This window comes from Heterodontus francisci, chromosome 29 (genome assembly GCF_036365525.1).
Source record: "Heterodontus francisci isolate sHetFra1 chromosome 29, sHetFra1.hap1, whole genome shotgun sequence".
NCBI lineage: Eukaryota > Metazoa > Chordata > Chondrichthyes > Heterodontiformes > Heterodontidae > Heterodontus > Heterodontus francisci.
In genome coordinates, this window is record NC_090399.1 from 47,187,040 (window position 1) to 47,259,128 (window position 72,089).

General features: G+C 42.4%; 1 protein-coding gene across 1 annotated transcript; it reads right to left on the reverse strand.

Moving 5' to 3' along the window:
- Positions 1-20,797: 20,797 nt before the first annotated feature.
- LOC137345817 (probable G-protein coupled receptor 139) lies at positions 20,798-49,346 on the reverse strand. The gene is made up of 4 exons (XM_068009065.1): positions 49,193-49,346; positions 26,395-26,553; positions 21,570-21,708; positions 20,798-21,527 (listed from the first exon to the last, which is right to left on the reverse strand). The coding sequence occupies exons 1-4, from the start codon at positions 49,344-49,346 to the stop codon at positions 20,798-20,800; spliced, it is 1,182 nt and encodes a 393-aa protein (XP_067865166.1).
- Between the last annotated feature and the right edge of the window lie 22,743 nt (positions 49,347-72,089).

Sequence of the window (72,089 nt, forward strand, 5' to 3'; positions counted from 1 at the left end):
GGTAGGGAAATATAGGGACAGGTGGGGATGTGGTAGGAATATGGGATTAGTGTAGCATTAGTATAAATGGGTGGTTGATGGTTGGCACCGACTCAGTGGGCCGAAGGTCCTGTTTCAGTGCTGTATCTCTAAACTAAAGTGTAAAGGCTATTCTGCATGACCCCTATAATATTTCTACCAATCACCTTAAATCTGTGCCCGCTGGTAATTGACCTCCGGGAAACATGTCCTTTCTGTATACTCTATCTAGGCCCCTCATAATTTTTTACACCTCTATTAAGTCACCACTCAGACTGCTCTGTTCTAAGGAAAGCAACTCTAGCCTGTCCAATCTTTCCTCATAGCTGCAACTTGCAAGCCCTGGCAACATTCTTGCATATCTCCTCTGTACTCTCTCCAGAGCAATTGTAGCCTTTATGTAATGTGGTGACCAGAACTGTACGCAACACTCCACCTGTGGCCTGTGTTTTATACAGTTCCAGCATTATATCCCTGCTTTTGAATTTTATACCTCGGCAAAAAAAGGAAAGCATTCCATAGACCTTCTTCACCACTCAGAGACCTGTGGACTTGCATTCCAAGCTTTCTCACTTCTTCCACCCCTCTCAATAAGCTCCCATTTATTGTGTATTCCCTCGCTTTATTTGTACTTCCCAAATTCATTACCTCGCACTTACCTGGATTGAATTCCATTTGCCACTTTTCTGCCCACTCAATCAAACCATTGATATCTTTCTGGAATCTACGGCTATCATCTTCTCTATCAACTACAGGGTCATTTTTAGTGTCATCAGCAAATTTCCCAATTATGCCTCCCACATTATTAGTATATACCACAAACAGCAAGTTGCAGCACTGAGCTCTGTGGAGCACCACTGGAAACAGTGACAAAAGCATCCATCGACTACTATCCTTTGTGTCCTGTCCCTGAGCCAATTCTGTATCCAACCAGCCACAATCCCCTCTATCCCACGATCTTTCATTTCACCGACCAGTCTGCCATATGGGAGCTTGACAACTGACTTCGTAAAATCCATGTAGACCACATCCACTGCACTTCCCTCATCAATACTTCTTGTTACTTCCTCAATAAACTCAATTAAGTTAGTAAGGAATGAGCTTCCCTTAACAAAGCCATGCTATCTCTGATTAATCCGTGCCTTTCTAAGTGGAAGTTTATCCTGTCCCTCAGAATAGATTCTAACAATTTACCCACCACCGAGGTAAGACTGACCAGCCTATAATTATTCGGCATATCCCTTGTAACCTTTTTTAACAATGGTAGGACTTTCACAGACTTCCAATCATTTGGTACCTCTCCTCTATCTAGTGAGGATTTGAAGATGACCCTGAGCGCATCCACCCTGGCTTCCTTTAGCATCCTGGGATGCAATCCATCTGGCCCTGGAAATTTATCCACTTTCAAGGATGTCAGACCCTCTAGTACTTCCTCTCTCATTATGCTTCTCGCATATAATATTTCACACTTCTCCTCTTTAACTACAATGCCTACATCAACCATCTCGTTTCTGAAGATATAGACAAAAACACATTAAGAACCCTGCCCGCATATTCTGCATCCACGCATTTGTTCCCTTGTACATCTCTGATGGACCCTACCCTTTCCTTAGTCATCCTCTTGCTCTTAATGTATTGATCAAACACTCTTTGGGTTTTCCTTTATTTTATCTGCCATTAATTTTCCATACCCTCTCTTTGCTTTTCTAATTTCCTTTTTTACTGCTTTTGTTTCTTCTTCCAATAAGCTCCACAGTGTTTACACACCATGAGGTATCATAGAAATAAACCTATCAACATTTTTACTTCAGAATTGGGGAGTAAGAGCTGCCTGTTCGGAATGTCTCACGAAATATCAGTCAGGAGCTTTACTTGATGTTCTCTTTATTGTAATTAATGTGTAGAGTATTGCTCTAATGCATGCCAGAGTTAACAGCAGCCGTGCATTCGGATGAAATGTCCAGGATCTGAAGACAAGTCATTGCACTGACTGGGGAGAAATGCGTCTTCAACAGCAGTGCAAGATAGATGATAACAAATCCGCAGCAAAATCTATTCTCCCTTGGACATTCGTTTCCATTTATTTCAATGGCAATGAAAATTGTGCAGTATTGGAAAAGAGCTCAATTCAGTGTCGCATGCTTTGCAGTACTGGCGATTACAATTCCTAGTGTCATATTCCTCTTGTGGTTTGACACTTTCAGGGCTAATTGTGGAGACTTTAATGCATTATAGGAGAGTTTGGACTTTTTAATCTGTCCATGTAACACATAAATCATAGGGCGTTGATCTTACACATTGCTCTATGGTAGCGAGGCCTAGACAACATATGTCAGCCAAGAGCGACATCTCAATTCATTCCATCTTCGCAGCCTCCGGAAAATCATTGGCATCAGATGGCAGGACCGTGTCTCCAACACAGAAGTCCTCGAGGCGGCCAACATCCCCAGTATATACACCCTAGTGAGCCAGCAGCGCATGAGATGGCTTGGCCATGTGAGCCACATGGAAGATGGCAGGATCCCCAAGGACACATTGTACAGCGAGCTCGTCACTGGTGTCAGACCCACCGGCCGTCCATGTCTCGGCTTTAAATACGTCTGTAAACGTGACATGAAGTCCTGTGACATTGATCACAAGTCGTGGGAGTCAGTTGCCAGCATCGCCAGAGCTGGTGGACAGCCATAAAGGCGGGACTAAAGAGTGGCGATTCGAAGAGACTTAGCAGTTGGCAGGAAAAAAGACAGACGCGCAAGGGGAGAGCCAACTGTGTAACAGCCCCGACAACCAATTTTATCTGCAGCACCTGTGGAAGAGTCTGTCACCCTAGAATTGGCCTTTATAGCCACTCCAGGCGCTGCTCCACAAACCACTGACCACCTCCAGGCGCTTACCCATTGTCTCTCGAGACAAGGAGGCCAAAGACGGAAGAAGATCTTATACATGTCTGTCATTGAATGACGGAAGCCCCGAATAGTACTGCAGTAAGGTACAAACACCTATTGGAAGCTGAATGCTGCCCTGAAGCATCATTACTTGGACAGTCGGCTCAGTACATAAAGCCCTGTATTACAAATATGGATATAGAGGGACAAGGCCCTGATCAACTACCACTCGGTCTGTTTAATGGAGCTGGGGATGCAGGAAAAGTGTTATGCGTGTAATGGTGTTTCAGTTTCAGTAAAACCTTTTCAAAGTGTGTTTAGCATCAGTAAGTGAAAGGCTGAAGTGTATGATGGATTGGCATTCCAGAACACGTTTTTTTCATTTCTGGAGATGTGAACATTTAGACTAAATCTGCAAATATTGACTATCTCCAGCTATATTTAACATTTCGCTTTGCACCCACAATTGCATATGGTAGAGACCTCTGGAGTGTTGTTACATCTGCAAATCAAAACAGTGTGTGACTGCAGGGGTGAGTGAAAGTATTGGTTTCCAAAAACGTTGATGCTATTTTTCCTCTGGGACGCTGAGCTTCAATGGGTAAAAGGTGCTGCCAAATTAAGCTTGAAAAGTTATTGCACTGCACCCCGTACATCGTATATACTGCGACAACAGTGTGTTGATGGTGGACAACTAGATAAGGAGTCCATTGACAACGGCATCGATCAAGCAAACAGCTCTGTCCTGGTTGGTGGAGATCTGTTTTATTAATATTGCAGGCGCAATCACCCAGGTAATAACAATACCAGCAATGACAACAATGTGCAGCTATAAAGCGCCTTTAGTTTCATAAAGTCAGGCACTTCACAGAGGTGGTATGATCCAATATTTCACAGCAAGCCACAAAAGAAGATATTCGAACAACTAAAGAAACGTTTGGTAAACGAATTCGAATTTTAGTAACTTGTTAAAGGAGGAACGAGAGGAGGAGAGGCAGAGATCAGGGCATAGGAATCAAGAGGTCACATTAGAGAGCGAAAAATGGTGCACACAAATTGGAGAGACAGATAGCACTAGAGTAAGAAATAGTAAGTATTAGGTGGGTCAGAATAGTGCAATAAAGCATGGGATTTAATGTGCATGTATGTGAACGCACTGAGTATGGTAAATACGTTTGGTGAACTATAGGCGCAGGTAGCTACATGGAAATACGATGTCTTGACGATAACGGTGGCTGAGCTCAAAAACGGGCAGGATTGGATACTAAATATTCCCGGATGCAAGGTGTTCATGAAAGGGAGGGAAGGCAAGACAGGACGAAGAATGACAGTGTCGATTATGGATAATATCACAGTGCTGGAGAAAGAGGATGTCCTAGAGGGGTCAAGTGCAGAATCTATTTGGTTAGAGTGATGAACATACGAACATAGAAACATACGAATTAGGAGCAAGAGTAGTGTAAACCGTGGAGCGGAGACAACTCCCCCTTGGCCCCTTTATTCCCTGCACCCACTTGATCCTGGCCGTCACGTGGGACTAAGACCTCTTAATTCAGGCTCAGGCTGGGTGTTTGGGATATCGGGTTACAGGAGAGCCACCCTCCACTTAATCTACCGGCTACAGTTAATGGCTTAGTACAAAGAGGAGAAAACTCAGTCCTTTCTTTAACTATCAATTTACTTTATTCACGTTGTTGTACAATGTAAGAATAAGGCTTATACACTTGGTTAGACAAAAGTATGCAACTCAAACTGGGTTATACAGTTAATAACAAAGCTAGCTAGAATCGATAAGCACACCCACTAGGTTCCTCTGACCTTTCCTTGACCCAGTCACAGAAAACAAAGGATATTACTCGAAAAAGGGGAGAGCTGACACTGGCCAGGCATTCTGTTCTCTCTCTCTTTTACGTCGTCGCCACGTTGCTCACGCAGGGTCTTCCACTTCCGCGATGGTTGATCTCCGGAGTTTATCGCTGGCTCTATGCCCGAGATTCTCTATTCTTATTCTGCTTCTTATCTCTCCAAAACTGAGCTGTCTCTGTCCGGTTGGTGTAAGCCTGCTCACCTCGTTCGTATCTTCTCCGAATTGGCCCAGGCCCAAAGACCCCGATATCACACCGTGTCCAAATAAGGCTCTGTTCCTGTGTCCTCTCCTTTCTCTTGTCACATAAATTAATTAGTTCAAACTGATTTTTACCAGCACAGGCCAGTGTCTGAACTCCAGGTTACTATAGTTCAACAAGCTATTCCAGCAGTTTGTAACTGATTCTGTATTTCTTGCAGCCCCTGGCCAACAGTAGGCCATTCGGCCCTTCGTGCCTGCACCACCCATTCAATAAGTTCATGGCTCAACTGATTACTCCACATTTCCACCTACCATCGATAACCTTAATCCCTCTTGCTTATCAAGAATCGATCTACCACTGCCTTAAAAATATTCAAAGACTCTGCTTCTACCACCTCATCACTGTTTTAAATGAGCTATGCCTTATTTTTAAACAGTGACACCTAGTATTACATTGTCCCACAAGGGGAAACATCCTTTCCACATTCACCCCGTCAAGACCCCTCAGGTTCTTATATGTTTCAATCAAGTCGCCTCTTACTCTTCTAAATGCCAGCAGATGCAAGCCTAGCCTTTCAAATCTTTCCACATAGGAGAGCTCGCCCATTCCAAGTATTAGTCTAGAAAACCTTCTCTGTACTGCCTCCAACGCATTTACATCATTTCTTAAATAAGGAGACTAGTACTGTAGATGTGGTCTCACCAATGCCCTGTATAGCTGAAGTACAACCTCCCTACTGCTGTATTCATTTCCCCTCGCGATAAACAATAACATACTATTAGCTTTTTTCAAATGATGTGCTTTACCTGCATACAAACCTTTTGCGATTCATGCACGGGGAGACCCAAATTGCTCTGCACCACAGAGCTCTGCAGTCTCTCACCATTTAGATAATATGCTTCTTTTTTATTCTTCCTTCCCACATTATGCACCATTTACCAAGTCTTTCCCCACTCACTTCACCTGTTTGTATCACATTTTAAGCCTCCTTATGTCCTCTTCAAAACGTAATTTTCTACCTACCTTTGTGTCATCAGCAAATTTAGTAACCATACCTTTGGTCCCTTCAACTAAGTTGAGGCCCCAGCACAGACCCCTGTAGCATACCACTCGTTACATCTTGCCAAACAGAAAATGACTCATTTATGCCGACTGCCTTTTTCCTGTTAGCTAACCAATCTTCTATCCGACCCAATATGTTACCCCCTACACCATGACCGTTTTATTTTCTGAAATAACCTTTGATGTGGGCTCTTATCAAATGCGTTCTGGAAATCTAAGTACAATACGTCCACCGGTTCCCCTTTATCCACAGCACATGTAACTCCCTCAAAGAACTCCAATAAATTGGTTAGAAATGATTTCCCTTTCACAAAACCATGTTGACTTAGCCTGATTACCTTGAATTTTTTCCAAATACCCTGCTATAACATCTTTAATCATAGCTTCTAACATTTTCCCTAAGGCAGACGTTAAGCTAATTGGCCTGTAGTTTCCTGCTTTCTGTATCCCTCCTTTTTTGAATTAAGTAGTTACATTGGATATTTTCCAATCTGATAGAACCTTCCCCGAATCTAGAGAATTTGGGGAAATTGAAACTAGCGCATCAACTATCTACTAGCCACGTTTTTAACACCCTAGGATGAAATTCATCAGGAACCAGGGACTTGCCAGCCCGCAGTTCCAACAATTTGTTCAGTACCACTTCCCTGGTGATTGTAATTTTCTTGAGTTCCTTGCTCCCTCCCTTCCATTTCCTGACTGAGCGCTAATACTGGGATGTTATTTGTCTCTTCAATAGCGGAAGACCGATGCAAAATATCCGTTCAATTCATCTGCCATCTCGTTATTATCCATTATTAATTCCCAGGACTCAGTTTTTATAGGAAGAACACAAACTTTGTTAACACTTTTTTAAAAAGTTATCCATCAAAACTCTTACTATCTGTCTTTATATTTGCAGCTATCTTTCTCTCGTACTCTAATTTTACATTCAACACAAATTTTTACCCGTTCTTTGCTGTTTTTCTATATTGTGTCCAATCTTCTGACCCGCCTCCCATCTTTGCGCAACTGTAGGCTTTTTCTTTAAGTTTGATACTATCTTTAACTGTTTCAGCTGAGCCGGATGGCGGCTACCACCCTTGGAAGATTTATTTCTCGATGACATTTATCATAGAGTCATAGAGTAGTATAGCATAGAAACAGGCCCTTCGGCCCAGCGCGTCCATGCCGACCGTAACGGCTATCTATACTAATCCCACCTGCCTGCATTAAATCCATAACCCCCTATGCCTTGCTCATTCAAGTATCTGTCCAGCTGTCTCTTAAATGTTGCTACTGTTCCTGCCTCCACCACCCCCTCTGGCAGCTCATACCAGAAACCCACTATTCTTTGTGTGAAAAATTTGCCCCTTTGATCCCCTTTAAACCTCCCCCCTCTCACCTTAAATCTATGCCCTCTAGTTTTAGTCACGCCTACCATGGGAAACAGAATCTGGTTATCGACCCTATCTATGCCTCTCATCGTTTTATATACCTCTACAATGTCCCCCCTCAGTCTCCTTCGCTCTAGGGAAAACAGACCCAGCCTATCCAATCTCTCTTTATAACTCAAGCACTCCAACCAGGCAACACCTTTGTGAATCTTTTCTGCAACCTCTCTAGCTTAATCACATCTTTCCTGTAATGCAGCGACCAGAACTTCACACAGTACTCCAAATGGGCTCTAACCAACGGTATGTACAAGTGTAACATGACATCCCAACTCTTGTACTCAATGCCTCGGCCGATGAAGGCAAGCATGCCATACGCCTTCTTCACCACCCTGTCTGCCTGTGTTGCCACTTTCAGGGTACTATGTACCTGCACCCCAAGTGCTCAACAACACTGCCAAGGCCCTGCTATTCACTGCATATGGTTTAACATCCCAAAATGCATCACTTCGCGCTTATCTGCCTTAAATTCCATTTGCCAGTACCTTTCCCACATTTCCAGTTGATCTATAACCTGTTGTAACTTAGAAAACATTCTTCACTATCCACTGTACCACCATTTTTGGTGTCATCTGCAAACTTACTAATCATGCCCCCTACATTCACATCCAAGTCATTAATATATATGACAAACAACAGAGGGCTCAGCACCGATCCCTGCAGTACACCACTGGTCAGCGGCCTCGAATCTGAAAAAACAGCCTTTCACTATCACCCTCTGCCTCCTATCACCAAGCCATTTTTTAATCCAATTTTCTAGCTCACCCTGGATACCATGTGTTCGAACCTTCCAGACCAGCCTACCATGCGGGGCCTTGTCAAAGGCCTTGCTAAAGTCCATGTAGACAACGTCCATTGCCCTGCCCTCGTCAATCCTCTCCGTCACCTCCTCAAAAAGCTCATTTAGATTCGTGTGACATGATTTCCCACGCACAAAGCCATACTGACTATCCCTAATCAGATCTTGCCTTTCCAAATGCATATAGATACTGTCTCAAAGAATCCCTTCTAATAACTTTCCCACCACTGATGTAAGGCTCTCCGGCCTGTAGTTCCCTGGCTTATCCCTGCTGCCCTTCTTAAATAAAGGCAAAACATTAGCTATCCTCCAGTCTTCCGGTACCTCACCCGTGGCTAACGATGATCAACGATCTCTGCCAGGGTCCCAGCAATCTCCTCCCTTGCTTTCCATAACATCCTGGGTACACCTGGTCAGTCCCTGGGGATTTATCCACGTTAATGTGCTTCAAAACCTCCAACACCTCCTCCTTTGTAGTGTTGATATGCTCCCGGATATCGGTGTTCCCTCCCTTGAACTCATCAGCTTCCATGAACTTTTCCACAGTAAATACAGACGAGAAGTATTCATTTAAGACCTCGCCCATTTCCCGTTGCTCCATACATAGATTACAACACTGATTCTTAAGGGGACCTATTTCTCCCTAGCCACCCTTTTACTCTTAATATAGTTATAGAATCTTTTAGGATTCCCTTTTATCTTATATGCCAGGGAAATCTCGTGGCCCTTTTTGCCCTCCTAATTTCCTTCTTAAGTGTACTCCTACATCCACTAAACTCCTCGAGGGACTCGCTTGATCCCAGCTGCCTATATCTGACATAAGCCTCCTTCTTTGTCCTGTCCCGACCCTCAATATCCCTCATTAACCAAGGTTCCCTAAACTTGTCAGATGTGCCCTACCATCTAACAGAAACATGCCGGCCCTGAATTCTTCATATCTCACTTTTAAAAGCCTCCCACTTGCCAGACTTCCCTTTACCTGTAAACAGCCTCTCCCGTTCAACTTTTGAGAGTTCCTGTCTGATGCCATCTAAATTAGCCTTCCCCCAAATTAGGACTTCCACTTGAGGCCCAGCCCTACCCTTTTCCATAACTATCTTGAAGCTAATAGAGTTATGGTCACTGGTCCCAAAGTGCTCCCAACTGACACCTGCCCAGCCTCCTAAGAGGAGGTCGAGTGTAGCCCCTTTTCTAGTAGGACTATCCTCATACTGATTCAGAAAACTAACCTGCACACATTTAACAAATTCTTCCCCATCTGATCCCTTAGTACTAAGGCAGTCCCAGCAATATTAGGGAAGTTAAAATCAGCTATTATTACAACCCTATAATTCATACACCTATCTGTGATTTCCGTACATATATGCTCCTCCAATTCCCTCTGACTATTGGGGGGACTATAGTATAATCCCATCAAAATGATCACCCTTTTCCTATTTCTAAGTTCTACCCATATGGCCTCGCTGGACGTTCCCCCCGGGATATCCTCTCCAAGTACTGCCGTGATGTCCTCCCTAATCAATAGTGCAGCTCCCCCTCCTCTCTTACCTCCACCTCTGTCATGGAAGAAGCATTGGCACCCCGGAACATTGAGCTGCCAGTCCTACCCATCTCTCAACGACGTTTCCGTTATAGCTATAATATCACAACCCCATGTACCGATCCATGCTCTGAGTTCATCTGGCTTACCTATAAGGCTTCTTGCATTAAAATAAATACAGTTTAGCCTACAAGACCTTCCACTCACCTTGTCCTGCCCCTGCCCATCCTGCCTACTGGACTTGATTGCTTTAAACTCTACATTTGCCTCAACTATTTCATGGAGAGACTACTACTTTGGGCCCCACCCCCCTGCCAGACTAGTTTAAACCCTCCCAAGTAGTGCTAGCAATCCTCCCCACGAGGATGTTGGTCCCCTTCCAGTTCAGATGCAACCCATTCCTCTTGTACAGGTCACCTCTGCATCAGAAGAGATCCCAATGATCCAGGTGGCTGAAGTCATCACGCCTGCACGCATTCATTTGCCTTATCCTGCTATTCCTACCCTCACTATCTATTGTGTTTATTCTGAAATTTCCCGTTAAATGTCTGCAACTGCATCTCTATTGACCTATCCTTTAACCTGATTTGCCAGTTCGCTTTAGCCAGATCTGTTTTCATGCCCTTATAATTGCCCTTATTTAAGTTTAAAATACTAGACTTGGACCCACACTTCTCTCCCTCAAAATAAATGTACAATGCATCATATTATGATCGCTGCTACCTAGGGCCTTAAATATGTGGTAATTTATTAACCCTATTTCGTTTTACAATACCAGGTCTATTATCGCCTGGTCTCTCATTGGTTCCGGAAATTATTGTCCCAAGAAACTATCTCGAAAACATTCTATGTACTCCTCATCTAGGCTACCTCTGTCAATCTGATTTTTCCACTCTATATGTTGGTTAAAATCCCCCAACATTATCGCTGCACCTTTCTGACAGGTTGCCATTATTTCTTCCTTTATATCCCTTCCTATAGTGTGGTTAATGTTAGGTGGCCTGTACACGACTCCCACAAGTCACTTATTGCCTTTATGATTTCTCATCTCTACTTAAACTGCTTCTACATCCTGGTCTCCTGAACTGAGTTCATCCCTCGCTATTGCACTAATATCATCATTAATTAACAGAGCTACCCTTCCATTTTTTCCTAGCTTCGATTCCTTCTTAAATGCCATGTACGCTTCAATATTCAGGTCCCAATCTATGTCGTCCTGCAGCCATGTCTCTGTAATGGCTATCAGATCGTACTTAATTATTCCTACTTGCACTCTCTGTTCATCTGTTCTGTTTCGAATGCTGCATGAATTCAGATACAGAGCCTTTATTCTTTTCCTTTTTAGCATTTTTTGTAACCTCTAGCTTTATCTGTTGATTTACTCTTAGATGTATATGCTCGGTCCCTTCCTGTCACAGTCTTTTTTATCATTTCCTTTATTTAACACCTTTCGCTCTTGCCTTGTCTCTGCTCCTGATGTGCCATATCTTCCCAAATTTGATCCCTTGCGCTCACTATTCAGCTTAAAACCCTCTCTACTTCCCTCGTTGTGTGACTTGCGAGAACACCGACCCCAGAACGGTTCAGGTGTAGACCGTCCCAATGGTGTAGCCACCACTTTCAGCAATACTGGTGTCAGTGCTCCACTTCTACCCACTTCCACTACACCAGTCTTTGAGGCACGCATTAATTTCTCTAATCTTATTTGCCCTATGCCACTTTGCAGATGTCTTCGGTAATAATCCAGAAGTTATTACCTTTGAGGGTCTGCTTCTTAATTTGGCGCCTAGTTCCTCATACTGACTATACAGAACCTCTTTCCTTGACCTGCCTATGTTGTTAGTACTTACATGTACCACGACGACTGGACCCTCCACCTCCCTCTGTAAATTCCTCTCCAGCCCTGAGCATATATCCCAAGTCGTGGCACCAGGCAGGTAACACATCCGTCTGGACACTTGCTCTTGGCTGCAAAGAACAGTGTCAATCCCGCTAACTATACTGTGCCCGACTGCCACTACATTCCTCTTTTCTCCCTCCATTTGAATGGCTTCCTGTACCATGAAGCCATGGTCTGGTTGCTTATCTACCCTGCAGCCCTCACTCTGATCCAAACAAGCTGAAAGAACCTCAAGCCTGTTGGACAATTGCAAAGGCTGAGGCTCCTGCACTCTTGCCCTCTATGTCCCCTGACCTGTCTCAGCTGCAGCCATACTCTCCGGTCCCTGACCACTGACCAAATCAGAAGAACCTATCCTAAAGGGTGTGACCGCCTCCTGGTACAAAATGTCCAGGTAACGTTTCACCTCCCTGATGTCTCACAATGTCTGCTGCTCAGACTCCAGTTCAATGGCTCTGAGCCGATGCTCTTTGAGCTGCAAACACTTACTGCAGACGTGTTTGCCCTGGATCACACTGGAATCCAGGAGCTCCCATATGCTGCAGCCGAGACACATCACCTCTCCTGCCATGCTTAATGTTTTTTTTTAATTAACTACTTTTAACTATTTTATTCATTTTTTAAAATTTTATTTTTTAATATATATTTTATTAAGCTTACTATTTCAAAAGTTAGGATTAGAAAGGATCTTAATCACTATTCATATACTTACTAAACAGGTAGCTTCTTCCCTCCTCTCTCTGTTGATTGTGACATCACTCTGATGTCCGTTTTCGATTTTATTAACCCCTGCTTCTCTATCTCGCTCTCTCTGTCTCTGGTCTCCGACTCTGGGTTTATGGCGCGATATTTAAACCTCCATTTCTGCCGTGCTCCTCTCCCTCTCCCCACTCTGTCTGACTCCTGTCTCGGACTCTGGGCTTTTGGCGCCCTTTTTAAAGATGCGTTCCGCCAATACTCCTTTCTCTCTCAATCTGGCTGATTTCGGTCTCCGAATCTGGGATATTGACGCACTTTTTAAACCTTTGTTCCTGCCGTGCTCCTCTCTCTCTCTCTCGCGCGCTCTGTCTGCCTCCGGTCAGAAAATAGTGAAACAATAGAGGTACAGTTACATTTTGTGGTGTATTGTAAAAGTACAGAAAAACAAATTTGTAAAGAAATGACAGAGAAATTCAAAAACTACAGAGTATGTATGATGACTTTAATTATCCTAATATAGACTTGGACAAATATAGAGTAATAGAGGGATAGTACTTTCTTAATTGCATCCAGGAGAATTTTCAGCACCAGTATGAGTCCTGTCTAATGAGGAAAGAGGCATTGCTGGATCTTCTTCTGAGGGATAAAGTGGGAGAATTGGATCAAGTATCAGTGGGAAAACATTTAGCGGACAGTGATCATAGCATCATACATCTTATGTTAGCTATGGAAAAGGATAAGGTGAAATCCAGAATAAACACAGTTAATGGAGCGTGAACGGCTCTGGAACAAGTAAATTGGGATAGAATATTGGCAGGCAAAGCAGTAATTAAAGAGTAGATAGTTGACATACAATTGAAGCACACTCCCAAGAGCAGGGAAGGTAGGAGAAACAAAGTCAGTGTTCCCTCTATGATGGAAAAGATAGAGATTAAGATGAAGCAGAAAAAGAGTGAATATGACAGATGTCAGGTTGATAATTCAAGTGACAACCAGGCTGAATACAGAAAGTCCAGAGTGGCAGTGATAAAAACAAATAAAAGTCACAAAGAAAGAGCCTATGAGAAGAGATTGGAGCTATCATAAACCGGAGTCCAAAGATCTTCTTTCGGCATATAAATAGTTAGAGTGGTAAACGGAGGAGTCTGGTCGATGAGAGACCAAAAAGGGATTTTATATATGGAAGCACAGGACATGGTTGAGGTAATAAATGAATAATTTGCATCTGCTTTTAACAGGAAGATGATGCTTCCAAAGGCGTAGTGAATGAGGAGGCATCTGAAATACTGAATGGGCTAAACATTGATAAAGGGAAGATATTAGAATGGATGGCTGAACTTAAAGTTGCCATGTCTCAGAACCGTATGTGATGCATCTGAGGCAATTAAGGCTAGTAATGGCAGAAATTGAGAAGGCATAATATCATGACTGATCTGATTGTCGCCTTAACTGCACTTTTCTGCCTGGCCACCAAATATTTGATGCCCTTGTCGATCAAAATTCTGTTTAGTTCAGCCGTTAATATGTTCAATGACAAAGCCTTACTGCACTCTGAGGTAGAGAATTCCGAAGACTAAGAGAAGGAAATACTCCTCATCTCCTTCTTAAATGTGAGATCCCTTACTTTGAAACTCTGCCCAGCAGTTCTAAATTTCTCCACGATTCTTCTCAGCATCTACCACGACAAGCCTCCACCCTACCCCGACCACCCCCACCCCCCCCCCCCCACCACTCTGAAAAAGTAAGGCCAAGGTTTTCAGACAGGGCACTATGGAACCAGCAACAGATAGTACCCATTTAAAAGAAAAAATCTAATTGAGGAGAAAATCAGCCAGGCGAGCGTAGAAATACAAAAGGCTCATCCATATAATTCCACTGAGTTTGATCAATTCCACCAGAGATTCTACTCGTTGCAATATAAGTAATTCAGTTCAATTCGAATGAATGCAATTGGATGGACTTTCAACTTCGGGTGATAATATAAGATTGATCATACCATATCAGCCACAAAGTATATTCAAAGCCTGATTTAAATTTTCAGTTCAAAGTTCAGTTGAAATGTCACAGATGAGAATCGTTTAATCTGTTCAGCTCTCTGCAGATGCTGCCAGACATGCTGTGTCTGTTTTTTTTCACGGGCAGGGAAACTTGGGCAGGGTGCATGATGGGTAATGAATTCTTTATTGCCCCTCAAACACGAATTCACAAAGTTAAAGTGGTTCCAATTGTGATCGAATTCGTTGAAGTGATTTACCTACTTAATTAATATGTCATTTATGGATGCTTAAACACGTTATTTAGATAATCTCTGAACTTTATCTGAGACAGGTATCAATAAACGTCCAACAACTCAAAGTACTTACGCAAATTATTCAAGAATGCTCGGAGTGTCATTACAATTTACTTCTAAAAATAAATATGTGTAAAATGCACACTTGAAGAATATGAACATTGTCATCCACAACCGTATAAGCATGTCAGATCTGATGATTTTTTTTCTGTTCTCTATCTTTGCATCTTCGTGATTCTCACAGCTGTATTTCCTTTGAGTCCCTTACTCACTCCATCAGCCAATGAGATATGCTGAAATGTCAGAACGTTGAGCAGCATAATCACTGCAAATGGGGAAAAAATTGAACTAAAATGGATTCCAAACAAAAAAGAAATGGGCAAGATATAGAACTTTCGATTATACATAGCAGGACCGTGGTACATTGTCAATTATTTTGCGAGGATTATGCATAAAGTAGATTGAAAACATTTCTAAAATGCTCATGAAATAAACCGTAGCTATAACTAGAACCGCTGTATTTGAAGTGTAAAATTAGCCCAGATGTTCCTGTCAACTGCTAAGCATCGCCGGTGACAGCAGAAAGGATTCATACTTCAACTCCCTGTTGCAGAATGGTTCCAGACGCGAGCTCATAGCTAGACCAAGAAGTGAGATGCTTCAAATGACGTAACTAGAAGAGATCATGGCCCTTGAGATCAAGCAAGCTGTTAATGTTCAGTAGTTTATAATGATGTTCGGCAGTTCTTAAAACTGTGAACTCTTATAGACATTTTAATTGCTTTTGAAAACTGCACGAAAAAGAATTGTCACAAAATTCCATTAAAAAAATACCAGGAATGTTGATGCTGAGGGATTATTGCTCTGCATCTTTTCTGCATTGCAATTAATCGAATCCTTGTTTGTTGTTCAAATCTCTCTCCCTTTCTTTCCCACACTCTGTAGAATAGATACTTGCGTTTCGAAAAGGTCCACTTCTTTTTGGAAACAGAGGCCAACTTATTCTGAGTTACTGCCACAAAGAAAAATGCAGCTCTTAAATACGCGCGCTAATTTCTATTTTCGGACGTGTGTCCCTGATCGAGTCTGACAGGATTGTAATTTCCATTGACTGTATCAAAAAGGAATTTAAAGCTGTGCAAAAGGAGGTCGCTTAATATGTACATCCTTGTTCCTCTACACACATTGTGGGATGGTTTGCCAATTGTTTTTTTTCCTGGATTAAATCCGGTGTTGCAGATCCATTAGCAGAAAATAGCTGTTTTATGTCAATTGAAAATATACACCAGACTATCCGAATTTCAAATATTCCCAGCAATAATTCAGTACAGATATAGCTGTGATAACACGATTCTGATAGCAATATTTCAACGCTTTTGGTTTCTGGAAGCAGGTGAAAAATCCGACCAAATGTTCTTCTTGTGCTTTCCTCATTTAATAACAGCGAAATTAAAACTTTCCGGCTCTTTATTGTTTCATTCTCACAATATAGTAGCAAACATTCAATTTTAGATTGTTCCCCAGCCATGTAACTTCGAAATAATTTAGATCAAAATAACGGGTTAATTGGCAGGAGTTACCGAAGGTCTGAGCGTGGGCAGATGAATTTTGTAGACAAATCAGAGATGAGTCAGGACAAAGAATAAACTCAGTTATTATTTGAAGTGTGGAAGCTGCTGTACACCTGAGGCAGCAATTAAAAACGCATTTGAAATGCAACATATTTATAATGTGTAACAGCTTTTAATATAAACATAAATCTTTAAAAGAATGACTGCACTTGGCAAAAAAAGCAGACTTGTCTTTTGCAGCAATATGCCATTACCCCTATTCGCTCCACTCGATATTCAGCTTCTTAGACCGATTGAAATGAAAATTATGGCATTAACACTGTCAGTGTAAAAATTAACTTCTAATCAGAATGGGATTTTTTTGGATGTGCCTTTGTCTGAAATATATTGGCCAATATTCGTATTTCAGTTTCTCAGAGAACCGATAATATACATGGAATGGAAATCGATGGATTTAATCTCTGCAGGGGGAGCACAATTAAAGCATATTTCAGTGGAAGGAGCCCATATATATTGCTATAGTTATGCAACTATTGACAGACAGGTGTTGTAGTTTACCGAACTCCCACTTTACTGAACTTCAGGGGGGAACAAAATGTCTCGAGGACATTCAGCGACACGTATATTTCATGTGTTACTTGGCTTCAGGTTTGACTGGAAGTCTGAAATCTGCAAAATGCACCAAAATGTAATATTTACATATATCGCATGGTAACAGTCTATGGAATAAGTCTGTTCAGCCAGAAATATAGTTTGTTATTAAGCTGTGTAACAAACTACTCCTGAGGGTGGAATAATCTCGACCAGATGATTATAATTTAATTTAAAATTCCTTACTCGGTATTGCCTTCTGTTTTACTGTTCCCATCTATTATTCAGCCTGCAAATTACATCTAACTATTAAAACTAGCTTTATCTAATAACCATCAGATAATTCAAGGTTTACAAGCAGTGGACTACATTGAGCCTACAGATCCTGCAAATCCAGCCTGTGATACGAGGCGACTCTGCTCCTCTATCTTTTTCTCTCTGTTGGTCTAGTTTGGACTTTGCGAGGGGAGAATTCTTAGCTCTGTAACGTAATTAGTGAATAAACACTAAATGAAAACACTCCGAGATGCTGGTATCAACCTCTGGGTTTTTATGGAAATTTCGGAGAATATGGATTTTCACTTTTCATGTGGGACACCATGCACCAAGCATTTGTATACGTAGCCCAAGGAGACAAAATTTAGGGTTTTTCGATGTCCTTGCAGCTCAGAATCTCATCCACAACAGAACATTACTTCCAATGATTGATGGCACAATAGAGAGGATAGACAGGTTGTGCAGCGGATTGGGACAGACAAATCGCACTGGGGTAAACCATAGTTCAACAAGGGGTGTGGGGGTGGGTGTGGGCAGGGATAAATGTGAGTGGATTTGGAGTGCATGTACAAAATGTGTGTATCATGGTAAACAAGTTTGGTGAGATGCAGCTGCAAGTTGTATTCAGGAAAGGTAGGGAAGTTTCAAAAGAAGAGCGTTAGACATATTGATAAAATAATCTATTGTATAACTTAAAATGATTGATTTGGTTGAAGAGTCAAATTCAGAATATATTAGAGAAGTGACAAAGTGTGATGTAAGTTATCATAATAAAGAGTGAGATGGTAACGGAGTAAAGGACCAGGTGGGGCCGGGGGGAGGGGGGAGTGCAAACTCCTGAAATACTTTTAAAATAACTTTTTGTGATCAGTCTGTCTCCAGCCTAATGCGAAGAAAGCAGTTTTGGGCAAGTAAAATGGGCAAGTAGAGCAAGTTTTAATGGGGTGTACCAGGGAGATGCGATCATAATAAAATTACGTTTCAGAATAATTATGGTGAAATGAACACACAAGCTTAAAATACTTAACTGGAGGATAGCTAAGGTCACTGACTTGAAAGAGGGTGTTACCCAGGTGGATTTTAATGAAAAAATGTTAAGACGAAACAATAATTGAACATTAAGAACACTTCTAAGAGGGTCGGAGCGAGAGATTTGATTGGGTAGAGAGTGGAGTGTATGGGAAAGTAGACAGAAGATTGGAGGGGCATCAAGAGAGAATTGAGGGTGATAGTGGAGGAGAAGGGAATAAAACGTCGGATCGGGTAGGGACAGGAGGAGGAGATGCACAGGGCCAGGAGCTAGGGATAGAGTTGCAAGGGGAGAAGAAGTAACTGAACAGGAAGGAGGTAAGGAGGGAGTGGTATAGAAAAGATGTGGTGGTGACAGAGTTGAGGGAGGTAAGGATGGGAGAGTATTTAGGGACAATGGAGGGGTGAAAGAGGAGGTGTGGCGTTAAGGGGTCAAGGAGAAGCAGGCAAGGGAACAGAGTAGAAGGAAGGGCAAAGAGCACAGCAGTAGGAATGGGAGACGATGAAGAGAATGAAGGCCTAGGTGTATGGGAGTGGAACTGACGGAGGGGATGGGATGAGTGCAAGGAGAGGGTCCCATGGGCTCATTGTGTCTCACGTGAAATAACCTCAGTGCACAAACATGACTTTCCATTTAGCAGAGCAGGTATTTTGTGAGATTTAACAGATGTGTTCGAAATTAAAAGGAGAATATTCATGGTGTAAGTAAGGATAAAATGGTTCCAAGGGCAGATGGTTAGGTAATCAGAAGAACCAGACTTAAGATAACTGGCAAAAAAGATGAATGGGAAGTGACAATTGGTTTTACAGACTGATATATAACAATGGAAAATTGTGGTGGAAACAGAATCAATAGTAACTTTGAAATGAGCATTGGATGTATGTTTTTTCGACCTCTCTATCTATAACATTGTATAATTGTTAGTCTGTCTCTTTTGCTCTTTGTCACTGCCTGTTTCCATTAATCTAGTTTCTTTATCTCTCTATCCGTATCTCTCTTTCTCCTTCTGTTGTAGGCCCTTGCATCTCTCGCTCTACCTCTGTCCTTGCCTGTCTCTTGATCCGTGCCTCTGTTCTTTCTTCCTGCTCTCTCTCTCTCTCTCTCTCTTACCACCACCACCCCCACCCCCCCTCCCCCACCCACGCACCCCCTACACACTCTCTCTCTATCCCTGGCCTTTTAACTGTTGCTAAATCCCTTTCTCTCTAACTCTGCCTGTTTAACGAACAGTCCTGAAACCAACTAAGAAGAAATAATGAAATTGCAGTCATAAAGGTTGTGGCTTGCTTTCTGGGTGTGAAAACGATTTTATATTCCTGTGTAACAGAATAGAGTTTTTAAAAAGCCCATACCACGCTGAATTGTAGAAAATGATGCTTAATTGTCCTGTCTGACAGATTTAAATATGTCGAAACCGTCACTGGACTTTCTGTAAATGGTATGAACATTGGGAATTTGATAAACAAAACGCAGTAATTGTTAACATTCAGTGCCTGTGTATTATGAATCTATTGAACAAAATAAAATGAAAATCAGATGGGTTGTGAAAGGGATGTGTAAACCAGGCAGCAGATTAATAATTTGACACTACATCTGCCAACATTCATTCTGGCCACAAAATATGAGGACAACATATAGACTTAAGCTTCAATGAATATTTAAGGGCAGGAGAACAGTTCAGGTCCATCACACCTCATTGGATATACAGACACGCTTATTGCGTTGGTTTCACTCATTAACTGACGTCTATTATACCATCATTTCAGCTGGTTTGTGCAATCCCGTGATGTACAAGATGAATTTGTATAACATTAAAACACTGAGTCAAATAATTGTATTTGAAGCATCTTGAGACATTTACGAGAAACGTAATGAAACGATTCATACTCACATTTTTCACAAACTGACTTTATTTTCAATTATCCACCTTGTTATCTGAAGGCTAATTTACTAACTCCACACATCTGGCCCACTGGCCCAGAGCATCAACCGTCACATTGGGAATTTGTGCTTGAGATAAACAGGCTGTGATTATCATTCATTAATACACAGAGAGAATCATGGTTTAATGGCGTGTTTTCACAATCTGCGCAATAGGGCACCGCTCACAGCACCAAAGTGAAAGGTCTCCCTAATACTGACCAGGAATATTAAAGGATCAATCCCTGGTCTGTTCTGTGTTAGTTGGCTTCAGTGGACCCAGCAGTGCAAGGGTCCTAATCGGCCTCTGTAGGATGGCTAAACCTGAAGACTGGCCAGTTGAATGCAGGACAAAACAATGATCGTCACTCACTGACCACAAAGATTATCATCGAGTTCAAAGGCTTAGGGGAGAGGGAATATTATGTTTTTCAAATGGTCATTTTCACTTTTAAGTGCGCCTGTTCACTATGGTTAATAGAACTTATGGCCACAATATCTGACTGTTCATTCAGAGAACCTAAATATCGTTAATTTTGAACGGTATCAGATGTGGTTATTGGTTTATTGTGGAGGACTTTTGATGGCTCCGGCAACATTTAGATGGTCACAACTCATTAGTGTCATCGTTAAATCGCACACCTGTTACAGATGCTAAGAACCAGTTCTGATCAGTTATTGAGAATAGGAAGTTGTAGTTTAAATTTATTCTTATTAATTTAATTTAATTAACTTTATTATTTGAGTATAGGGATATTTAATCATTTTCATTAACGCATCTCTGAATTTAGTCTGGGCCACTGCATAAATAAACGCGTTGGTGCAGGAACTCAAACGCTGAAGCATATATCCGATGTGTTCCATGATGGTAAAAGAATTGGTGTAATCCGTTTGGAACAGTTCAGTATCTATAATCATCACACATATTTCATAGAGAATATTTACCATCCATAACAAGATAAAACTGCCTGAAATGGCAAGCAGTAAAATGATGGATTTTCTTCGGTTCCCCATCTCTGGATCATTGTGATTCCCATAATTTTTGCTCCTTCGGAGATCCTTCCTGACTCTATTGGCCTGTAGAATGTGCCTGATGGTCAGAGCATTGAGCAAAACAATCAACATAAATGGAATTAACGGCGTTGAAATATTGTGAAACAAGAAGTAAGCCTTCCAAATAGGTAAGATGTAGAAAGTAGGTTTTGCAACACAGAACCAGTGTATGTTATCAATTATTTCAACATGTTCTTGTGCAAAGTAAATTGGAATATTTTGTAATAAGGTTAACCCACACACCACTGCTACAACCACTACTGCAGTCTTTGTGGTGCAATATTTTGCTTTCAGCTTCTGGTAACAAATGGCGATCAATCGCTCAAAGGTGAATGCGACTGTCAACCAGACTGAACAATCAATGGCAGCAACTGCCAGGGTGAAATTCAGACTGCAGATAGGAGTGTGGTTCAGAAATTAGCGTGGGAAATACATTTCTTTAATCTCAAACAGAATGACATCAAATATCAGGACTAGCAGATCTGTGGCTGCCATAGCCAGCAGATAATAATTGATGCATTTAGAGAGGCCGCATTTTCCATGGGAAAGAATCACAACTGTGAATAGATTTGCTGCAATAGAGAAGGATAAAAGTAAATTAATCATATAGTCATATGGTCAGAACAAAATGACCCGCAGGTACCGAAAATGCAATAAATTACAGGGCATATTTTTTTGAGAATCGACACATGCTTTCTCCCCGACATTCGCAATATTTCTATCCCTTGTCCTCTCTCCCTCTCTCTCGTCTTTCACTAATTCTGACTGCCCCTCTGTTTCTCATTTTTCGGAGGTGAGCTTCTCTGGCATGGCCAGAATTTATTGCCCATCCCTAATTGTCCTTGAGAATGCGGTGGTAAACCGTCTTCTGACATTCTGCAGTTCCTGTGTTGTCGATACATCTACAGTCCTGTTAGGGGGTGTTCGGGGATGCTGTCGGAGTAACCATAAAGGAACAGCGATATTATTTTAATTAGAATGGCTTGTAACCCGGAGGGGAACTTGCAGTTGGTGGTGTTCGCTTGCGTTTTCTGTATTTGTTGTTTAGGTGGTATATGTCGCCGGTTTGGAAAGTGCTTTCAAAAGAACATTGTTGAGTTGCTGCAGTATATCTTGTAGATGGTAAACACTGCTGCCACTGTGCGCCAATAGTGAAGGGAGTGAATTTTTAAGCGTATGGATGGGGCGGCAACTGAGCAAACTACTGTATCTCCGATGGTTTCAGCTTACTGAGTGTTGTTAGAGTCGCAAACATCCATGCATGTGTAGAGTATTCTATCACATTGCTGGCTTGTGCCTTCAAGATGGAGTAAAGGCTTTGGGGAGTCAGGAGGTGAGTTACTGGCCACAGAATTCCCTGCCTCTGACCTGCCCTTGTAAGCATAGTTATTACCTGGCTGATCCAGTTATGTCTGTGCTCAATTGTAACCCCAGGATGTTGATGGAGGGAAATTCACGGATGATAATGACGTGGAAAGTCAAGGCGAGATGGTTAGATTGTTTCTTGTTGGGATGTTCGCTGCCTGGCACTTGTATGGCACCAAAGTTACATGCCACTTATCACTTCAAGCCTAACTGTTGTCCAGGTCTTGCTGTATGCAGGTTACAGAATGCGGCATTATCTGAGGAGCTGTGAATTGTACTGAACACTGTGCAATCATAAGTAAGCAAGAACACTCTGACTTTATGTTGGAAAGAAGGTAAGTGATGATGCAGCTGAAGATGTTTGGGCATAGGACACCACCCTGAGGAATTCCTGCAGCGATATCCTGAGGCTGGGGTGGTTGTGCTCCAACAACCACAAACATCTTCCTTTGTGCTAAGTATGAGTGTAAACACTGGAAACTTTTCCCCCTGATTCCATATGACTTTAACTTGGCTAGGGCTCCACGATGCCACATTCGGTCAAATGCTGCCTTGATGTCAAGGGCAGCCATTCTCACCTCATCTCTTTAATTCAGCTATATTGCCCATTGTTGGACCAAGGCTGTAATGAAATCTTGAGCTGAATGTCCCAGCGAAACCCAAACTGGAAATCAGTGAGCAGTTGTGGCTGAGTAAGTGCTGCTTCAGAGAACTGCCAATGATTCATTCCATCAGCTTATTGATGATTGACAGCACTCTGATGGGCCAGTTATTAGCAGGATTGGATTTGTTCTGTTTATGTTTTCGGTTGCCTCTCTCTGCAGTGCTCAGTGTCTTTTTTTTTCAGTCTCTGCATTCAACACCTCGCCACCTCCCCTCTTTTGTCTGCTTCTTTATGAGGATTCATTTTAGGATATTCTAGGCCAGCATGGCTATGCATCAGGTGTTAAATAACAGGGTAACCAGAAGCCTGTTCTGAACACCAAGCTGTACAAGTTACCCTGGCTTGAGCTACATTTTTTTTATTCGTTCATGGGATGTGGACGTCGCCGGCTAGGCCAACATGTAAAGCCCATCCCGAATTGCCCCTGAGTAGGTGGTGGTAAGCTGCCTTCCATAACCGCTGCAGTCCATGTGGGGTAGATACACTACAGTGCTGTTAGGAAGGGGGTTCCAGGATTTTGACCCAGTGACTGTGAAGAAATAGCGTTCGAGTTCAAAGTCAGAATGGTAAGTGGCTTGGAGGGCAACCTGCAGGTGGTAGTGTTCATGCATCTGCTGCCCCTATCATTCTAGATAGATGTTGCGGGTTTGGAAGGCGCTGTCTAAGGAAACTTGGTGCGTTTCTGCAGTGTATCACCGCTTCTGCTGTGCATCGGTGGTGGTGACAGTGAATGTTTGTGGATGGGGTGCCAGTAAAACGGGCCGTTTTGTCCTGGATGGTGTCGAGATTCTTGAGTGATGTTCGACCTGCACCCATTCAGGCAAGTGGATAGTATTCCATCACATCCATGACTTGTGCCTTGTAGGTGGTGGACAGGCATTGGGGAGTCAGGACATGAGTTACTCGCCTTTGACCTTCTCTTGTAGTCATAGTATTAATATGGCTACTCCAGTTCGGTTTCTGGTGAATTGTAACCCCCAGGATATTGATAGTGGAAGATTCAACGATCGTAAGGCTATTGAATGTCAAGGGGAGATGGTTAGATTCTCTCTAGTTGGAGACAGTCGTTGCCTGGCACTTGTGTGGCGCGAATACACGATCTGCTTCAGTGTCTGAGGGGTCGCGAATGGCGCTGAACATTGTGCAATCATCAGCGAACTTCCCCACTTCTGACCATATGATTGAAGGAACGTCATTGATGAAGCAGCTGAAGGTGGTTGGGCCAAGGACAGTCCCTGAGGAACTCCTGCAGTGTTGCCCTGGGGCTGAGGTGACTGACCTCCAGCAACCCCAACAATTCTCCTTTGCACTTGGTACGATTCCAACCAGTGGAGAGTTTTCCAGCTGATTCCCATTGATTCCAATGTTGCCACAGCTCCTTGATGCTGTACTCAGTCTAATGCCGCCTTTATGTGAAGTGCAGTCGCTCTCACCTCACCTCTTGAGTTCTACTCTTTTGTCCATGTTTGAACCAAGGCTGCAATGAGGTCAGGAGCTGAGTGGCACTGGCGGAACCCAAACTGAGCGTCGCTGAGTAGGTTATTGCTCAGGAAATGCCGCTGGATAGCACTCTTGACGACACCTTCCGTCACTTTACTGATGATTGACTGTAGACTCATGGGGTGGTAATTGGCCAGGTTGGAATCATCCTGCTTTTTGTGTATAGGACATACCTGGGCGATTTTCCACATTGCCGAGTAAATACCAATATTGTAGCTGTACTGGAACTGCTTGGCGAGAGGCATAGCAGGTTCTGGAGCACAGGTCTTCAGTACTATTGCCAGGATGTTGTCAGGGCCCATAGCCTTTTCAGCATCCAGTGCCTTCCGTCGTTTCTTGATATCACATGGAGTGAATCAAATTGGCTGAAGACTGGCATATGTGATGCAGAGGACGTCAGGAGGAGGCCGAGATGGGTCATCAACTTGGCACTTTTCCCTGAATATTGATGCAACTGCTTCAGCCTTATCTTTTACACTGATGTGCTGGGATCCCCCATCATTGAGGGTGGGGACTTTTGTGCAGCCACCTCCTCCACCTATTTACTAATTGCCCTCCACCATTCACGACTGGATGTGTCAGGACTGCAGAGCTTAGATCTGATCTGAGATGGTTTCGGAGTACTCTGTAGCAACTTCGGAACGATGGTATATTTCAGTTCAATGGCATGGGACAATAAAAGGAACAATAAAGTGAGAATAAGGCGAGAAAAATTCTGAATTTTTTTGGATAATCACAGAAGGTATCTTTATCCATTGTCCATATCGTGCAGTGCTGAAGAAGTAGACACGGAGAAGAAAGAGGCAAATACGTAGGGGAAAAAAACAAAATAAATCCCGATATGGAAGAATAAGACAAGGAAAGAATAGGTAAGAAATTGCTAAAGCATTCCGACTTCCAATGTGCGTATTTCCACTGATTCTCAGGATGTGGATATTTCTCTCAAGGCAGGAGTTTCAGAGGGCATGTAAAAGTCAACCAAGTTGTTGTGTATCTTTACCCACCATCGACCAGATGGGCAAGGACAGCAGGTTTCCTTCCATATGGAACATTCATGAATAAACTGGTTCTTTACGTCCTTTGAAGTACATTGAAAATAAAATCCAGTAGGCGCTCAAACCAGCTACAATCCAATAGCACTGGGTTTACGCCTGGCTACCAAAGTTAAATTTACCCACCTATCACTTTAGCCTCCTTTGCCTGCTGATTCTTTTTTAAAAATCTCTTTCTATATTTCTGAGTCTATCCCTTTCAAACTTTTATAAAATTTCTTTCTCTCTGTTCTCCTTTTCTGAGACCGTATATGGAATTGATCTTTGACGCCAGCACAAAAGTAGCGACATTTATTTGGCGCCAGTTTTCTACTGTGCCTGATTTTCTGCTCGTTCGACTTTAATGTGAAAGAGAATTGGATGCATAGTAAAATGGGCTCTGATTTGCTGTGAGTCAATGTTGTGCTGCTGTCATGGCGTTCCCAGCTCTGTGGAACTGAAAAACAAAGTTACTTAATTTGTTGGTCATGAAAATGTCGAGAAAATAGCAACATTGATGGCAATTTCTTTGACGTTATTGCATCATTGTTTCAGTAGAAAGTGGTAACCTTTAGCTGAACTCAGTAAATATGAACTACGAAGCCAACCTTAGTCAAAACATATACAACACAGCATCAGCAAGAGTAGTGACACCTTTAAACGCCGATTGATGGTGACAACTGATGGTATTGACTTACCAGGAACTCCAACCACTGCCAGAATAGGATAGTATACGTTTTCAATCTGAGCCAGTATTGGTCGATCCATCTCTGTAAACGATATGGTGCTAGTGCAGGAGGTAATCGCTCTAATTGACAAGCCAACGAAGCAGCTTCCATCCAACCCCTTATTTATACCTGAGAGAAATCTGGTGAGATAATTAGGTTGCACAATGATTTAGTTATAGTCTTTTGAACAAACAAATCAGTCTTCTTTCGCTCTAATGGTTCTTGGCTATTATGGGAGTGGAACATCTGATCAGTGTAACCATCTGATGAAATTTACATTGTTTGGTTTATATCTCAATGTGAATTGAGGTAAAATAGTTATTAACCCCTCCACACGCAGGAGAACATCAAGACAAATTTTCAACTTGAGTTTCTGAAATAACCTTATTAAATTTGTCATACATTGTTTTCTTTCCCTACAGAGAGTTGATGGCTATGCCTAATTGTCTCGCATGTTTCAGGCTTCAATCTATGTTATCCTATGACAATCTATGTCATGTGGCTCCAGACTCTGTCACACGACCAGTGTAATACATTCATTCCCTCCTCTTCCATTATTTCATTCCTTCTACAGCGTTCCTTGGTGCATATTGTGGTAGAATATTCGTTTTAAATACATCCCGACCAGAATATCTTCCTCCAGTATTTTTTTTGTCGTTGTTGTTGCTGTCATTTTAATGAGTCGTACCCATTCTTTAACTGTTACGTTTCTTCTTTTCTGCTTCTAAATATCTTTATTATTTCCCTGAATGTTGCTTGCCAATATTTCTTCAAACTTTGTATTAACGTTTCTATCTTGTTTTCCTCCCAGGATATTTTTATCTGGACAATCAGTTTGATTTCCATTTGCATTGGAATTGGTACATGATTTCATAACTCTCACTGTATTTTTTTTTAATCTCTGGACCTTCGAGGAAATTGAGCTTTCTATGATCCACTTTTACTTGTGGAAATATCTCTAGACTGTAGAACGATATTTCGCTGTTACTCTGATTGATACTGTCCCTCATTGCCTTCGTTGCGAAGTTATTTTTCCACATCTTCTGGGATAGTTCACTGTTGTTTTTTTTTCTCATCGAGACTACCTTTCCCCAGTCCTTTCTCGGTGTCATTGATGTCTCTTCTTTCATGTTCTAAATTTTGATTCAATTATATTTTCTACATTACAGTACAGCGTGAGGTAATTCTGTCTCTTATGTATTGGAATCTTTCAATCATAATGTAAACAATTACTTCACTTCTGTTCACTTTGACACTTTGCACTTCTTATTCGCCTATCCTTTACTCTCTCATCAACTTTTTTGCACCTGTAACAGACTAACGTTCTGCATTACTTATACCCAAAAGTGGTCCTGCTCTCGATCAAGTCTCCTTTTCTGAGTGACAAAGAACAAAGAACAAAGAACAGTACAGCACAGGAACAGGCCATTCGGCCCTCCAAGCCTGCGCCGATCTTGATACATTCTGCACTTCCGGGGCCCGTATCCCTCTATTTCCTTCCTATTCATATATTTGTCAAGATGTCTCTTAAACGTCGCTATCGTATCTGCTTCCACCAGATCCCCAGGCAGCAAGTCCCAGGCACTCACCACCCTCTGTGTAAAAAACTTGCATCTCACATCCCCTCTAAACTTTGCCCCTCGCACCTTAAACCTATGTCCCCTAGTAACTGACTCTTCCACCCTGGGAAAAAGCTTCTGACTATCCACTCTGTCCATGCCGCTAATTACTTTGTAAACCTCTATCATGTCGCCCCTCCACCTCCGTCGTTCCAGTGAAAACAATCCGAGTTTTTCCAACCTCTCCTCATAGCTAATGCCCTCCAGACCTGGCAACATCCTAGTAAGCCTCCTCTGTACCCTCTCCAAAGCCTGCACGTCCTTCTGGTAGTGTGGCGACCAGAATTGCACGCAATATTCTAAGTGTGGCCTAACTAAGGTTCTGTACAGCTGCAACATGACTTGCCAATTTTTATACTCTATGCCCCGACCGATGAAGGCAAGCATGCCGTATGCCTTCTTGACTACCTTATCCACCTGCGTTGCCACTTTCAGTGACCTGTGGACCTGTACGCCCAGATCTCTCTGCCTGTCAATACTCCTAAGGGTTCCGAAGAAGGGTCACTGACCCGAAACGTTAACTCTGCTTCTCTTTCCACAGATGCTGCCAGACCTGCTGAGTGAATCCAGCATTTCTTGTTTTTGTTTCAGATTTCCAGCATCCACAGTATTTTGCTTTTATCTCCTAAGGGTTCTGCCATTTACTGTATACTTCCCACCTGCATTAGACCTTCCAAAATGCATTACCTCACATTTGTCCGGATTAAACTCCATCTGCCATTTCTCTGCCCAAGTCTCCAACCGATCTATATCCTGCTGTATCCTCTGACAATCCTCATCATTATCCGCAACACCACCAACCTTTGTGTCATCCGCAAACTTACTAATCAGACCAGCTACATTTTCCTCCAAATCATTTATGTATACTACAAAGAGCAAAGGTCCCAGCACTGATCCCTGCGGAACACCACTAGTCACATCCCTCCATTCAGAAAAACATCCATCCACTGATACCCTCTCTCTTCTGTGACTGAGCCAGTTCTGTATCCATCTTGCCAGCTCACCTCTGATCCCGTGTAACTTCACCTTTTGCACCAGTTTGCCATGCGGGACCTTGTCAAAGGCTTTACTAAAGTCCATATAGACAACATCCACCGCCCTTCCCTCATCAATTATCTTCGTCACTTCTTCAAAAAACTCAATCAAATTAGTAAGACACGACCTCCCCTTCACAAAACCATGCTGACTCTCGCTAATATGTTTGTTTGTCTCCAAATGGGAGTAAATCCTGTCCTGAAGAATTCTCTCTAATAGTTTCCCTACCACTAACGTAAGGCTCACCGGCCAGTAATTTCCTGGATTATCCTTACCACCCTTCTTAAACAAAGGAACAACATGGGCTATTCTCAAGTCCTCTGGGACCTCACCTGTAGCCAATGATGATGCAAAGAGTTCTGTCAATGGCCAAGCAATTTATTCCCTTGCCTCCCTCAGTATTCTAGGGTAGATCCCATCAGGCCCTGGGGACTTATCTACCTTAATGCTTTGCAAGACACCCAACACCTCCTCCTTTTTGATAATGAGATGACTGAGACTATCTGCACTCCCTTCCCTAGGCTCATCATCCACCAAGTCCTTCTCCTTGGTGAATACTGATGCAAAGTACTCATTTAGCACCTCACCCATTTCCTCTGGCTCCAGGCATAGATTCCCATCTCTGTCCTTGAGTGGGCCAACCCTTTCCCTGGTCCCCTCTTGCTCTTTATATATATATAAAAAGCCTTGGGATTTTCCTTAATCCTGTTTGCCAATGACTTTTCATGACTCCTTTTAGCCCTCCTAACTCCTTGCTTAACTACCTTCCCACTGTCCATATATTCCTCAAGTGCTTCATCTGTTCCTAGCTTTCCAGCCCTTACAAATGCTTCCTTTTTATTTTTGACGAGGCTCACAATATCCCGTGTTATCCAAGCTTCCAGAAACTTGCCAAACTTGTCTTTCTTCCTCACAGGAACATGCTGGTTCTGGATTCTAATCAGTTGACGTTTGAAAGACTCCCACATGTCAGATGTTGCTTTACCCTCAAACAGCCGCCCCCAATTTAAATTCTTCAGTTCCTGCCCAATATTGTTATAATTCGCCTTCCCCCAATTTAGCACCTTCACCCGAGGACTACTCTTATCCTTATCCACAAGTACCTTAAAACTTATGGAATTATGGTCACTTCTCCCGAAATGCTCCCCCACTGGAACTTCGACCACCTGGCCGGGCACATTCCCCAATACCAAATCCAGAATGGCCCCATCCCTAGTTGGACTATCTGCATACTGTTTCAAGAAGCCCTCCTGGATGCTCCTCACAAATTCTGCCCTATCCAAGCCCCTAGCTCTAAGTGATTCCCAGTCAATATTGGGGAAGTTAAAATCACCCACCACTACAACCCTGTTACCTTCACATTTTTCCAAAATCTATCTACATATCTGCTCCTCTACGTCCCGCTGGCTGTTGGGAGGCCTGTAGTAAACCCCAATATCGTGACTGCACCCTTCCTATTCCTGACCTCCAACCATATTGCCTCGCTGAATGACCTCTCTGAGGTGTCCTCCCGCAGTACAGCTGTGATATTCTCCTTAACTAGTCATGCAACTCCTCCACCCCTTTCACATCCCGCTCTGTCCCGCCTGAAGCTTATAAAGCCTGGAACATTTAGCTGCCACTCCTGCCCTTCCCTCAACCAAGTCTTTGTAATCGCAACAACATCATATTTCCAAGTACTAATGCAAGCTCTAAGTTCATCTGCCTTACTTGTTATACTTCTCGCGTTGAAACAAATGCACTTCAGACCACCAGTCCCGCTGTGCTCAGCAACATCTCCCTGTCTGCTCTTCCTCTTACTCCTGCTGGTCTTATTTACTATATCCTCCTCATTTACTTCACTAGCTGTCCTACTGCTCTGGCTCCCACCCCCTTGCCACACTAGTTTAAACGCTCCCCAGTGACGCTAGCAAACCTTGCAGCCAGGATATTCGTGCCCCTCCAGTTTAGATGCAACCCGTCCTTCTTGTACAGGTCCCATCGGTCCCTGAAGAGAGCTCAATGGTCCAGATATCTCAAACCCTCGCTTCTACACCAGCTGCTCAGCCACGTGTTTAGCTGCACTATCTTCCTATTTCTAGCCTCACTGGCACGTGGCACAGGGTGTAATCCAGAGATTGCAACCCTGGAGGTCATTTTTTTAACTTGCTACCTAACTCCCTAAACTCCCCCTGCAGGACCTGATCACTCTTACTGCCTATGACATTGGTACCGATGTATACCACAACCTCTGGCTGTTCACCCACCCCCTTCAGAATGCCCTCTGTCCGTTCAGAGACATCCTTGACCCTGGCACCAGGGTGGCAACATACCTTCCTGGAGTCTCTTTCACGTCCACCGAAGCGTCTATCTGTGCCCCTGACTATAGTGTCCCCGACAACTATTGCTCTTCTGCGCTTTGTCCCTCCCTGCTGAACAGCAGTGCCAGCCGTGGTGCCACTGCTCTGGCTGCTGCTGTTTTCCCCTGATAGGTCATCCCCCTCAACAGTATCCAAAACGGTATACTTGTTAGAGAGGGGGATAGCCACAGGGGATTCCTGCACTGACTGCCTGCCCCTTCTACCGGTCACCCATCTATCTGCCTGCTCTTGGGTGTAACCACTTCTCTAAAACTCCTGTCATTGACGCTTTCCACCACCTGCATGCTCCTAAGTGCATCCAGTTGCCGCTCCAACCGATCCATGCGGTCTGTGAGGAGCCGCAACTGGGTGCACTTCCTGCAGATGTAGTCGCCCGGAATGCCGGAAGCATCACGGACTTCCCACATTTCACAGGTGAAGCACTTCACCCCTCTAACTGTCATTTCTATCACTAATTAGTTAATTGGTATAAAATAAATAAATACTTATGAAATCCTTACTAAATTATGATACTCTTCACTATGTGGTCCCTAGTGCTAGATTTCTGCAATAAATATCTAATGCTTTCTAAATACAGTAATCTCCTCCCTCTGGTTTAGTCACTCTACTTATTAATTAGTTAATTAGTGTTTTAAGCAATTTTTATCAGTTTTATTTTCAAATTCGGTACAGATTCCCTACCAGCCAATCAGGTCACAGCTTTCCTGTGACGTCACTTTTTCAGGGTATTTTTCCCACCCAAAGGAAGATCTAATTATCAGTACATGGCAAAATAGGAGCATAGGAGCACATGTACGCCATTCAGGCCCTCGCTCCTGTTCTGTAAGTCAACCAGATCTACCACAACCCCAGTTTCCCGCACTATCCCCATATCCCTTGATATTGTTAATGCCTTGTAATATATTGATCTCTGTCTTGAGTATACTCACGGTTGAGCCTCCACATCCCTCTGGGGTTGAGAATTCCAAAGATTCAGCAACAACTGAGTAAATGAATCCCTCCTCATCTCTGTTCTAAATAGCATACCTCCTATTCTGAGAGTGTCTCCCTGGTTCTAGACGTCCCAGCCAGGGGAAGTTTCCTTCCTGCATCAACCCTGTAGGCCTCTATACGAATTTTGTGTGCTTAAATGGAATCACATCTCATTCTTCAAAATTCTATAGAGTACAGGCCGAATCTCCTCAATCTCTACTCATGACGATGATGCCATCCCAGGAATCTATATGGTGAACCTTCGTTGCACTCCCTCGATTTCAAATATATCATTCCTTAGGTAAGGAGACAAAACTGCCAACAAAACTCTAGGTGTAGTCTCACCAAGGCTCTAAAGAATTGCAGCAAGACTTCTTTACTGCTGTAAGCAAATCCTTTAGCCTACCTAATTGATTGCTGCACCTGTAAGTTAGTTGTCACTGACTTATGGACAAAGACACTCAGGTCCCTTTGGATATCCACACTTCACATTCTCTCACCATATAAGAAATGCACTGCGTTTCGTTATTTTTCCTTCCAAAGTCGATACCTTCACATTTTCCACATTATATCCAATCAACCACGTTCTTGCCCACTCACATAACCTGTCTAAATCCCCGTGAAACATCTTTGCATCATCCTCACAACTCGCATTCCCACCTATTTTTGTGTCATTAACAAACTTGGAAATATTGCATTTGGTCCCCACATCCAAATCATTGATATAGGTAGTGAATAGTTGGGATCCAAGCACTGATCCTTGCGATACCCCACTAGTTGCTGCCTGCCAACCTGAAAATGCCACGTTTAATCTGACTCTGTTTTCTGTCATTAGCCAATTCTCAATCCATGCCAGTATATTACCCCAATCCCATGCATTACAATTTTGCTTACTAACATCTTGTGTTCGACCTTATTGAAAGCTTCCTGAAAATCCAAATGCACCACACCCACAGGATCCTCCTTTGGTATTCTTCCAGTTAGATCCTCAAACAAAAACTCCAACAGTTTTGTCAAGCATGCTTCCTCTTTCATAAATTTATGTTGACTGCCCAATTTTCTAAGTGTGCCTTAATTACATCCTTTGTAACATATTCTAACATTTTCCCTACTACTGATGTCAGGCTAACAGTCCAGTAGTTCCCTGTTTTCTCTCTTCCTCCTTTCTTAAATAGTGGGGTTATATTTTCTACCTTCCAATCTTCAGGAACGGCTCCAGAGTCTGTAGAATTTTTATAGATGATCACCAACGCATCCACTATCTCTATAACCACCACTTTCAACACCCTGGGATGTAGATCATCAGGTCCAGGGGATTTATCAACTTTCAGTTCCATTAATTTGTCAGTACTACATTTTGACTAATACTAATTTCTTTCAGTTCCTCATTCTTGCTAGTCCCTTTGTTCTCTAGAATTTTTCGAAGTTTTTTTTTGTATTTTCCTCCGTGAAGACAGACACGAAGTATTTCTTTAGTTTATCTGCCATTTCCTCATTCCTCATTATAAATTCTCCTATCTCTGCCTGTAATGGCCCACATTTGTCTTTACTGAGTTTTTTTACATACCTAAAGACGCTTTTACAGTCCATCTGTACGTTGTTTGCTAGTTTACTTGCAAATTCTATTTTCTCTTTCTTTATCAGTTTATTGGTCCCCCTTTCCTGAATTCTAAAAAGCTCCCACTCCTCAGGCTTAAGACCGAGTTGGCAACCTTTCTCTGATCTAATACAATATTTAACTTCTCATGTTCGCTATGGTTGAATAACTATTCCTGTTGGGTTTTTTTGGCCTGAAAGGAAAGTAAATTTGTTTAAAACCATGTATTAACTCTGCAAATGCTAGACACTGCTGGACGAAAACAATTTCTGCCAACGTTTGCAACCCCTGCTGTTTCTTAGCTGTATCTAAACTGATTGCACTTCTTGATATTTTCATCTAAGATCCACTATTACTAATGTACTGATCTCAACTTTTATTACCAGCTCTACACCACCTGCTTTTTCCTTTATGTCTATTCTTCCTGGATGTCGAATACCCTTGAACATTCAGTTCCCATCCTTGGTCACACTGCAGCCATGTCTCCGTAATGGCATTTAAATCATACTTGTTTACTTCTGTTTGTGCTGTCAATTCATCTAATTTGTTGCGAATGCTTTGTGCCTTCAGATAAATTACTTTTAATTCTGCCTTTTTATTATTCTCACTCCCTCTAGTCATATCTGATTGCACACTCTTATGTTTGTATGCTGTAACCTTACTGCCACACTCTGATTATCATTGCTCTATTCCTGCCTTTCTGTTTTTACCTCTCCTCTCTCCTTAAATTATCACATCATGTTTCAAGTGATGCCTTGCCCCCTCTAGTATAAAGCCCTCTCTACCGCCCTGATTATATGACTCACAAGAACACTGGTCCCAGCACTGTTCAGCACGAACATTCCAATGATAAAGAGCTCCCACTTTTCCCAGTAATGTGATCAGTGCCCCATGAATCGAAACCCATTTCTCCCACACCAATCTTTGAGCCACTCATTTAACTCCCTAATCCTAATTGCCCTACATCACTTTGCTCCCCCCTCAGCTAATAATCAACGTGGACCATGGCAACTTGATACTCCCCCTCCCACTGCAAGTTATTCTCCAGTCCAGAGAAGATGTCCCTAAAGCTGGCACCGAGCAGGCAATACAGACTTCTTCACCCTCAATTGGCAGCACAGAACTGTAACAATGTAGGAACAGGAAAATAGCTATCGCAAGTGTTTCTCTGAATATGATTATGGAGATAATAATGAACCCAGTGAGAGCAGTGCCGTGCAACTGGATGACTGGAGCGAGGCGTCAGATGAGGCTGGTGAGGTCAATCATGTCTAAGGCCACAGACCCATCGAGAAGGAAGTCATTTTTGAATTTGGTAATAGCAGCTTCGGTACTGTGGCTGGTTGGAAGCTTGGTTGGAGGGATTCAAAGATGGAGTTCTCGGAAAGATGGGGACCGTTTGGAAGGATGTTGGAGAAAATTGGAAACAAGAGCCAAAGTTCTTTTTTCTGTTGCTAGATGTTACTACCGAGAAGGGAGGTGTGCACTTCGTCTTCTAGTTCCCCTTCACCACTGGTCATGACGTACATTGAATTGTCATCCCACTTACTGATAGGGTCAAGCATAGACTGCGTTTTTGCCCCAAGTGGCATAGTGGTGCAGTGGCTAGCATTGCAAACTCACAGCTCCAGCGAGCTGGGTTGGATTCTGGGTACTGCCTGTGTGGAGTTTAAAAAATTCTTCCGATGACTGTGTGGATTTTCGCTGGGTGTGCTCTGGTTTCCTCCTGCAGCCAAAGGCTTGCTTGCAGTTTGATAAATAAATTAGCCATTGTAAATTGCTCCTAGTGTCAGTAAGTGGTAGGGAATATAGGATTACTGCAGGTTAGTGTAACTGGGTGGCTGTTGGTTGGCACAGCTTTGGTGGGCCGACGGGCCTGTTTCATGCTGTATCTCTAAGTAAGACATATTTAAATAATAAAATGCACCAAACGGGTTTCTCTAATAAAGGAACAAAATGATTAGTTTATTTAAAAAAAACAAGTCTTAACCAGTAATGAAGCAGAGCGTAAACACAGAGAACAAAATAAAAGTACCTTATTACCTTAGCCACTCACAAACATACACCAGTTAACTAAAAAAAAAAATCAAAAAATATTTCTTTTTTAAAGCTTCAGTACAAAAGAGGACTGGCACAGTGGCGCAGTGGTTAGCACCACAGCTTCACAGCTCCAGCAACCCGGGTTCAATTCTGGGTACTGCTTGTGTGGAGTTTGCAAGTTCTCCCTGTGTCTGCGTGTGTCCCTTCTGGGTACTCCGGTTTCTTCCCACAAGTTCCTGGAACAGTGTTGTCAGGCGACTTGAAAGTTTGGGCTGATTTACACGGAAAATCCAGTGACAGGGTTTTCAGGCAGTCTCTCACACTTCCTTCTCAGCATCTCAATTTATAGAAAATTGACAGGCTTTTTCAAAGAACTGCAACAGACTGAGGTGGCGTTTGATCCTTTGGCAAGTTTTCTGCATCTGTTGTTTTCAAACCATTGTCCATCGCAACTCACTGTACAATGCAAAACCAAAGACAATGTCACAAGAGTCAAGCATCCTGACCCCTTTCAATCTTAACCAGTCAAATCTGTGTAAACATCTTTCCGCAAGTCAGAAACAACCCCTGCTGGGTAAATATTTCAAAACAGCTGCCTTCCAGTAACTGTTTACAATCCAGAACTCTCAGTGTGGTTTGCCAAAAAAACGTTATCGACTCCGTTTCAGTTTTAAAACACAAAATTGCACAAATTAACACAAATGGGAAGCTCTCGTAACATCGTGGGGGGGGTGCGGGTATGAGAGGTGATGACTGCAGATTTAATGGAATGTTAATGGCGCTCGAAGAGCGAGGACCGTTTACAATAATGATAACATGGGGACAAAGAGGGGAAGTTGGGTAGTCAGCTGTTTTGTTTAGTGTGAAAAGTATCGTGGTAGCAGTAGGTGGGTTTTATGGGTAACATAAGCACAGAGAGGGCAGGAGAAGAGATAGGAAAGAAAGTAGAAAATGATGAGTTCACGGCTTAGATGGGGGAGTTTTAGGGGAAGTTTGTCCCGGTGGCCTAGTGGAATGGAGGTACGTGGCAGAGACAACTGAACGGACAGTCCGAATCATAGTGACAAAGAACTCCGTGAGTTTCTCGCAATTATTGCTTGAGGTGAGGGTGGAGGAGACCGGGAAGAGGGGTTCATAATGGTCGTATTTCAGTAGAGAAAAAATGCAGTGTGTATCCTTGCATTCCAGGGTTATCCTGAATATTGAGCAGTTTAGAAGATGACAAGAGACCCGATAGTGCTTTATGTGATCCAGCCAGATCTGGCAATGGATAGCTAAACCCATTGACCACCATATCCGTTCAAGCCTGCATCCCTTGAACTTAAAGGGAGCAGATTTGAGGGCCTCGCTGGGGCAACGGCAATGGTGAACGAGAGCAACGGCTTTATTGGGGCCTGGGAGCATCAAAGATGGAGGTGAGTGTGTGCCTGAAAAGCATCAGTAGCTGCAGAAATGTTGGGGCTAATGGAGGTCAGAAGTTAGATAGCTGGGATCTTGAAAGTGCAGCTGTATGCGAATAGTGGGATAAGTTTTTTTTCCCTTTGATGGATACAGAAGGAGGCCAACGTTCGGGTGTGGAAGGAAAATGTGGGCTGTTTGTGATACGAGAGCGTGATCTGAGATAGCCTTATCTGTGATTGATACAACGGGACTGGCAAGCTACGTCAGATGGTAAATACAAGGGTCGCCGTTAATATGGGTTGAGGACTTTACTTGGAGGGATCTATTTAGGGAGAATAAGAGGGCAGGGAATTCAGATGTGAAAAAGCAAGGAGTGTTGAAATAGAGGTTAAAATCGCAGAGGATGAGAAGTGATTAGGTGCAGACGCTGAGGGAGGAAAACAGCATAGATACCTCACTGAGAAATTTTTTATCCCAATTTGGAGGACGGCAAAGAACGAGGCTTTTGAAAGAGATGTGAAAGGGGTAGAACAAGGTGAGATTCTCAAAGGAGCAGAAAGTGCATGATGAGTAAAACAGTCAGACCAAGGGGTGATTTGGTTATAAATGCCATACCGCAACCACGATGGAATTGACAGGGCAAGTGGTGGAAAATGCAGTCAAGTGATCAGGTTTCAGTTGGAGAGAAGGTGTCATCACCCCCTCATCCAGGATTCCAACAAGACTTTGGTGCAATGATCCACAATATGCTCACGGATGACAAGGGCCTTATTCACAAATTAATGGACATTATTGTGGCAAACATATATGATTAAAAATTCACCTGATCAGTGTGATGGAGCCTTGATCTCCACATGGGTGAAGTATATTGTGCCTTGGACGTGAGCAAATCCTGCCTTCGAGGCACAGTCTATAACATTCGGGGCTTCATTGGCTGAATCCTTGTCAAACCTGATGTACCGTGATGCCTTGAAATATAAGGCGTCCGTTAATGCAGTTGATGCTGCAGATTGTAAGATTCTGCAGATATCTGCGGCTAGGTCCTGGAATGAGTCAGAAGTATAAGAGTTCAAATCTATGGTCACATTGAACGCCATGGATGACCTCCTATTCCTAATAACCTTAGGTCTTCCTCCATCAGTGTACAAAGGACAGCGAGCACCAGAATCGACAGCTGCAACCTTTGTAGGAACTGCTGCTAACGGCAGGAAGCTGACCCTGGGCCTATAGGTCCTGTAAAAGGCGAATGCACTTTATTCTTGGTGCAGCCCTTCGGCCATTCCATCTGCTGCGTCCGGATGGATATCCCTAGTTTCATGCCACAGCTGCTGGTCCTCCCTCTGTGCAAGCTAAGTTGCAAAAGACGCCATTTCCTCCTCAGTGGTTTTCCAAACCTTGGTGTCCAGTAAGGTCTGGACACCAAGCTATTTTGCTGAAAACTACCCACAATATTTGCTTCAAGGTGTTTCTCCCGGCAGCACTGGCTAAAGCTTTGGCTGGCCCATTGAATACCAGTTACCCCCTTTATACTGCTGAAATGATGTAGGGGTGAGTTCTCTACGACTTTACACTGTACATTTGCCTTGCTTAACTTGCCGTTTTGGTAACATAGCATCCAATATGTTCACCGTTGGGCAAGTATTATTGCATGCAGAAATTGGTTCGTTATTGGCTTCTATATTGTTCTACTTGACGGCATGACTCACCCAAGTGGTTTTCCAGAATCACTGGCAACCAGCCAATGGGAAATCCAGAGGGAGGTGGAATGACATTGGGTTACTTGTCCGATTGATTTTTTTTCACAACTTTCCCAACCTGCCCACTCCTGATTCCCGCCTCCAACTGCATGGGCTGATATTTACAGCAGGACTCCAGATCCCAACATCAAAGCCATATGCTGGTCACGAGCCCAGTGATAACTGAGCACCATCTGACTTCTAGATGTTATTGGCCAATTAATAGTGTGCACCCGAGAGCCCTGTCCAATAAAGGGACGTTGGTCAGGCTGCTCATGGGATTGCTCATGGCCGTGGGCAGCTGGCACCACCACCATGAGAGGTGGCACTGCTGATGAATGTGGAGGAGTACGAGGGCACCTTAAAATGGAAGCACCCTCGTGTGACTGCCAAATGTTGAAAAAAATAAGTGAAGCCACGGTTCCCAGGCCATCGTGTGGAAGGGGAGCCCCAACACAGGATGGCATGCAGCAGTGGCTGTGGCCACTGATCCCCGTAGCTCCGGGAGGGGTGAGCTAAGGAAAGCCTCGCTGGCGCTCCAGACTGCCATCTGGAAGTTGCATCCAGGTAATGACTGAATCTTAACTTCAATAGGAGGTCTGTGCACCAGTTGTAAAATTGCATGTGTGAGGAAATCGGCCATTGAAATAAATTAATAATGAAGATAACTGCTGCATCGTAGCTCGTGGCCCTCCTCACCAAGGTGCCACATCTGGAAAAATCACATTGAGGTGGCAACGTATCAGGCAACTGGAAAGCTCCTGCATAAAATTTCTGGTGCACCCACCTCCTCGCATGCCTCACATCTGTGCAAAGATCCATCCGCATGTCTCGGCAATGGCAATTAGATGAACCCCATTTATCTCCACTTACAATGGGTATACAGTCATAAAGGCACAAAGATAGACCATTCGGCCCATCGAGTCCCTCCTGGCTCTCTGTCAAGAAATCGAATCCCCCTCTCGATTCCTGTAGCTCTTCAGATTTATTTCCCTCAAGTGCCCATCGAATTTCCTTTTGAAATTATTCATCGCCTCTGCCTCCACCACCCTCGTAGACAACAACCTGCAGGTCATTACACCTCCCTGCACAAAAATGTTCTGCCTCAGAGCCCCCCTGCATCTCTTACCCAAAAGCCTATATCGTTGTCATGGTCCTTGTTCCATCACATAATTGGAAATCTGCTGTCCTTACCTAGTCTGGCCTATATGTGACCCATAGTAATGTTGCTGTCTCTTAAATACCCTCTGAAATGGCCAAGCAAGCTAGTCGATTCAACGGTAATTGGAGATGGGCAGCACAGTAGCCCTAGGACTGAACCTTGCGTGAGCACTAACATCAGGTCTACTATCTTCCCGTCTGAAAAATAATCGTTTATCACAACTCGCTGTTTTATGTCCCACAGACTTTTTTCCCCCTTTATCCAAACACTCACTGATGCTTGTATTCCCTGAGCCTCAGTTTTGTTAATTTGTTATTTAAATGGTATTTTTATGTAGAAATACAGCACTGGAACAGGCCCTACTGCGTCGGCGCTGACCAACAACCCCCATTTATACTAATCATAGACTAATCTCATATCCTGTACCACATCCCTACCATTCTCCTACACTAGGGGCAATTTACAATGGCAAATTTACCTATCAACCTGCAAGTCTTTGGCTGTGGGAAGAAACTGGAGCACCCAGCAGAAACCCACGGGGTCACAGGGAGAACTTGCAACCTCCACACAGGCAGTACCCAAAACTGAACTCGGGTCACTGGAGCAGTGAGGCTGCGGTGCTAACCACTGCGCCAGTGTGCCACCCCGAATGCATCACAGACAGCAGTAAGGATGAGTGGTACTTTGTCAAAGCGCTTTCTTAAAATCTAAATCGAGAACCTCCATCGTTTTCCCTTCATCACTCTTCTCTGTTACTTTATTCACAAAATTCAATAAGTCAACGACGATCTGCCTTTTAGAAATCCGTGCTGGCTGTAATTCATTACATCCATCCTCACTAAGTGCCTGTATTTTTCTTCCTCGCTGATTATAGTTTATAAATGGTTACCCACCACTGATGTTAGGCTGACCAACCTGTAGTTGCTAAGAATGTCCTTACACCCTTTGTTGAGTAAGGGTGCCACATTTGCCACTCCCCCAACATGTGGCACCTTCTCCATATCTAGGGAATATTGTAAGTTCATTCCAGCCCTTTTTCTCTCTACGCACTCACTTCCTTTAGTAAGCAGGGGCGCAGGCCATCCAGACCAGGCATTGCTTTACTGGAACTGTGCAGTTGTCATCATACATTTCTGAAATGGCTATTTTTGATGCCACAAATCCAGATGTTCACTTTCCTTTTGTTCTGCAATATATATGGTAAGCGGGATTGCATTAGTATGAAGGGATATGACAGATTCCTGGATATGGCAGGACGATGGATATCAGGAAATGAAGGCAGTTAACAGAACTGAGTCGTTTTGAATTATTTAAGTTGCTGCACCAATAAGGATACTAAAGGGAAGATGGGTCTCATCTGTGGCAGCTTCAGCAGTGAGAAATCCAAACAAATCTTCTGGCCACTTACCTAAGGTAGGGACTGTAATGGGACGCACTATTGTCACTTCCTTAAAGTGTTTTGAAGCATTTTATCCCTCAGTTTTGGGGTCCTTATTGTTGGCTATCTGCCACATGGGGTCCTTTCTTTCCCCCTGTGTCGGACGGGTCCAATGCAGCAACTAAATGGCATGCCACAAAAACAAGCAAAATGTTTACTTCCAGAAAACCAAACAAAGGTTGATGAGAACACCTCGTCCACCATCTGAAACATGATAAGGAACCGCAGAAGGGACATCTTCCATCAACTCAATGTTCTTGTATGTTCTGAGTTGACTTTCATAGGGAAAGAAATGCTTTGTGAGCACTATGTGTTTGAAATTTGGCTCGCTACTGCCTCCGTGCTTGTTATGCGCCCTGCCTAATCTCCTTTACCAGTCATGGATCTGAAGATCAAACGGGGCAGATAACAGGCATTGGATGCGATACCATCAGCTTTCCACCAGTGCCCAAAACGAATTTTTATCCCTGTATGTTCACGCCATATGTCCTGAATTAAATGGATGCGGGGGGTAGAATTTTTTTCTGGCAGTAACACTAAATTGCTCCTATCGCATCTACCTCCTATGATTCACCACGCCCCATACAAAGTTACCTGTTTGTGGTGCCACTAATCCAAAAGAATCAACTCTCAAAGGTTCTCATATGTGGTTTCTGTCTTTAATTCCCGTATCCCATGGTCAAAATTAATTTGCTTCACCCTCTCAAATTCTAAATATCTTTGCCCAGCTAATATCAATGATGTCCAAAACTTCCGATGGGAAGTTTCAGGGACTAGGTCGCAACGAGAATATTCTTTCTTGTCATCTCATAATCTAAAGTAGCCTCTTCAGGAAGCATGGCATAAACTTCATGAGCTTTCCATACCAACCTGTTTTGCATAAGCAGTGTCCAGCTTTCCTTCGACAATTTCATCTGTTTGACTATGTTTGCAAATGATATGGAAAATGCCTCTTTTAGCCGAAATTCCCTCTCTTCTCTTTCACTTTTTCTCTGAAGTTCAAGTGTTCTTATTGCTATTATTTTGTTTTCCCGTTCCTCTTTTTCCAATTCTGTTTTTCTTCTCTTTTTTTCAGTTTTAACTGCATTTTGGCTATTTCCACTGCTTCACTCTCTGACTTACTGACTTCTTGTTCCTCGTCTTCCTCTTTTTCCAATTCCAGATGTTGTAGTACTATATCAATTATCACTGCTTTTGGCCACCTGATGTCAAGTCAATGTTCACACCAATTTTATCACGAATTATTTTAGTTTATTCTTAGTTAAGTTATGAAATCATTGAATGAAACATTCCCCTTACCCAGAAACTCTGCTGCAACTACTAATAGTATTCTGATGACATAGACTGTACCTTAGTATACAAGAAACCTTTTTCCATTTATTTTGTTTTTCGTAATTGCATTATATCTGGATCCCGAAAATTGAGTTTCCAATTAATATAATCCCAGATGTGAGAGCAATTAGTATGATATCAGATGCAAGACCCCAATATATGTGTTCTCTCAGAGATGAGTAAATAATATGATTCCAAAGGTGAATGCCCCAATTAGTCTGATTCTGATCCCAGACGCGGGCTGCCAAAGTAAATCTGTTAAGACCACAGCGGGAGCAACACACTGTCAATTCAGTCAGTCACTTCACAGGTCGCAGCACATTATTAAGCTTTGACACCCAATCGGAAAAGAGTGAAATTAAACACACGAATAACCCCAGAATGAAACCGAGCAAACCAGGTATCATTAGAGAACAACAAATTAACTATTTAATCAAACTAAATCTTAAACACGATCAAAGATAAAACTATGTCTAAAGACATAATAACTTCTTATTTTAACCTAGCTCCTGCATTCACACACACACATTCAAAAATAACAGTAGTCTGGTTTGAAAAGAGGAGTTTTTTTAAAATTAGCTGTCTCTTAAGAAGAAATAAAATAAGTAATTCTTTGTAGGTTACGTTCCTGAGGGATGAAGACTTCTAATGTGGAAATAGTCAAAGGCCGCTCGAAGTCTTCATCCGGATTTGATAAAAAATAGTCCATCAGTAGATAGGCATTGCACTCTTCAGCAGCAGCAAGCATTAAACAGTTCTTTGAACGATGATCATAGAACTATTGTTTTCTGCAATATTGTCTATGACTCTATGAATCTATGACAATACAAATGGTTTCTTCAAAAAAAGTAATTTATTCTTTACTCAGGAAATTAACTTATCTTGTCGCTCCTTGTAAAATATGCTGCTGAGGGAGAATAAACAGATCCTTTCTCTTCAGTTCATCATGCTGAAAAATTTCTCAAAACTAACTGGTTTCAGCCAGTTTCTGCCAATTCCAAACACAGCCAAGTGGAAACATTATCATTTGACCTCTTTATCTGCTTCCATTGCCCAGGATAACAAAAATGCAGCTGCAGCACACTGTGTCCAGATCTTCCTTTTCCTTTAAGGGGCACTGTTTTTTAACAGAGCCTTAAAGGCATACACTGTTTATAATCCGAGGGGAAAATAATTGCAAGTCGGAGACAAAAGAAAGTGGCTTATAATTTACCATAAAAAGTGGTAAGACTGAGGAGTGGGAGCAACTTAGAAATCCAGCAAAGATGTCACACAAATTCATAAAGAAAGGAGAAAAAGCATATGAATGCAGGCTGCTGAGAAGCAGAAAGGCATAATGTTAAATCTTCTTTAGGTATGTCAAAAGGAAAAGATTAGCAAGGATAAATCTGGGTTTCAGGCAGAGACAGGAGAATTTATAATGGAAAATAGGGAAATGGCTGAGAACTGAGCAATTACTTTGTTACTGTCTTCATGGCAGAAGACATAGAAAATATCCCAGATATTCTAGGGAACCAAGGAACCTGTGAAAATTACGAACTGAAAGAAATTAGTATCAGTAAAAAGGTAGTATTCGAAACAGTGACTGAATTAAAGGTTGCTAAATCCCCTGTACGAGATGAACTACATCCTAGAATGCTGAAGAAGGGATAGCGGATGCCTTGATGGTCATCTTTCAATTTTCTATAGGTTTGGAAAGGTTCTTGCAGACTGGAATGTATCAAGTTTAACGCTGTTATTTAAGAAAGGAGGGAGCGAGAAACGAGGAACTACAAACCAGTTAGTTTGACGTTAGGTGCAGGGAAAATGTTAAGAATCTATAAGAAAGCATGTGTTAACTAGACACCTTGGAAATAATGATATGATTGGGCAGAGTCAACACGTAATTATGAAAGAGAAATTAAGTATGACAAATCTGGTGGAGTTTTCTGAGGATGTTACTTGAAGCATAGATAAAGGAGAAGCACTGGATGTGGTGTATTTCTTAAATGGTGAGAGATTGATAAGTGTTGATGTCCAAAGGGCGCTGGATGTCCTTGTTCATGAACCACTGAAAGCTAACATGCAGGTGCAGCAAGCAATTAGGAAGGCAAATGGTATGAGGGCATTCATTTCAAGGGGATTTGAGTTTTGGAGTAAGAAGACTTGCTGCAATCATATAGAGTCTTGGTGAGACCGCTCCTGGAGTATTAAATACAGTTTTTGTCTTCTCATCTAAGGCGGGATATACTTGCGATAGAGGAACTGCAATGGACGTTCACCAGACCATCCATGGGATGGCAAGATTTTCTTATGAGGAAAGATTGTGGAAGCTGGGCCTGTATTCTCTCGAGCTTCTGAGAACTGAAACTCACACAATTATTACAGACCATGACAGGGTGGATGTGGATAGGATGTTTCCCCTGGCTGAGCCTTCCTGGTGCAGAGAATTCCAAAGATTCACCACCTTTTGAGTGAAGATATTCCTCCTCATCTCAGTCTTAAACTATCTACCTCTTATTCTGAGACTATCTTCCCTAGTTCGAGAATACCCAGGGTAAACATCCTAACTACATCCACCCTGTCATGCTCTTTAGGAATTGTTTAAGTTTCAGTGATATCCCCTCTCGTTCTCCGAAACTCTAGAGACTACATACACAGCTTCCACAAGCTTTCCTCGTAAGAAATTCCTGCCATCACAGGGATTAGTGTAGTGAACTTCCATTGCAGTCCCTCTATAGCACGTATATCCCACCCTACATGAAAAGACCAAAACTGTATGCAAGACCCCAGGAGTGGCCTCACAACATTTAAGAAATATTTAGATGAGCACTTCAAACGCCATAGCATACAAGGCTACGGGCCAAGTGCTGGAAAATGGGATTAGAATAAATAGGTGCTTGATGACCGGTGTGGACACAGTGGGCCAAAAGGCCTGCTTCTGTGCTGTATAACTCTATGACTCTATGACTCCAAGTGGCGTTGAGGTAGATGATCAGCCATGATCTAATTGAATGGATGAGCAGGTTCGTCGGGCTGAATGGCCTATTCATGTTCCGATTTTCATAACGTAGGAATGGTGGGAATACCTTTATGTTATATCCAGTCCAATGTTATGTTCTTGCACAGCTGACTAAAACGTCCACTAAAAGTCCAGATAGAACTTCCAGAGCAGTAAACCGTAGGCAATGTAACAACAATCTTCAACTGAAGCAGGCAAACAGCCTCCTCCAAGCGGTATGGCCTTGTGCAAACGATTTTCAAGTAGTATCACCTTTATATCGAGGTGGTGAGAATTGAAGTTGTTTCAAATATTACGTACATTGGGAATAATGTTAAATTCGGGAGATAATGTGGAATGCATGCTATCGAATTGCCCGGTCATTGTAGCCACTCCTGCCATACTATTTCCTTTCTATTAATTCAAGGTAGGGGGAAATCGGGACTGGTGAATAATTGGAGGCTTATTTTGTATTGTTCAATTTAAACTGTGACTCAATGTTACAGTAACCCTACAATTAGTTGGCTGCAGCCACGCCCACGTTACATTACTTTTTATTAAATCATTCTTGGAATGTGAACATCGCTGGCAAATGCAGAATTTATTGGCCATCCTTAATTATCCTTGAGAACTTGGTGCTGCGTTCCTGAATGTTTGTGTCCATCTGGCGTAGTTACACCCTCAGTGTGATATTCAATGATTTTTAAGAAATGGCAGTGAAGGAATGGTGATATAATTCCAAGTCAGAATGATGTTTTGACCACGTGGCGAGGGGTTTGGGTGTTTCCCACTTTTCAACTTCCACTTGACCTCAGCAAGCTTTTTGTTCTCTTTTAGGTTTAAACCCTTTGTGTTTTATTTGTCAAATACCAGACAGTGATAGGGTTTCTTGTAGGTTTAAAAGAGAAGATCAATTATTTATAGATCAATATGCCTTATCCATAAATTATCATAACTGCATCCACTCACTCATTCACTCACACACAACACACTCAAAAGAAGAACTGGATAGAAAGGAAAAGGGGTAAGTGGGTTTACATGCAGGGTTGGTTTCAGGAGTTATAGTAAACTTGTTGAATTCTCTCCAAAATCAAGTTCTCGTTGTTTGCAGGCCTGAGTTGTTTGTAGGTTTCTTTCTTGGTTGAATGTTTGTGCATCACTTCTAATTCGCTGCTGTATCAGGAAAGATGTAAAGTTCTACAATAGGGTGTTTCCGTTCTTGCTGGATTTCTCTCAGCCCTTAGCAGGAAGCACATTTCTTGGATGCTTCTTTCTGGATCTCTCTCTCTCTCACACACACACACTCTCTCCCTCTCATCCCGGGCTGCCTTTGAAGGTAAATATTTGTTTTGTCTCGCCTTTGCAGGAAGAAAGAGATGTTCTGCCTATAGCGACTGACAATGTCCCAGGAAATTGTTACTTGACACCTTCTTTGTTTGAGCAGACCCCATTCTATTCATTAATATCTCTTTATGCGTTCAGGATGGGAATAATGATTATGATGATGATTAGAGATACAGCACTGAAACAGGCCCTTCGGCCCACCGAGTCTGTGCCGAACATCAACCACCCATTTAGACTAATCCTACACTAATCCCATATTCCCACCAAACATCCCCACCTGTCCCTATATTTCCCTACCACCTACCTATACTAGTGACAATTTATAATGGCCAATTTACCTATCAACCTGCAAGTCTTTTGGCTTGTGGGAGGAAACCGAAGCAAACCCACGCAGACACAGGGAGAACTTGCAAACTCCACACAGGCAGTACTCGGAATCGAACCCGGGTCCCTGGAGCTGTGAGGCTGCGGTGCTAACCACTGCGCCACTGTGCCGCCCTAATGCAGTTATGATGTTTCCAATTCAGACCTTCTTTCTTTCAGAAGATTCCATTCCATTCGGGAATATCTCAGGATGGGTGTAGGATGGGTGAAATTGACATAGCTTTAAAGCTACTCCATTGTCCCTGTGAGAAATTTTCAACATTCAAAAGCCAAGACTTTTAAGCTTTGATGGTCATTTTGTACCACATTGTCCACTTTTTAAAAGAAAGGTCAATTTTTCGAAAGACGATGTCAATTTTTATAACTCTTCAATTTCTGACCATATTTTTTTTATCATCACACTTCCTGTATTCATGACAATGGTGGGTGACTTGGAGGGGAACTCGCAGGGTTTGGAAGGCACTGTCGAAGAACCCTTGGCGAGTTGCATTTATTTACAGCCAGACGTGTAGAAGATGTAGTGTAGGCCGCAAACTTGATTGTTGCATTTTATTGAGTTTCTCGTTTAAATCAGGCCTTGCTCAGAATAAAATCCAGACTAATGCATTGCGGATGAAGTAGATAACCGGTGGCCCATTCAATAGCATTCCTTTTACACCACCGGCGAAAATCAAAATCGGCCCTGTCCCTAGACTGTATTTTACAAGCCCACCCACCAGGTATAGATGACGTCGCAGTCCATATTTTTTAATTTGCTCGGTGTAGACCAAAGACATCAGCTTGACCATCAAACTACAGGACTGACCACTATTGATTATTATACTGTTTGGAGCAAACTAGAAAGGTGTGTACCTATTTTATGTGCTTCATGTGCTCCACCGTTGCAGCAGCAACAATTGGTTCCCTGTCATTAGTTCTTCTGGCAATCCTGGCAGATGCTTTGCGAGTGTACTAACCATTGAAAGGTGACTAAAGTGTTATGCAGTACATATCAGACTGTATCACCTTCTAGTATTTGTATTATATATTTGAAGGAATCCACATTTGGGACATGACAAGGATCCCATTACTGAGGTGTGAAGTGAACTGCATAGCATGTTTAGAAGGCGCTGTCGAAGAAGCCTTGGCGAGTTGCTGCATTGCATCTTGTAAATGGTACACACTGCTGCCACTGCACACTGGTGATGGCAAGTCAGTGGGTTTCTTTGTCATGGATAGTATTTTCCTTCCTGAGTGTTCTTGGAGCTGCACTCATCCAGGCATGTTGGGAGTATTCCATCATACCCCTGACTTGTGCCTTGTAGATGGTGAACAGGCTGGAGGGAGTCCGAAGGTGAGTTTCTCATCGCCCAATTCCCAGTCTCTGACCTTCTTTTGTAGCCAGAATATTTATGTTGCTGCTCCAGTTCCGTTTCTGGTCAACTGTAACTCCCAGGATATTGATGGTGAGAGATTCATCGATGGTAATGTTGCTGAACGTCAAGGTGAGACGGTTAGATTCTCTCTTGTTGGAGATGATCATTGTCTGGCACTTGTGTGATGAGATTGCTGTTTGACACTTATTGGCTCAAACCTGTATGCACTCCAAGTCTTGATGCATGTGGGCACAGTTTGATTCAATTTCTGAGGAGTTGTGAAAGGTACCAAACATTGTTCAATCATCAGTGACCATTCTCATTCTCTCCTTATTGTGGAGGGGACGTAATTGCAATGAAGCAGCTGAAGATGTTTGGGCCTAGGCCACTACCCTGAGAAACTCCTGCAGCAATGCCTTGGGGCTTAGATAATTGACCTCCAACAACTAGTGGAGAGTTTTCCCTCAACTCCCATTGACTTCAGTTTTGCCACGGTTCCTTGATGCCACACTCGGTAAAATGCTGCCTTGATATCACGGCAATCACTTTCAACTCATGTGTGGAATACAGCTCTTTTGTCTATGTTTGCACCAAGGCTCTGATGAGGTCTGCAGCCGAATGGTCTTGGTGGAACCTCAAATGCACATTGGTAAGCAATTTATTGTCAAGTATATGCAAAGTGATAGCACTAACGATGGAAATTTCCAACAATTTAATCTTGATTGGCAGTAGACTGATCGGCCTGTAATTGGCTGTATTGGACTTGTCCCGTGTTTTGTGGATGCAGCACAACTGGGACATTTTTCACATTGTCGGGTAGATGCTAGTGCTGGAGCTGTACTGGAATAGCTTGGCTAGAAGCACGGCTATTTCTGGAGCATAAGTCTATAACAGGGATGTTGTCAGGGTCCATAGCCTTTTCTGTATCCAGTGCCATTAGCCGTATCTTGATACCACGTGGAGTGCACTGAAATGGCTGCAGACTGGCATGTGTGATGCTGGCTACCTCAGGAGCAGGCCGGGATGAATTATCTAACAGACATTTCTGGCAGAAGATAGATGAAAATGCTTGTGCTTTGTCATTTACGCAGACATCCTGAGCTCCACCCTTAGTGACAATGCGGATATTTTGAAGCCTCTTCCTGTCTGTTGTTTCATTATTCATTACCATACAGAGCAGGATGTGACAGGACTGCAGAGCTTTTATCTGAGCCATTGTTTGTGGGAGTGCATAGCTCTGTCTATCTCATGCTGCTTCCATTGTTTGGCATGCATATAAGCCTGCCTTTCAGTTTCACCAGGTTGACAACTAATTTTTAGGTATGCCTGGTGCTACTGTTGGCATGAATTCCTTCACTCCTCATAGGTAGATTCCTTGGAGTGCTAGTAATGGTAGAATGAGGGATATGCTGGGCCATGAGTTTACAGATTGTGCCTGAATACAATTTTCTGCTGCTGCTGATGGCCCAAAGCACCTCATAACTGCTCAGTTTAGAGCTGCCAGATCTTATTCTGAAACTATCCTATTTAGCACACCGAAAGTACCATGACATGATGCAGAGTGTCCACACGGAAGGTGCGGTGGTCATAAATACCAATAAAGTAATGGAATAATGCATCTGCAACAGGTAGATTGGTTAGGGCAAGGTCAAGTAGATTGTTTTCATCTTTTTCCTCTTGGTTCACCCACCACTGTCTCAATGTCGCATATATGTGCTGCAAGATTCAGCCACTTTTTTCAGCATTGCTGCTACCAAGCCATTCTTGCTGATGGATATTAAAGTTGCAGACCCCAAACAGATCCCGTTCTTATCTAAGCCACATTGAGTGCTTCTTCCAAGTGGTTTTCAACATGGAGGAAATTAGACTCAACAGCTGAGGGGGGTGGGGTGGGGGTGTGGGGTGTTAGATGGTAATCAGCAGGAGCGTCCTCGCCCATGCTTGGCCTAACGCCATGACACTTCATCGGGTCCTGAGTCAATTTGGAGGACGCCCAAGGCCACTCCCTCCCATCTGTACACCACTGTACTGCCATGTCTGCTGGGGCTGCCCTGCCGGTGGAACTAGTCATACCCAGGAATGGTGATGGAGGAATTTGGGACATTGGCTGTAAGATATCATTATGTGAGTATGACTACATCAGGCTGTTGCTTGACTGACCCGGAGAACAGCTCTCCAATTTGGCACAAGTCCACGGATGTTAGTGAGGGAGACTTTCTAGGATCGACCAGGCAATATGTGTCTTTGTCAATTCCAGTACCAGAGACGATGCCAGGTGGTCAGCCCAATGATATTATTTTTCGACTTTCTGTTGTTCTTTATACCACTGAATGGCCTACTAGGCCATTTCAGAGCACGGTTAATCGTCGATCACATCGCTGTGGTTTGGAGTCATATGTAGGCCAGACCGGGTAAGGACGGCAGTTTTTGTTCCCAATAATCACAATAGATGTCTTGATGAACAGGATTGAATATTAACTGCCAAGTATTATGCTATTAAACATTACTATGCAAAATTATTTTTGCGATTTGTTCTTATTAATATAATTTGTAGGCAGGTGACTGAATCTGTAAGGGTGGTGTTCCCCAATTTGTGTCTAAATCCACCAGTATTAACACGTAGCTAATGTTTGACTTCAAGTCTAGAAGTTACCTCATGTCACAAGAAGTTACTATTTTCCTTTGAGGCCACTTTGAGCAATCCATGGTACGAATTGGATGGATAAATAATTATGTGTCCTAGATGTGTGCAAAGAAAACCCGACCCAAGTCCGAATGCTGGACCCGGAAGCCCGACCCGACCAGACCCGAACCCGACACATCTCGTCGGGCCTCATCGGGATCGGGTCAGGTAGCAGGCCTTAACCCATGTCCCGAAGTAAAGGCCTGCTACCCGACCCGATCCCGATGGGTCCCGACAACAAGTGTTGCGTTCGGGTCGGTTCGGGTCGGGCTTCCGGGTCCAGCATTCGGACTTTGGTCGGATTTCCTTTGTACACCTTTACTCAGGATTTCCACTTTAATGTGTTATAGAGAGTGAATGATTTGAGTGAAGGAAAAATTAACATTCTGAATGACTTTTATTATTTCTCATTATTTTTAATATACTTAACCCTTATTTACCTCACTATTCTCCCACATGTAGCCAACTTGATGACCATTGTGATTCTCTCTCGGGGAAAGTGTGGCCTCTCCAAATGCATCACTCTTTATCTGGTGGCAATGGCTGCGGCGGATCTACTCTGTCTGTTATTTGATGGGATCCTGTATGAGATGAATGAAACGTATTTTCCAGATTTATTCCTGAATTACACTCCCGTCTGTAGCATGAATTTATTCATAATTTTTGCTTCTATTGAATGTTCTGTCTGGTTATCTGTTGCTTTCACCTTTGATCGATTTGTCGCCATTTGCTGTGAAAAAATAAGAACACGATATAGCAATGAAAAATCTGCCGTGGTGGTTGCAGCAATGATATGGGGACTAAGCCTTTTCGAAAATATTCCAATGTACCTTACGTTAGAACCTCGAGAAATAATGGACAATGTATCGTGGTTCTGCGTTGTGAAATCAGGCTCCTACACTGTGCCTATATGAGTTGTGTACTTTTGGGTTGACACAACTTTAATGCCTTTTATTCCATTTCTCTTGATCCTGATGTTTAATGCTATGACCATCAGGCACATTCTAGTGACAGGTAGGATCAGAAGGAGTCTCCGGAATAGCAGCGAAGACCCAGAAATGGAAAACAGAAGGAAGTCCTTCGTTTTACGGGTTCCAAAGAAGGGTCACTGACCCGAAACGTTAACACTGCTTCTCTTTCCACAGATGCTGCCAGGTCTGCTGAGTGGTTCCAGCATTTCTTGTTTTTATTCCGTCGATTTACTGCTGCTCATATCAGGCACTTTCATCCTGTTATGGATAATAACTTTTATTCATTATATATGTATGCAAATTACAGAGGTTCAATACTTGAACACAGACTTTAGTAATCTTTTCACTGTCATGAAACAAATTGGATACATGCTGAAGCAGTTGAGTTCCTGTATAAATTCCATTACATATGCGGTGTCCCACAACAAATTCAGAGAGGTGTTAAAAAAATCTGCTTAAATATCCCTTGAATCCAATTATTAAGTTAAGGAATTAAATGAAAGGGCTGAGTCTAATCAGAACTGACGCAAAGTCACTTTTAATTATGCCAAACGGGCAGCAGCCGGTCGGCTAGCTATTCTATGATTTCACTTTCCATGGAACTTAATGAATAGGAAAGTCGAACGGGCTGTCGAAGCGGTCGACCTGCGTGTATAGCACTGCACCTGAAGATGAATTTCACCCCAGGCCGGGTTGTATTTCCATCTACGGCAGGAGCAGAGTCAATGGAATTGAAAATCCGGCGTCATTTACAAACGGCAGGCAATCCAATTCTCCCCATTTAAATAAAAATCACATCGCTGTTGAAAGCTTCCTCTTAGTTTCCCTGAACCGCTTTGTAGCTCTGTGACATCTTGGAATCGAAAATCTTCTTGGGTGGGGGCGCAAAACGGGCGGTATCAGCTGGCCTACTCCCCCCCCACCCCCTCACCCCCCTCCCACTTTATGCAGCATGTCTTATTCCATTAACTGCCATAGAATTAATTGTCAAGCCCTGCTGATAACAGGTGGCCGCTCCGATACCATCCATTTTAGGCCATCACCCAACATGAATTTCCGTCCCATCAACGTTCAAGTTGACTCTGTATATGATGTCCATTTGACGCTGGTGCCTGAAGCGGGTTTTGCAGATGGACCACCGTTTGTAGAAGGCGTCTTATGCTCATTTCCATTGCAGTCATAGGGTTAGCACCCGTGGTGCAACATTCGCTCCCTTCAGTTATAGATGGCAAGTGTCTTTGCGAGTTACTCAGTCTATTGTACTGGGAATGCTGCTTGTAAAATGTGTCTGTGTGGTCAGGATCGGTGTCGGCTGTGTTTCCAATCATGGAATAATGTTTCCATGTGCACAGTTTTGGCTCACATGTGGAAACATTTTACGTGAGAATAATGTCGGAGTCAAGCCTTCAGGAAATTAGAGTACAGAGTGGAAAATGAAATCGAGTTTGTGCTAATTGGTAATGTATCAATATTAAAAAAAACATATTTTAAAATCCCTGGCGCACCTTTGTTCTGAACGGCACTTTTATGTAATGTATACTGCCAGTTAGTGCAAATGTAGATGGGATTTAACAATTCTCCTTCAATGCTAAGTAAATTATCAATGTTTTAATAATGTGACTGAAACATCGGTCTTTTTTATATACAAATAGTTGGTTCAGCAATAAAAGAATTGATTCACAATTATTATTTCAGCGTTTTCCCTCCTACAAGTTTCAACAGACATTCTGTAAGGCAATTATACCCAGAAGGTCATGCATGTCATATTTCATCTGGTATTTCAGAGGAGGCAGTAAGACGGTTATTGTTAAAGATTTAAGGTTTCCAATAAATGCCCAGGGATAAGTTTTGTAAGACGCATAAATCTCCATGGCAGCACCCAGAAAATTAGTTCAGTTTTGTTAAAAGAGAGGACACAATCATTTCACCTTCGTTAATATTAAAGGGGTATAATAATTTAAAATGGGGTGCAGGTAGAAGGGATATTTGGTGAAGTATATGCACAATATTGTCAAGATGGCAGGACAAGTCGAAATGGCTGTAAAAGGGCATCTGGGATCCTGGGCGCTCGGAATTGGATAGAGTACAAAAACAAGGGGGTTAGGCCTCAGATGGAGTACTTTCTGAATTTCTGGGAACTCACAGTGGGAAATATGGCGTTGGGAAAGGTGCAAAAAACATGTAGAATCATGGAATGCTTACATTACAGAAGGATGCCATTTGGCGCATTGTGTTAGCGCCCGCTCTCGGCAAAAGGAAATCGCCTAGTCCCACTCACCAGCCTTTTCCCATTAGCCTGGACAATTGTTTACCATCATATAATTGCCCAATTCTCTTTTGATAGTTATAATTGAAAACACCACGCTCTCAGCCAGTGTAGTCCAGATCCTAACCGCACACTGCGTAAAAATGTGTTTTCCGCATGTCGTCGTTGCTTCTTTTGCAAGTCACCTTAAGTCAGTACCAGATAGTTCTGGACCTATCCACCAAGGGTAACCGTTTTTTTCCTATCTTCTGTCCAGATCCCTCATAATTTTGAACACCTCAATCAAATCTCCTCTTAATATTCTGTCCTACAAGGAAAACAACCCCAGCTTCTCCAATCTTTCCACATAACTGAAGTTCCTCATTTCTGGAACCATTCTGGTGAACCTCTCTACAGCTTCTCTAGTGCCTTCACATCCTTCCTAAAGTATGGTGCACAGAAATGGACACAATTCTCCAGCTGAGGCCCAACTAGTTTTTTATACTGCTTTGTCATAACTTCCATGCTTTTGTACTTTATGTCCTTATTTGCTTTATTAACGGCTTTCTCAATCTGTCCAACCACCTTCAATAATTTGTGCACATTACCTCAGGTGCATCTGCTCCTGCAGCCCCTTTAGAATTTCACCCTTTATCGCATATTGCCTCTCTTCATTCTTCCTACAAAAATGAATCACTTCATATTACTCTGCAATAAATTTCATTTGCCACTTGTCTGTCTATTCAACCAGCCTATGTCCTCTTGAAGCTGATCAATATCCTCCCCATGTTTCACAATACTTGCAAGTTTTGTGTCATCCAAAAATTTTAAAATTCTCCCCTGTACACGCACATCTGTGACATTAATCTATATCAGGAAAAGCCGGGGTCCTAACATTTGCCCATGAGGACCACACTTTATACCTTTCTCTAGTCCAAAATAACACCACTCACCACTACTCTCTGTTTCCGGTAACTCAGCCAATTTGGTAACCACTTTGTTACGGTCCCTTTTATTCCATGGTTTCTCACTGTGTTGTCAAGCTTGCTGATGGCATTTTATCAAATGCCTTTTGAAAGTCGATGTACAACACATCAAACACATTACTCCCATAAACCCTCTCTGTTACATCATCAAAAAAAAAATCAACCAAGTCAGTTAAACACGAGTGGTCCTCAACCAATCAAAACTGCTTTTCATTAGTTAACCCACATTTATCCAAATGTCTTAATTTTGTTACTATTTAACATTTCTAAGAGCGTTCCCACCACCGAGGTTAACCCGACTGGCTTGTAGTTGCTGGGCTCATCCTGGGCTCATCAACCTGAAATATAAACAGAAATATAAAAAGGAAAGAAAGGATATCAAATGCCATTATCTCAAATAATAACCAAATGTACAGAAAAATGTAACAATCTGAAATTATAGCAGAGAATCGTAGCATGCTTACAACACAAAAAGAGGACATTCGACCCATCGAGATGGAGAAATTTAGAGCCAGAGCAATTTAGCTAATGTCACTCGCCTCACATTCCCCAGAGCCCTGCAAATTATTTCCGTTAAAGAGCTTATCCAATCCCCTTTTAAAGGGTACAATTGAAACTGTCTCCGCCACAATTTCAGCAGTGCATTCCAGATGGTAACCATTCACTGAATGAAGAAATCCCCCACCATGCAGAAGATAAGGCCAAACTAAGGTTTTATAATGGTTAATAAAAACTTCCTTGCTTTTATACTCTATGCCTCTGTTTAAAATGCTAGGATTCTGAAAGCCTTTTATTTTAACCGCTTTCGCAACCTGCCATGCCACCTTCGATGATTCATGCACATACACTTCGCACTTGTCTGCTCTAAAGTTTATAAGACACTTGCCCGCCCCATCCAGCAGCCTGTCTATGTCGTCTTGAAGGCCATCATTCCTCACAGTACACTACACTTCCACGTTTTGTGTCATCTGGAAATTTTGAAATTGTGCCCTTTACACCCAAGTACAAATCATTAATCTGTATATCTGGTAGATAGGTGGTATGCGTGGAACAAAAAACAGTCTATCTTCCCCAGTTCAGAAAATAATTGTTCCCTGTCACACAGCCATATTTTTATCCATGCTGCCACTCTCCCTTCTAATGCATTGGCTTCAACTATGAATATGCGAGCATATGAACATGCAAATTAAGAGCAGGAGTAGACAACTCGGCCCCTGGAGACTGCTCCACTTATCGACAAGATCATGACTGATCTGATTGTAACCTGGACTCCAAATTCCCACCTACCCCCATTAACATTTCACCCACTTGCTTATCAAGAATCTATCTATCTTTGCCTGAACAATATTCAAAGACTCTGCTTTCACTGCCTTTTGAGGAAGAGAGTTCCAAAGATTCACGACCTTCTGAGGGAGAAAAAATATCATCATCTCTGTCGTAAATCCCATATTTTTAACTGGAGACCCTGAGTTCTAGATTCTCCTACAAAGGAGAACATCCTTTTCACATCCACCCTGTCAAGACCTGTCAGGATCTTTTATGTTTCAATCAAATCGCCCCTTACTCTTCTAAACTCCAGCCTGTCCAACCTTTCTTCGTAAGACAACCCGCCCGTTCCAGGCATTAGTCTAGGGAACCTTCTCTGAACGGCTTCTAACGCATTTTCATCCTTCCTTAAATAAGGAGATCAATACTGTACACAGTATTCCAGGTATGGTTTCACGCTTACCCTGAAGAACTGAAGCATCCCTTTCCTACATTTGTATTCAATTTCCCTCACAATAAATGATAACATTTTGTTAGCTTTCCCAGTTACTTGCTGAACCTGAAGATTAACATTTTGTGATTCATGTACTTGCACACCCAGATCCCTGTCCATCTCAGAGCTCTGCAATCTCTCACCATTTAGATTATATGCTTCTTTTTTTTCTTCCTGCGAAAATGGACAATTTCTCATTTTTCCACCATTATACTGTATTTGTCAGATTGTTCCCACTCACGTAACCTATCAATACGCCTTTGCCTTTTCACAACTTAGTTTCCTACCTATCTTTGAGTCATCGGCAAATTTACAAACCATACCTTCGTTCCCTTCATCCATGTCATTTATAGAGATTGTAAAAAGTTGAGGCCCCAACACAGTTGTGGCACACCACTCGTTGCATCTTGCCAACCAGATACTGATCCATTTCTGCTTAATCTCCGTTTTCTGTTAGCTAGCCAATCTTATATCCATGCCAAATGTTACCACCGAAAGCATGAGCTTTTATTTTCCTCCATAACCTTTGATGTGCTACCTTATTAGATGTTTTCTGGAAATCTAAGTACAGCACATCCACGAGTTCCCCTTTATCGACAGCACAGTTCACTTCTTCAAATAACTCCAATGAATTGGTTGAGCATGATTTCCCTTTCACAAAACCATGTTGACTCTGCCTTTTTACCTTTAATTTTACTAACTACCCTGCTATAACGTCTTTAATAATATCTTCCTACATTTTCCCTATGACAGTTGTTGTACGAACTGGCCTGTGGGTTCCTTCTTTCTCTCTCACTCCCTTTTTGAATACTGGGAGTGCATTCGGTATTTTCCAATCTCAGGGAACCTTCCCCGAATATAGGGAACTTTGGAAAATTAAAGCCAGTGCATCAACTTGCCATTTATTTCAGCACCCTAGGATGAAGTCTATCAGTACCCAGGGGCTTGTCAGCCCTCAGCTCTAGCAACGTACTCGATACCACTTCCCTGGTGATTATAATTTCCTTGAGTTCCTCCCGTCCTTCTATTTCCTGGCTTACAGCTATTTCTGGGATGTTACTTGTAATATCTATAGTGAAGACCGATGCAAAATACCTGTTCAATTCATCTACCATCTTCTTATTTCCCCTTATTAGTTCCCCAGACTCACTTCCTGTAGGACCAATGCTCACTTTGTTAACTCTTTTCTTCTTTAAATATCTGTGGAAACGCCTATCTGTTTTTATATTTCTAGCTGGCTTTCTCTCGTACTATATTTTTCCCCCTCCTTACCAGTCAGTCATACTATATTGAACATTTTTTTTTAGTTAACCAGAGATGGTGGGTCGTCTCCTTAGAATTTCGCTTTCGCATTGGAATGTATCTATTCTGTGTGTTCTGAAATGTCCCCTTAAAGCCGGCCATTACTTCTCTAATGACCTATCGCTTGACCTAACTTGTCAGTTCGCATTAGCTAGCTCTGCTTTCATGCCCTCATAATTGCTCGTCTTAAAGTTTGAAATACTAGTGTTGGAACAATTCGTTTCTCCCTCAAACTGAATGTAAAATTCAACCATATTATGATTGTTGCTACGTAGGAGCACCATCGCACCATCACTGTCAGGTCACCAATTAATCCTATCACGTTGCACGGTACCAGGTCTCCTAAAGCCTGCACTCTGGTTGGCTCCAGAACGTGCTGTTCTGAGAAACTATCCCGAAAACATTATGTTAACTCCTCATCTAGGCTACCTTTGCCCATCTGAATCTTTCAGTCTATGTGTAGACTAAAAAACCTCCTGATTATCACTGTACCTTTCTGACAAGTTCTTAATATGCCTTCCTTTCTACTCTGTACGACCATGTGGTTACTGTTTGGGGGGCCTGTACGCCACTCCCACAAGTGAGTTCTTGCCTTTATGATTTCTCGTCTCGACCCAAAACGCTTCTACATCCTGGTGTCCTGAATTTAGGTCATCCCTCTTTAATATGCTAATACCAGCATTAGTGAACAGTGTCACGCCTCCACCTTTTCATCCCCCACTTCTGGTCCTTCCAAAATGTCTTGTATCCTTCAATATTCAGGTTTCAATGTATATCCTGCAGCCATGTCTCTGTAATGGATATCAGTTATTATGTATTTATTTAGTTTTGTGCTATCAGTCCGTCTGGTTTGTTTTGATTGCAACGTGCATTCTGAAACAGAGCATTTAATTTTGTCTTTGTTTGTAACCTCTAGCCTTGAGTACCGATTTACTCTTATAGTTGTATTCATGTTCTCTTCCTGTCACGATCTGCATATCTTTTCCAATGTTAATACCTTTCTTTCTTAACTTGTCACTACTCTGTGATTTACTGTATCTTCCCAAATGTGATCCCTTGCCCCCACTATTTATTTTAAAACCCTATATAATTCCCTTGTTATGCAGCTCTCTATAAAACCTGCCCAGCATGGTTGGGTGCAGATTGTTCCAAAGGTACAGCCCCCACATTCCACAGTACTGGTGCCAGTACCCCACGAACAGGAGCCCACTTCTGCCATACCAGTCTTTGAGGCATACTTTCATTCCTCTAATCTTAATAATCCAGAGATAATTATCTTTGAGCTTTGGATTCTTAATATTGTGCCTAGTTCCTCATACTGACTATGCAGAACATTCATTGGCAAGCCTATTGTGTGACACTTTATCAAAGCCTTTTGGAAGTCCCTATGCACCACAACAACTGCATTCCCCTTAAAATTCATCTTTGTTGCAGCAACAAGGAATGTCAGGCGAGGTAAAATAAAGTCCCTATTGGAATACCTCCCATTAGAATCGGCTCCTGCTCCAGCATAATGCACAGCTGCACCACCTCCCTGGAGAGACACAGTCTTCGTAGATATTTGTCCTTAGACATTTCCAAAAAGCAGAACATCTGATGGCACACACTTTGAGCTGGGCAGCGCCTTCTTGGACAATGAGGCAGCTCTTTTATCAATGTGACCTCCTGTTTCACGTCCAATTGCTTCCTCAACTCTCTGGAGATCCCATGGGCGCTACACAGCCGCTCCAAGTGACTGCATCCCCATCTTTGTGCCGCTCTCTTCCTCACTGGAGGAGTCAATGTCTGAAAGCATTGAACCCATAGCCAAATGATGCCACCACTGCGATGAGCCGCTCAAGAACCTGTCGTGCCTCCAGGGGCTACGGTAGTGCTGGAAGACACACTTCTACTAATATAGGTGTATGCAACATTGTTAACTGAAAAAAACTTTTTTTTAAAGAAAAAGGTTGGCTGAAATAAAAACTATTGGGAGCCTCAGGACGAAAATTCGGCATTTCAAAACAGAATGCTTGAGAAATTGCCAAGAGTTCTCTGGTAGAATGCATAATTTGCATATATAATAACGAAAATGCATTCTTAAATTAAAATAGACTTACTCTGAATTATCGCATTCTTGGACGCTTTGTGTGACTTTCAATTTTTTTACTTTTTTTCCGTATCTCAAGTATATATAAGCTGAGGTTTTATAAGGCAAATTGCATGAATTATGTATTAGTATGTAGATGAAGAAAATGTAAAAATGGGGAATTTTATCTAATTACTGGATAAACAAAACGTTTCTACTTGGAATAAAGATGTGATAAGAACATTACATGTAAGATTGAAAGAACGCTTTTTTCATGAAAGTGTTTTTTTAACAGATCTCCAGATATTTATTAAACTATAATTTTATGAGTAAAGCCATCTCTAAAACAAACTTTAAATTAAGCTGCAAATAATGAAGACAACTCTTCTGGCTATTGACTTTTGTGATAAAAATAATAGCTTTTTAATAGCACATTCAGAATAATTTATCATCTCAGCTATATGAGACCAATAATAACTGCAACCATACAACGAATTCCTCGAACCAAAGGCATTATCTGTCATGATAGAGTCGCTATGTCACTCAAGCAGGTTTGTTTAGAATTATTTTCATTAAAAAAGAATCATTTGAAACGGTAAGGAGCAGCATAACGAATCGCCTTTTATCCGCACAATAAAAATAAGAGTTTTGTTTGTATTGACTTCATTTTTAGCCTTTTTTCATGATAATGCCATCCAACTAGAAAAGTTTGGGAGCCCAAATGAGATTCGAAAGAACTGCATGCGGCTCCAGAGCCGCAGGTTGCGGACCCCTGGTCAAGGGAATACAAAATCAGAGGGATAATTTAGGCGCATGTTTGACTGTGGATGCGGTGCAGGATGAAGGGCTTCAGATTTGTGGTTATTTGGTAACAGATTTGGAATAGAAGGCATCTGTACAAGCCGGAGGAATTGCCCCTGGCCGGGGCTGGTAACAATGTACTCTCTAGGAGGCTATAAAATTATGCGTCTGAGGGCTAAAACTAATTTGACACGGCAAGCAGCAACTGGTCTACAGAGCAGAGAGGAAACATAGTGCTTGAAAACTAAGAAGGACAAACGTAAACAGACAGAGAATAGTGTGGGGACAGCATGAACTAGGTTGAAGTCAAGCAGACAATCATGGTGCTGGAATGTGCATGTGTTAATGCAAGGAGTGCTGCAAATAATCTTGCTTAGATACAGTGACACGTTCCCAAATGGAGTTCTGATGATGTAGCGGCTATAACGGAGACCTAGCTTAAACACGAGCAAGAATGGAAACTAAACATTCTTGCCACCACAGTATTCAGAAGATATCGTGATGTGAGAAAGAGAGACAGGATATGGAGATATTGATCTCGGATATCATTGCGGTTCTACAGAGGAAAACAAATCGACAGGAGGGTTCAATGATTGAATCTAATTGATCAGTTAATGAACAAAAGTGGATCTGTTGCACTGATGGTCGCTCTTACACCAATGGCATTGTTGAGACACATACACAAATAGTGAAAAGGAAATAGAGGAGCAAATATGTAGGCACATTTCAAAGAAATATAGAAAATAAATGCTGTCGTACTTCAATAACTCAATTACGACTGGACAAAAACAGATTAATCAACAAAGTGAATGCAGTGGTGATAGGCCGAAAGAAATCTGCTCATTTCCCTGCACCGCGCGGTCCTGTGCTTTCCCTGTCAGTTGCTTGTAAGTGCTTTTTTTTTTAACTTCCATTGGAAATGAGCAATCTGACTAGGGAAAAAGTTCATGTCGTCGTTTCCTCTAGTCTTCCTTAATTGTGCCTTAAGGGAAACACGAGTCATATTCTTGCAGAATACTCCACCTGCAAACAACCAGTGTCCCTAGTGGTTCAACTCTTCCATCAGCGCCACCGAAAATTCCTTAGTTCCACCATTGGCCATGGCTCGTAACTCTGAGCATGGGACTCTTATCTGGGTCTGGAGCGACACGCCAAAAGGTAGGGACGACGACCGCATTGAGGTCTCAAGTTACCTGCTACGCCAGAGAATGATGAATTCCTAAGAGTTGTGCAGGAGAACTGTCTCAAACAAAATGCTTCTAACCCAACAAGGAAGGAAGCAGTGCTGAATCTTGTTCTAATGAATGAAGTAAGCCTTCAAGAGAGAGATAATACTGCACAAACCAAGAATATTCCCATAAGGAGGAAAGATGGGGTTGATCAAGCCTCGAGATTCCAGAATGACACATGAAATACGGGTTAAAAGAAAAAAATATATATAAATGAGGTATATGAAATATCTCAGGAATAGAATACTGTCAAAAATGAAATAGAACAGGATAGCTGAAGGAACAAAGAACAAAGAACAAAGAAAATTACAGCACAGGAACAGGCCCTTCAGCCCTCCAAGCCTGCGCCGATCCAGATCCTCTATCTAAACATGTCGCCTATTTTCTAAGGGTCTGTATCTCTTGGCTTCCTGCCCATTCATGTATCTGTCTAGATACATCTTAAAAGACGCCATCATGCCCGCGTCTATCACCTCCGCTGGCAACGCGTTCCAGGCACCCACCACCCTCTGCGTAAAGAACTTTCCACGCATATCCCCCCTAAACCTTTCCCCTCTCACTTTGAACTCGTGACCCCTCGTAATTGAATCCCCCACTCTGGGAAAAAGCTTCTTGCTATCCACCCTGTCTATACCTCTCATGATTTTGTACACCTCAATCAGGTCTCCCCTCAACCTCCGTCTACCTATTGAAAATAATCCTAATCTGCTCAACCTCTCTACATATCTAGCGCCCTCCATACCAGGCAACATCCTGGTGAACCTCCTCTGCACCCTCTCCAAAGCATCTACATCCTTTTGGTAATGTGGCGACCAGAACTGCACGCAGTATTCCAAATGTGGCAGAACCAAAGTCTTATACAACTGTAACATGACCTGCCAACCCTTGTACTCAATACCCATCCGATGAAGGAAAGCATGCCGTATGCCTTCTTGACCACTCTATTGACCTGCGTTGCCACCTTCAGGAACAATGGACCTGAACACCCAAATCTCTCTGTACATCAATTTTCCCAGGCCTTTTCCATTTACTGTATGATTCACTCTTGAATTGGATCTTCCAAAATGCATCACTTCGCATTTGCCCTGATTGAACTCCATCTGCCATTTTTCTGCCCAACTCTCCAATCTATTTATATTCTGCTGTATTCTCTGACAGTCCCCTTCACTATCTGCTACTCCACCAATCTTAGTGTCGTCTGCAAACTTGCTAATCAGACCACCTATACTTTCCTCCAAATCATTGATGTATATCACAAACAACAGTGGTCCCAGCACGGATCCCTGTGGAACACCACTGGTCACGTCTCCATTTTGAGAAACTCCCTTCCACTGCTACTCTCTGTCTCCTGTTGCCCAGCCAGTTCTTTATGCATCTAGCTAGTACACCCTGGACCCCATGCGACTTCACTTTCTCCATCAACCTACCATGGGGAACCTTATCAAACGCCTTACTGAAGTCCATGTATATGACATCGACAGCCCTTCCCTCATCAATCAACTTTGTCACTTCCTCAAAGAATTCTATTAAGTTGGTAAGACATGACCTTCCCTGCACAAAACCATGTTGCCTATCACTGATAAGCACATTTTCTTCCAAATGGGAATAGATCCTATCCCTCAGTATCTTCTCCAGCAGCTTCCCTACCACTGACGTCAGGCTCACCGTTCTATAATTACCTGGATTTTCCCTGCTACCCTTCTTAAACAAGGGGACAACATTAGCAATTCTCCAATCCTCTGGGACCTCACCCGTGTTTAAGGATGCTGCAAAGATATCTGTTCAGGCCCCAGCTATTTCCTCTCTCGCTTCCCTCAGTAACCTGTGATAGATCCCATCCGGACCTGGGGACTTGTCCACCTTAATGCCCTTTAGAATGCCCAATACTACCTCCCTCCTTATGCCAACTTGATCTCGAGCAATCAAACATCTGTCCCTAACCTCAACATCCGTCATGGCCCTCTGCTTGGTGAATACCGATGCAAAGTACTCATTTAGAATCTCACCCATTTTCTCTGACTCCACGCATAACTTTCCTCCTTTGTCCTTGAGTGGGCCAATCCTTTCTCTAGTTACCCTCTTGCTCCTTATATATGAATAAAAGGCTTTGGGATTTTCCTTAACCCTGTTTGCTAAAGATATTTCATGACCCCTTTTAGCCCCCTTAATTCCTTGTTTCAGATTGGTCCTCCATTCCCGATATTCTTTCAAAGCTTCGTCTTTCTTCAGACGCCTAGTCCTCATGTATGCTTCCTTTTTCCTCTTAGCTAGTCTCACAATTTCACCTGTCATCCATGGTTCCCTAATCTTGCCATTTCTAGCCCTCATTTTCACAGGAACATGTCTCTCCTGCACGCTAATCAACCTCTCTTTAAAAGCCTCCCACATATCAAATGTGGATTTACCTTCAAACAGCTGCTCCCAATCTACATTCCCCAGCTCCTGCCGAATTTTGGTACAGTTGGCCTTCCCCCAATTTAGCACTCTTCCTTTAGGACCACTCTCGTCTTTGTCCATGAGTATTCTGAAACTTACGGAGTTGTGATCACTATTCCCAAAGTAGTCCCGTACTGAAACTTCAACCACCTGGCCGGGCTCATTCCCCAACACCAGGTCCAGTATGGCCCCTTCCCGAGTTGGACTATTTACATACTGCTCTAGAAAACCCTCCTGGATGCTCCTTACAAATTCTGCTCCATCTGGACCTCTAACACTAAGTGAATCCCAGTCAATGTTGGGAAAATTAAAATCTCCTATCACCACCACCCTGTTGCTCCTACATCTTTCCATAATCTGTTTACATATTTGTACCACTAGCTCACGCTCGCTGTTGGGAGGCCTGTAGTACAGCCCCAACATTGTTGGGAGAATAGGAAAATAGATATTAGAAGGGCAAAGAGTGTGCATTATAAGAGGCCTGGCTACAGTTGGTTTAACATCTGTGGTGGATAAGGTCTTAAAAACAATAATCGGGGAAAATAGCAAGGGCACTTCGAAAAGTTGGAGTTAATTAAGGAAGCTAGTATGGGTTTGTAAAAGAAAAAAATCATGCTTGACTAATCTAATTGAATGTGTTGATGAAGGGAATGCAGTGGGTATTATCAGTATGGATTTTAAGAAAGCATTTGGTAAGCACATAAAGGTTTGGGTGGCGAAATGGAGACACGTGTAAAATGGATTTTTAAAAATGGTTCAGGACAGAAAAAAGCGAGTCATAGTAAATGGTTGCTCTTCAGATGGAGTCAATCATCAGTGCTGGGACCAGTGCTTTTGTCGCTACATATAAATAACTTAGATCTTGGATCCAGCGGGTGATAATGAGCTCGAACTCGGTGGCTGCAAGGTTGGTGGAAGCGGAGACGATCAATGACTTCAAGAGGAAGGTGGATGGCCACCTGAGAGAAATGGTCTTGCAGGGCTGCAGGGAGAATGCCGGGGAGTGGGACTGACTGCATAGCTCCGTGGAGAGCCGGCATTGACTCGATGGGTCGAAAGGCCTCCTTATGTGCCGAATATGGCTCTATGACTCTATCAGCACGTAATATGAATGGGAATACAATGATTTTAAATATATATATTATATTATATATAATGCAAATATATATATATATATGCAAATAAAGGAGGAGAATAGTAAAAGGAGTCCTTAAAAGGGTGATTACTGACAATAAAAGAGATCTTTCGAGACAGAGGACGCGACTGAGGTAGAGAATGAGCATTATGCATCAATCATTACTAAAGAAAATGATAAAGATCTTGCTGAAGTAGAGTAAGGGCAGAAACGACATTGGATAGGGTAAAGTGGAAAGAAAGCAAATGTTAAATAAAAGACTGACACCTCTCGAAGTTAGTGCATAGATTTGTTCAGATGGTATGCATTCTCAGTTGTTGCATAAAGCTAGGGTGGCAAAAGCAAAAATTCTGACCACAATCTTTCAATCCTCCTTTCATCTTGCACCTGAAGTGCTGTAACATGGAAGGCTACGGATCCGGTTCTGGAAGGTGGGAGTAGATTGGGCAGCTAGTTTTTTTTTCATATTTTAGCCGACGCAGGTACGATGGTCTGAATGGCGCCCTTCTCTGCCATAACTTTTCTATCATTCTGTGGTTCGATGGTTCATTTCAGAGTGGGGAGGAATAAATATGGTAACCTCAGGCAAATCAATCTAGCGCATAGTGGGAATACTACTAGAAACCGTTGTCAAGGTGGACAATTACTCTCACTTCAGATGCATCTGACAGCCAGTCTCCTCATTTCTTTTTAAATGAGTCATGCATGAATATCCTTATTTTAGTTTGTGGTGATGGTTGACGAATATTATGCAGTATATGTTATATGGACATTAACGGGACAATTGACGGAGTACCACATAACACACTATTTAAAAATTAGCAATACATGTTTTAAAAGCTATGTTAGTAACATCGGTATATAATTGACTAAGGGATGGGGAAAAGTGTAGTGGTTAACGGGTGTTTTATCTTACTGGAGAGAAGTATGCAGTGAGGATCCCCAAGGATTGATATGAGGACCATTGTGTTCATTACCATATGGAAATGTCATGGACTTGGGTAAAGGATGTCTAATTTCGAAGTTTTTGGATGATACAAAACTTGGCAGCATTGTATGCAGTGAGCAGGATAGTTGCAGACTTCAGGAGGCTACAGCCTCACTGATGAAGCGGAATTATACATGGCAGGAACAACATGGGTGGCACAGTGGTTAGCACCGCAGCCTCACAGCTCCAGCGACCCGGGTTAGATTCAGGGTACTGTCTGTATGGAGTTTGCAAGTTCTCCTGTGGCCATGTTGTTTTTCGCCGGGTGCTCTGGTTTATTCTCACAGCCAAAGACTTGCAGGTTGATAGGTAAATTGGCCATTGTAAATTGCCCCTAATGTAGGTAGGTGCGAGGGAATATGGGAATACGGTAGGGTTAGTATAAATGGGTGGTTGTTGGTCAGCACAGCCTGCTTCAGTGCTGTATCTCTAAATCAATAAATATAATAGGAATACAGAAGACATGATGTAAATAGGTAGGAATTATAATTTAAATAGTGTTATGTTGAGGTGATGCAAAAGCAGTGTGATCTTGGTGCAGGGCAAAACGCTGGGCCGGTGACAGCGCAAGTGAATATGGTCGTTAAGAAAGTATCTTGGATATTAGGCTTTGTAAGCACGGGCGTTGAATACGAAAACAAGGAAGTTCTGCTCAATATTTAGAAGACAATGAATAGGCCTCAACTGCAGTACTGTGATCAGTCCTTGGCACCATAGTTTTGAAAGGACGTCAAGGCCTTGAGGGGGGTACAGTTGAGGTTTATCAACATGACACTAGGGATGAGGTACTTCAGTCATGTGGAGAGATTGGAAAAAAGTGGATTTGTCTCCTTAGAACAGAGAAGGTTAACAGCAGATCTAATGGAGGTATTCAAAATTACGATGGGTACTGATAGAGCAAATAATGCGAACGGTTTCCCCTGCCAAGTGGGTCGATGAACACATTTCATAGATTTTAATTAGTTAGCAAAACATCTAGATGGGTAGGGTTATCTAGATAAGTAGGGTTTTCACACTGAGGTTTGTTTTGATCTAAACCCACAACCTGAAACCCTGGTGGAATCATTTTGTCTCACAATGTTCAAAAGTCAACTGGACACGGCCTTGAAGCAGACACATGTTCAGGCAAATATGGGAAAAGCTGGTACATCGTATTAAACCGGACAGCAATTTCAACATCGACAGCATGCACAACGGGCTGAATGGCTTTAGCCTGTGGTATAATATTCTATGACTACGAAGCTAGAATATAATGGGAAGTAGGTTTGGGTGTAAAACACACTACCATCCATGTTGCACCCAAGTGGATGAAGAATGCCCCATCTCTTTATCCATCTTTCTCACTCTGTACATTTTAGTACAGAAATTAATCAAGGATGCAAAAGGGAATTTCCACATTCATTGTCATGGCGGCATTATTAAGGGGTTCAGGTGTATTATGGTAGTTTCTGGTGTACATGTTTGCATCATAATTCGTTAAAAGTTGCAATTAGAGGTGTATTTGTGATGATAATTACCTTGCAGTAGCAGTTTCCGTGAGTGCATCTAATAGGTCAATATATTTGGGGATAATGTTGATCTGCTGACACTAAAGCTGTCAGTCTGGAGCCTCTTAGAAAATCTACGAAATATCAATTTCCAAGAAAATGATCTTCATCCTTTGGTCTGATGTTACCCACAATCAATACATCTCCTCTATGATTTGCTGCCCATTTAACACACAAGAAATGCATATCCTGTACAAATTGATACTCATTGTATACATAATCAATGCATCTCCTGCATGATTTGTGACAGATTTTACACAGGTTTCTTGATTCCATCATGAGATGTTGGCGTCGCTGGCAAGAATAGCATCTATCCTCATCTCTAATGCTCTGAACAATTGAGTGGCTTGCGAGGTCAATTCAGGGGGCAGTTAAGAGTCAACCAAATTGCTGTGGCTCTGGAGTCACATCTGGCCAGATATGTAAGAACAGCTTGTTTCCTTCCCTCAAGGGCATTAGTGAACCGGATGCATTTGACCATGATCGATGATAGTTTTATGGCACCAGGCTAACATTCAATTCCGTATTTATGCTACTTAATTGAATATATTAATTAATTGAATTTGAAGTCCACCAGCTGCCACTGTTTGATTTGAAGCAGGGCCCCCAGGGCATTAGCATGGGCCTCTGCATAACTAGTCCTGTGATATTGCCATTAAGCCACCACATTCGCACAATCAAAGCATCGCCTATATGATTTACTACTTAGTTTACACATAAACAGTTTATATCCTGTATTAATTGGTACTGATTTTAACATAGTTACTTTATCTCCTGTATGGTTGACTTTTGATTTTACACATTATGAGTATATTACCTGAGACATTTAACATAAACAATGTTTCTACTCTATGATCTGTTCCTGATTTTACATCAAATCAACACATATCTTCTTTGATTTGATTCTGATTTTATTCAAAGTCAGTGTATTTCTAGTATGATTTGCTACATATTTTACACATAATCACAGAATTTCCTTTATGATGTTGTGCAGCTTTCACATCCAACGAATGTACCTTTTGCCTGATGTTATACTACTGTTATGCTTAATACATAGCTTACACGCAATAATCAGACCCTTACAGAAAACATCCTTTATACAATGTCGTACTAATTGCACAGCTAATGAATGTACGCTGTATAATATATTACACAGATTTTATACCAAGAAATATACTACTTGCACATGTTGCAGTGATATAGTGCAATGCGCCAGTGATGTAATCTTCTGCTGATTTTACGCAGCACTATTACCCAGTGCTGGACGCAAAATGCTTCCAAGTGATATCAAGCGTTAATGTGTGCAAATACCAATCTCCACAAGATTGCATTTTAAATGTACCTTATTGGGATCGTTTCCCTAAAGAAACTTGGAGTGCAAGACATGGCTGCATATGGAAAATAACATTTTATTGCACACTGCAAAAATGGATATTAGAATTAAATCATCCTCATTGTTTGCCTCTCCTTCAAGTTTGGTATCATCGGTACATATTTTTATTCTGCTCTGAATTCCAAGATGCAGTCATATATATAGCAGGCGTTAGATTGCTAAAGGATGTCTTGTGGAGATAGTGGAAGGGGTTTCAATCTTCCCCAGAGACAGGGAAAGTACCAGAGCATTGGAAAGTGGCAAATGTGACAACCTTGTTTAAGAAAGTGTGTAAAGGCAGTCCTAACAACCACAGAACAATTAGTTTAACATCAGTTGTGGGTAAGGTTTTAAAAGCAATATTCAAGGATGAATCAAACGGCACTTGGAGAGGTTTGAGTAAATTAAGTATAACCAGCATGAATTTGTAAAAGGCAGATCATGCTTGAAAATATGTTTTTTTTAATTAAGTACCAGAGAGATTTGATGAAGGGAATTCGGTGGATGGTGCCTGCATGGATTTTAGGAAAGTGTTTGATAAATTACCACTTAAAAGGCTGGTTAACAGGATTGAGGCTCGTGGAATAGGAGGGTCAGTGTCCGATTGGCTAGAAAATTGGCTTTAGGGCAGAAAACAGCGCATTGTGGTAAATGTTTTTTTTCCAGACTGGTGGATGTGTGACTGAATTTTGGAATTCAAGTGGAATTTCAAAATTTCCCGATGATACCAAACTTGAAGGAGTGGCAAACAGTGAGGATGATACAGACTGCCTGCAACATGACAGATAGGCGATCAGAATAGGCAGACAACTGACAGATACAACTTATTACAGACGAAGAATTTTGGCAGAAAGGATAGGGTGAGGGAATGTACACTTAATGACGCAGATCTAAAGAATATAAAGTAACAGAAAGACCTGGAGTGTAAGTGCATCGAACGTTAACGATGACAGGACATATTGAAAGACTGGTTAGCAATGCATGTGGGATCTTGGGCTTTGGAAATAGAAGCATGCAGTACAACAGCAGCGACGTTATGGTGAAACTTTTATAAAGCTCTGGTTAGGCCCCAACTACACTACTGCATCCAGTTCTCGTCATCACCCTTCAGAAAAGATGTAGGGGTACTTGAGAGGGTGCAGAGGAGATTTACCAGAATTGTTCCAGGGATGGGGATTTTAGTTGCCACGTTAAGCTGGAAGAACTGATGTAATTCTTCGTGAAACAAGGGTGATTAAGGAGAAGTAAGAACAAGAAATGCTGGAAATACTCAGCAGGTCTGGCAGCATCTGTGGTGAGAGAAGCGGAATTAACGTTTCAGGTCAGTGACTCTTCATCACTGACCTGAAACGTTAACTTTGCTGTTCTCTCCACAGATGCTGCAAGAC

Bases quoted from the DNA above. Each gene is read 5' to 3' on its own strand.
- LOC137345817 (XM_068009065.1), bottom strand. From the start codon at position 49,346: ATGATCATCTCCAACAAGAGAGAATCTAACCGTCTCACCTTGACGTTC. The intron at 21,709-26,394 runs GTAAGTCAATAC...TCTCTATTGCAG, and splicing joins GGCAGTGGTTGGAGTTCCTG to CAAATCTATTCACAGTTGTG. The intron at 21,528-21,569 runs GTATTTCCCACG...TCCTATCTGCAG, and splicing joins CTGTTTGAGATTAAAGAAAT to TCTGAATTTCACCCTGGCAG.